Consider the following 72,089-nt stretch of genomic DNA (forward strand, 5'->3'; position numbering starts at 1 on the left):
TGTCATTCTCCTTTGCCCTGAAACTTACTTGAGTTTCCTCATATTGTAGTGACTTCAGCTCTCTTATGCTTTTGCATGATATATCTTTTTCCATTTTTTTTCTCATTATCTATTTGTAAAATATTTGAATGGTCTAAATAATGTATCTTTAAATATTCAAAAATATTTAAAGTGGTGTTCTTGTTAATTAGTCTTGCTTCTAAAAAAATGCATCCGGACAATCTTTGCTTTTGTTTAGGTATGCAAAGACCTTTTATATTTATTGTTACTATTGATATTTTTAGATTTAGATACGGCCTTGTTATTGCTTTCAATTTGCCCCTTCATTTTTTGTTTCCTTTTTCTCTTTTTTGTCATATTCTGGATTAATCAAATGCTAATTAACTAATTTTATGATTTTATTTAACTTTCTTTGTTAGCTTTTTAGCCCAAATTTTGTTGTTTTGCTTTATCAGTTATCTTATATATTAAAGTATGTATCTTTAAATTATCACAGTATACTTCAGGTGATAACATACAACTTTACATGTAAGAATCTTATAATAGTATATTTCATACTTACTTTGATTCACCAAATTTGTCGATTTTATTATTATTTTCCTTTACTATTTTGTATTTATAGCTTGTTTTTTATGTTTGTTTTTGAATTTATTAACTGTATTCCCTACCTTTATTCTTATTAGAGTATTTTTGTATTTTTTAGTTTTATTTTGAAGTTCTTTTCTTTTACTTATTAAACTACATGTACTATTTCTTTTTAATAATAAATATATTTTCAGCTGTCAATTTTCTGTGTATTACAGACTTGGTCCTATACCAAGTATAGTATGTAGTATTCTGACTGCTATTCATTTATAAATACAGAAAAACTACCGTTTAAATTACCTTGTTGATCCATGAGCTTTCTATGAAATATTGACAGTCTTAATAATTTTTACTATGTTTACATTTTGGTTAGAAAAGTCAGTTTTTATAAATATTTTATATTTACTCTGTATAAATGTCATATTTATATATATCATTTATTATTCATGAGTATATAGCTGTGCTCATGCTATATACAATCCTGATATAGTTACCAACAAAATGAAATCATAAAATAGTAGATCAGTAAGGAATTTAAAAGGTTATCCAAATCAGCTCTCTTGCTGGATCTGTATAACAACATGTACTGTTTGCTGAAAAGAAGCAGAGGTAAGCAGGGTTTCTGTAGTGACTTAGAAATGACATCATCACCTGTCCAGCGAGGAGATAGAGTCCAGGGGGCAAGGAGACTGTATATTGCAGGACAGAGTATCTTGGGCGGGAGACCTGTAAAGCAAGAGAGCTCCAGAGATCTGTAAAGGGTCTCCAACTGAGTCCTGCTTGGTGTAACATCTTTAAATATCTTCTAAGGAAAAGAACTACTGATAAGATTGAAAGAAATATTATCCAAGATTCACAGATGATTGAGACTAGTTGCGTTGTACAACAACCAAGGTAAAAGATCTCTTTACAAAGAGTCATACTTTGGGGGCACCTAGGTGGCTCAGTAGTTAAGTGTCTGCCTTTTGCTCAGGTCATGATCCCAGGGTCCTAGGACTGAGTCCCACATTGGGCTTCCTACTTGGTGGGAAGCCTGATTCTCCCTCTACCCCTCCCCCTGCTTGTGTTCTCTCCCTCTCTCGCTGTCTCTCTCTCTCTCTCTCTCTGTGTGTGTCAAATAAATAACAAAATCTTTAAAAAACAACAACAGGGACGCCTGGATGGCTCAGTGGGTTAAGACCCAGCCTTGGCTCGGGTCATGATCTCAGGGTCCTGGAATCGAGCCCCACATTGGGCTCTCTGCTCCTCTCTCTGCTTCTCTCTCTGCCTGCTTGTGATCTGTCAAATAAATAAATAAAATCTTTAAAAAGTAAAAATAAAAATAAACAACAACAACAACAACAACAAAAGAGTCATACTTTGACAAGGTATTGGAGGATGAATTGGAATAAGAATAAATCATTGTTTCTCTCTGAGTGGGCAATGGTATTAAGAGGAAGCCTATTGGTTTCTGAGGGTCAGGGGAGAAAAAAAGATCTTCCCTGGGAAAAATCCCAAGAGGCAAACCAGGAGAATGCCTTGTACTACTTCTCCCTTCTTTCTTTGGGAAATAGAGATCTATTCCCCTTCTTTCTTTGAGAAATACAGACCTATTTCTTGTAGCTACAGCAATTTAAAAGCAACCATGAGTGCAATAAACTGAGTCCCCCCTAAAATTAATATTTTAGAATCCTAACACCTAATGTGATGGTATTAGGAGGTCAGAACTTTGGGAAGTGATTAGGTGATGAAGGTAGGACCCTCTTGAATGGGATTAGTGCCCTGATAAAAGAAGCTCCAGAGAGTTCCCTCACCTTCTTTCTACCATGTGAGGATCCAGGACAAGTCTATAACTCAGAAGAGGGATCTCACCCGAACTTGACTGTCCTGTACTAAATAAATAAATAAAATCAACCAGCTTGAAGATAGAATTTTGAGAGTGGTGGAAAGATAGCATTTCCAAAATACCAAAGGATCATCTGATAGAGTACTTAGAAAGGGTTTGCCTCAGTAAGAGCTACACTGGTTCCATCTAACAAAACTTAAAAGGAACCCAGAGGATCAATCATTTCCAAGAAACTTAACTGTGCCCCAGAATAAAGTTTAAGAATATTTATGGGAAGACAAAAACATCCTGCATCCAACAAGGTAAGACACACATTGTCTGGCACCAAATAAAAAAAATTACTTCCAAAGGTGTAGGAGAATAGATCCAAGATAAACATGTTTATGTTTATGGGAGGTCTGGTGAAAGCAATACACTGTGGGTGCAGGCAATAAAAGGTGGGCTATCTACAGAGAATTTGACAATAATAATAAAGGGGACTAATCATTGTTGCTGTTTCTTAGCACATAGGGCCAGTGATTCCAAACAAAGACAGTGAATAAATATTCCTTCTTTTCAGGGTGGGCTCTTCCTACAGCATTCACTCTTTAAGATGCCACTGGACCACGCACTAAATATGAAGGTACTAAATCTTGATTATCTCTGTCTAGGAACTCTTAGTACAGTACATGTTCAATAACAGATACTTAGCTCTTTGTTGAATGAAAATAAGTTGGCTCTTCTCCTGTGCTTTGTATGTGGAAAAAGCCTCAATGATTTAAAATCCTGAATCTAGAATTCATGACATTAAACACAGGCTTAATAATGCTTAAGAAAAATTTGAAAACCTCAGTATTTGACTGACTATACTCTCTTTGCTAATAAGGCATCAGTATAAGGCAGTCATATATAAAGATTTTAAATGATGTCAAATAAAGGTGATTATTGGTAAGACAGGCAGAGAAAAAGAATACACTGAGCTGGTATAAATTTCTCTGAAATGATTTCATAGCACTTCAGGAAGTCTAACTTAATATAAATATAGTTTTCCAGTTCCATAATCTTGAACATAAAAGCTACAGTTATCAGGATATCTGTAAGAGGTATTTTCTTTATTTTCCAACAAGAAACAAAGAAACCATCCACAATATTTGCCATAGCATTTTAAATTTATTTGGTGGCTATATTACCATGTCATTTAATGTTAAAATGGTCAGGAAAACAGTATAATATTAAAAATGTAATTACTCCATTTCTTTAAGTTAGTGATCAAACTATAGAATGACTTTAATAATTAATTTACAACTTTTGTGCTTAAACAAGTTACATTTTATATGAATGCAAATATAATTATACCCTCAAAGTTTAGCCAAAAGGGTTCAGCCTTTACATTTAGGAGATCTGAATTCTTATGTGGTTATATGACTTTGGGCATATATATTAACCTCTCTGAGACTCAATTCTCCACGTTGTGTAAAAGGGATAATAAAAATTTCTCTGGCCACAAAATTCTGTGATTAATTGAGATGTTTTGTGTGAGAGAACTCTGTAAAAGTTCTATTTTAAAAAGTTAACATCCGTTCTGTGTATATTTTCTAGTAGGTGACAAAATTAAGATAGAATGAAATGTTTGTTCAGGAACACCTGCCTCAGAACTTAGTATAATGTTTTATATTAGACATGAAGTTCAGACACACTGGGGTAAGTTTAAAAATAGATACTTTTGTTTGAAATTGAGACACTCACTAAATAAGATGAAACTGACTAAAAATGATTGGTAAAGAATTGTGGCATGACAGTAAGTAATTACCCTTTTCGTCATTGCCTGATTAGAAAGCAAAATCTTCTAAATATGATCTCAAAAACTTCAGCAACACATAATACTACTGTAATCACAGTAAATGCATACATTGCAATGAGAAAAATGGTCTTCTCAAAGTGTTCTGGCACCATGCATTTTATAATAGTAAACTTTTTCCCAAGAGATCCAGCATCACACAAGTAGAGGGGCTTAACTTGGAAACCAAAGAGGTGAATCTGAAGCCAAAATGCTATCACCTCTAGACTGATTCTTAATAAAACAGAGAGGATATAAATCACAGTGTAGACAGGCTTTTGAAGAATGCATTCTTGATTGATGCTTTTACATGCAGCATAAAGATGGAAAATAGCTCCAGGAACCAGGACAATCACTAGTTGTAACGCCCAGAACACCTAAAGTATGTCAGAAATATCTTAGTCAAATCAGTCGACCTATTACCAAAAACACATGAAAGAGACTGACTCTTAACAGAGGCATACTTAACAATTCTAAGTTTCATAAGTCTTATGAGGAGTAAAAATAATATAAGGAAGATAGTGATGTTGACCATCTTTAATTACTAAGATGTAGTCCTATTTTGCTGTCATCACCTACCAATTATGAATAATAATGAAGTATTTTATTTTAGTAGCTACCTAATTTCCATTTTCTGATTACAGGACTAGAGTATAATTATAACATCAATAGATAACAGAATTCTGGAGATGAAGGAAACTCTTGACCAACTCAAATTTACCTGAAACATACAAGTTAGAGAACAAGTAATAATTCTAGAAATAATATCTGTTAGGGTATTCTTCATCTATTATGGTTTTTTTTTTACATTTAAAAAGGAAACAGTTTTTATCTGGTGTAGAGGAAGGTTTACATGCACACAGAAAAACTTACTTGTGGAGTGATTGGCCTAAACTGATTATAACAGAAGAGATTTATTTCTCTTTTGTCTGGATCACAACTGAAGTGCAAAGCCTCATTCCCATAGACTGCAAAGCCTAACACCCCAAGGAAGAACATTCTTACTGATCCAAAGAAAAGGGTGTGGAATTGACCGATCACAGTTGGAGGCTTCACCTGTTAACGGTTTTAGGAGAGAAAGATGGTTTGAAAACAAACATTAAAGAAGTACATTTTAAAGGATGTTTTCATTATCACGTTTTAAAATATTTAAGATTCATGAATTTTTGAAGCAAGATAGAATTTCAGACCTCATTAAGCCCCATGCAAATTCTGTATCATGAGATTGCTCACCCCTTCGCACTCTGAAAATATGAAATGCTAACAGTCAAATAAAGACATGTTGCTAATCAAATGTATGATCTTGGAAATATTTAAAAAGCTCTAAATTCAATGACTACCCTTCCTATCCCTGTAATCCTTTTGCAATAAAACCAAGAAAATCTTAGAATATCTAGGATCACTTTTAGAAAATTAGATAATAAATTTAACATTAAACTCATTAGTATGCACACTATCTCAACAACCAAATGATGTTTATTTAGTTATCATCACAGCTTATTTTCCACTTCTTAATTATCATATTGAGAACAGAGTGGCTACTTTAAAACACTAACAGCTGAAAGTAGTTCCTGAATTATTCTAGTTATAGTTTTAAATTCAGAATATTCTGAAGCATACAGTTGATATTTATATTATTCTCCATATATGTAGAGGTTCTTATTCATCAACACTTAATGCAAATCAGGTTAAAATACAAGACAAGACTCCAACAATTGTTTTTCGTTTGTTTGTTTGTACAATACTTACACATCCTTCATAGAAGTTTTTGATGTAATTCAAAGACATGTCTCAGAAGTTGTTAGCCTGGCATCCCTGTGGGTTAATTCTTGACCCACATTGCCACTTCGTGTCTGCCAGAGTCAAACTCATATTCTCTCATGACTCTTACAGCAGAAAACACTTACCACTGCAAATTTCTTTCCCCTCCTCCTTTTCTTTCCTTTTTTTTTTTTTTTTTCATAGATCTCTGGGGCCCCAGTCAACTTTCCTATCTCTGTCCCAAAACAAAACAAAACAAAAACAAAGAAAAGCGGAGGGCATGTGGTCAATGTAATAATCCCTTGACTCACACTGTCAGCAGAGCCAGCCAGCCAGACAGGAGTGCTAGCAAAGCAAGAGGCCAGTCTAACAAGAGCTCTGAACCCTCAATGTCTCTCAATTACCTGAGAATCGCCTATATGTTCCATTGGTGGATTTTTTTAAAAAGATTTTATTTATTTATTTGACAGAGAGAAAGATCACAAGTAGGCAGAGAGTCAAGGAGAGAGAGATGGGGAAGCAGGCTCCCCACTGAGCAGACAGCTCGATGTGGGGCTCGATCCCCAGACCCTGAGATCATGACCTGAGCCGAAGGCAGAGGCTTTAAGCCACTGAACCACCCAGGTGCCCCTAATCGGTGGATTCTTAAGCTTAGAGTTTTCTCCAAAATGTTTAGTGATCCTCCCCACTGCCTCCATTTAGGTATGTCTGAAAAGAAAATTACATTGGAAAATCTTCCTGATTCTTGTTTACTTTCATGGAATAGGATTAATTTCTGGGACATTTAAGAAACTGTAACACAGGTTATGATAGCTATTACAGCACTGAATATTACTCATATATTGTAATATTTGTCTTTTTGCTGAATGCTTACCATGGACATGGAAAAAACTGCAGTTATATCTCTTTTCTGAGTGAAAAGATAGAGTACTGCCAACCAGGATGAGACCAGGATCTGGCACAAATTATGTGAACAGCCCTGCCTTCTCTTCTGTCTGTCCTTCAGTAAATACACCAAGTGCTAGATATTGTTATGGGTGTTGGGGTGAGCAGGAGCCAAAACAGACAAGGAGCTGCCTTCCAACTGATCCATCTGTATAGTATCTTCTACCCACCTGTGCTTCCATACAGACAATGGTGGGTCAAATCTGCTTATTCACCTGCCTTCCTCATCTTCGTTTTGTTTGTGATTTGTGAAAGTCATAACTCTAGACAATTTCACTGCTTTCCTTAGCAAATGGAGAAGTGATTGTATAACCCATGCAATTATAGCCAATGGGCAAAGGGCCATGGCCTTGTTGAATCAGGGTATTGTACTGGATGGGGGAGATAAACATGGGCAATGTAATGACTGCTCAGAGACATTGGATGAGAGAAATTGCTGTATATTCTCACCTTCACAGAAACAGAATTCCAGGTTTGCTGTCTACTGATGCCTATGAAGGGGTAAAAGCCCTTCAAAAGCCAAAACTATCTTTTGCATGGGAGGAATCCTGCTTTGACTTCTACCATGTGCAATAATGGATGTGTTTGTTTAGACCATCACACACTAGGGTCAAACATTTAAAATAATCAAAGTCTTCCCATGTTTTTTCAGAGATGAACAAAATTAGGTTGAACCTTAATTGCATGTGTAGATGGTAGAAACACAGTTTCATTTTCATTGTTGAGATCTATGAGGGACCAAATAAATAATACCGCTCTTCTCTTTATAGCTTATGATCCAATCGAGCCATAAGACAAAAGTATAAAGCACATAGAGGCCAAAATATCACCCTTATTATACTCTTATTACCATAAAGATTGTGCTGGAAGAGGGATGTGGTTTATCTCTTCTGGGAAGTGTGATTCTTAGGCAGACATAGGTGCAGGCCTCATCAATGCTGTATCCTGGCTACCTTTCCCACATAAAGTGCCTTCCTGCCTCTCTAAGATTTATGCATGAGAAGAGCAGAGCAAAACTGCTGATTTCTGTGGACAACTGGCTTCCAAGGGAAAATGCTAAGAAGTAAATGATGAATGCTCAGTTTTACCTTCCAAATATGAGGTCAACTCACCAGCTAAGACAGTGGCTATAGTGACTCTGACCTCATGTTTGGCAATTGTAGGACTGTTAATTAGGATGACAACGTGAGCTTCTTTACATGCTAACAGCTGACAGTACTAGAAGCAGCAAAAGAGGGCAATCCCCAATGTGCAAGCATTATTTAGTCCTCGGCTTCATGTTTGCAAATGTTCCATTAGACACAGCAAGTTACACTGTCAGCTCAAATTCAAGAAATAGCTACTACCTCCCAATTGATCTGCAGTCAGATTGCAGAGGTATGGGTACAGAGATGGGAATAATTTGTGACTGATTCTGTGTTCTACAACAATATGCCCTCTGATCACACATATTCATGTCTCTCCCACATATCTTCACCTCATTTCAGCATTGTAAAAGTCTCATCCAATCATAACACTAAAGTTGAAGTCCAAGGTTTTGTGATTTGCATCATGTGAAAATCTGGATGTGGCTGATATGTGGCTCCTTAGGAGCCAGAATCTAAAGAAAGAAAAGGAAAAGTTATCTTCCACACAACGTTAATGCACAATAGTGATACAGGGATAGAAGGACTCTGACACCTCCACTTCCAAAGTGGGAGAATAGGAGGCACACGGCTATTACTGGTCCATAGCAATTTTGAAATTTTGCATAGGACATAATGCCAGTTCTCCCTATTCTGAAGGCACCGAATATCCCATGATTAAGCCATAGTACTACTTTTGAAATATGCTCCCCAGTCTATTGTACAGTACTTCTTGATCAAAGTGGTTTCCTGGTGCATTGTTGTCAATAGTCTGTGGCTCCATCCTCTGTGTTCTTAGCTGAAAACATCTAACCTTTTTCATTAAAAAATGGTTGCATTTGAAACTGAGTAACTTCCTCAGACTGCTCCCTGCTAGAAATGTGGAGGACCGGAAGGCTTTTTTACAGTTTGACTAATATTATCCATTTGATTGAAATGTGTAGTTGTTTTGCTTTTGTTTGTTTTGTTTTGTTTGCTGGTACAACTCTCTTAATCACTTTTTTAGTTTCCAATGTATTGGTTTTAATGCACTTAGTTTGAAAAAGAGTTATACCCTCAATTATTTTAAAGAAAGGATAAAGCTTCTCTGAGACCATGCTTTTAAAGATTTCTAGAAAACTTCTGTCTAATGAGATTTTAATTAGTCATGTCTTAAATATTTTGAGTTTTATCCAAGAATGTTATAGTCATACTACTGATTTGGTTTTTAGTCTTACATTAGGAATTTTTACTTGCCAGGGACACTAGAAATGAAAACAAAACAAAACAAAACAAAAATAATTCCCATGTAGCAAGTCCTGATCCCTCTATATTTTCCCCAAATTTTGCCTGCAATTTCATCTCTAGGTCCCTTCACTAGGTCATTGTTCTCTTCTTATACCTTATTAAATGTGGCTAGGAAAAAACAAAGAAACAAACAAACAAACAAAAATATGGCTAGGAGTACCAAACTGTTACTTTTAGAGCTCTTTCTGGATTTCTTCTTAGCCAAATCCAGATTTTCATTAGTATGTTTTTCTTTTTAATCTTTCATGTTATTTCAGGTGACTATTATGCTGGTTGTCTTCATATTATATTAAAAGAGTCACCATATTTCTGGCCTGCTACAGTTATTTTCTCAATGCTTTTCCAGCTTCCATTAAGTTTCACATTGCTTTTCTTGCCTTTGGTAATAGTTTCTTTGTTACTTTTCCACTTTCTGCCTACTGAAGATATTACTGCATTTTTAGGGTTTGTTCTTGTAGTGTCTGACCTTTTTTTTTTTTTTAAGATTTTATTTATTTATTTGACACAGAGAGAGAGAGCACAAGCAGGCAGAGAGGCAGGCGGGGGCGGGGGAGCAGGTTCCCTGCTGAGCAGAGAGCCCCATGCGGGGCTTGATCCCAGGACCCTGAGATCATGACCTGAGCTGAAGGCAGAGGCTTTAACCCACTGAGCCACCCAAGCGCCCCATGTGTGACCTTTTGTACCAATATCTCCAATATCTGTATCAGTTGAGACTTTTTTCATAGCAAGTCACTCTCAAATTTAATAGCCAAAATAGAAAGCATTTATTTCACTCATGGTTTAGGACACTATTTCACCTAGCCTGGACTGGTTTAGTAATCTCTGCTGGGTTCTTGCATGCATATATGGTTAGTCAACAGGTTAGCTGCCAGGTAGATTATCCAGGGTGACTTAACTCACATGTCTGGAGGTTGGCAGACTTGGGCCAGAGTGATTTGGTTGACTAAGGCACATGTCTCTTGTCTTTCTGAAGATTGGCCCAGACTTCTACTTGTGGTGGGGATTATAGAGTTTCTAAAACAGAGAGTTGAAAAGGCCAAAAGTGCAAGAACTTGTCAAGACTTTGCTTGCTTCAGAGTTGCTAATGTCCCACCAGCCAAAGCAAGGCTCATGGCAACCTTGGATGGATTCCAGCTTTTAGTAAGAAGATCTGAAGTTATATTCCAGTGGCAGGGATGTGGAGAGGTAAAGAATGTATAGTGATTTTACAATCAACCCCATGACTTGGGACATTAAGTGAGAAAATATAATATTCAAGAATCTTGTTTGTTTCAAAATGTAATTTGGGAATCAAAGACATGTACATTCTTCCTAGAGAATCAATTAATGAAAACTAAAGTTTGGGGCCATGCTTGTATGCTGTCCACTGAGCCTTTCTTTCCTGATGTGAGAAGCATATGAGAAGAGCTAGAGTAGATGGGAAAAAACTCTCTTACAATAATATATTAGCCTATGGGATGGTTTCTATCTGCTATTAAGTATTTTTAAAAAATTATCTCCCCAGAGTTCTTACAACTCTGTGAGATATGTTCTCTTACACGTCTATTTTACAGGTGAAGCCCAGAGAATGTAAGTAATCTACCCAAAGTTACAGTTAGTAGATGGCAAAACCAGGGGGTGAAAGATAGTGAATGAATTGCTTTTTGTTAACTGGTGAGCTGTAGGCACATGAGAATATTATTGGGGTGATTGGTAGGATCCTGAAACATGAGGAATTAAGGGAAAATAAGTCTGGACTTTCTTATTTTCTCCTGCAAAAAGCTCAGGGGTTATTAGTTCTGTGGAGGTTGGCCATTTTCCCATTCCCCTGGCCTGTTCTTAATGTGAAGAGGAAAAGCCACGCAGAGAACTAACACAGTGTAATATGTGCCAAGGGAGTACTTGAGAAACGTGAATGACTCCCCAGAAATGATGTCAGCTAAATTTCTTTCTCATTTGGTATCTGTGTGAAAGGAAGGACCACATGAGCTCTGGAATCAGAAAACCTATGTTTGAACCCTAGTTTCACCACTCGGTTAGATCTGAGACCTCGGGAAAAGTATTTATCATCTCTGAATCTCAGTTTCTCTAATTAGGGTTGATGGTAGTATTTACCTCACAGGGTTGTTGTATGAAGATTATTAAAAGTATTTGGGAAAACATTCCTCCTGTGTTTAATGAGACCCCGAATCATCTTTTTTTTTCTATTAATTTTTTTTAGTTATTCAGACTACAGAATGTTAAATTAATTATCCCTTTTAAGAAAGGAAGAGTTACTGCTTTCTTCAACATAAAGAACGTTTGTATTGGCCATGAAGAACATTTTTGGGAAGAATGGATAACATGCAAATCCCACCTTTTAAAAAAATTTTGTTGAGGTATAATTGACATATAACATTATGTCGGTTTCAGGTGTACAATGTAATGATTTGATATTTGTGTATATTTCAATATGATTACCACAATAAATCTACTTAACATTTGTTACCATGCATAGTTACAAAATTTTTTTTTCTTATGGTAAGAACTTTTAAGATTTATTCTTTCAGTAACTTTGAAATATGTATGTTTATTTTCAATGTCTTTCCTCTGTCTCTGTTTGATCTTTTTTGGGAGGGAGTGTCTCTTCCTTTAGAGTCTACCAAGATGCCAAGACAAGTGGGACTGAAGCCCAGGGAAGCTTTGAGTAAATTTAATTACTAAAACATACCTCTGCTCTCCCAGCTCCAAAAATTTTAAAATGAACAGGTCACCTCCATCAATTTCCTGAGTAAATGGCCCCAAATTTGAAACTATAGTACCAGCTTGCTTGCTTAAATTTGCTTAAAGCTTTTCATTTTAGCAGAGGAGTGGAACAGGTTCACATCTTTTTCTACTTCTACCGTTACTACTACTAGTGCTTTCACACACACATACACACCACATGTACACATGCATACACAAATTGCTGACATTTATTGATTACAACTATTTTCCGGCACTGCTCTAAACTATGGGAGTCATGTGTAATCTTTTGCCAGATATTCTTGTAGTTCTAAAATTTCTGAGATTAAAAACATTGAAAACCTGTGTGGCCTACCCAGAAAGGGGAAAAACCTCTAATTTTGCACACAACTCAAGATAGGACCAAATGAAATAACTGTAGAAAAGCACTGGTCAGGATGGCTAACACATAACAGCCCATAAATATTTTTCATTATTACTGTTTACAATCTGCTCTAAATTAATACTTTAAAGCAAGTCACAGGTATTGCTTTAGAGCTATGCTTTCCTACGTATTTGTGCTTATTCATTTTCATTTTTTTCATTCACCCAGTAAATATTGAATACCTAGTATATCAGCTGCTATGTACATTGTTGGGAATGTGTGAGAATAATAGAGCCCCCCGCCTTCATTGGGCTTATAGTATAGTAGAGTGTGTGTGCTTGTGCATATATATATGTGTGTGTGTTTATAAATGTATGTGATTGACATGTATATTGCTCAATATGCTTAAAATAAAGCGTGATTTATATTTAATCCTTCAGAGTATGGTCACAAACTACCTCGGCTTATTTCACATCTGGCAAACAAGGAGAAATAATCTCTTCATAAGTTTCCTCTGTAGCATCCTTTGAGTCTCAGAGTTTTGCATTGTGTTATAGTAATTTACTGTCCTTCTCATGAGATATCCAATGACTGTTGAATGGGATAAAATAGGGATCAATTTAGGTACTCCCAGTAGTAGATTTCACAGAAGGACAGCTGAGATAAGGCAATCCGGACAGCTGCCTCAATTCATAAATCACAATCCTTAACCAATTCACATCTCACTGAAATCTCTGACCTGCCAAAATTGGGTTTGTCTTTCTGCATGAATAATTTATATTCTCTGGAATGGAACTGGTGATGCCTTAGTGGAAAGGGTCAATAACCAATCATGTTATTTTAGGCAAATGATTTAACTTGCCGGGTTGCATTTCCGTGTCTCTGAAAGGAATAGGCTGGATTAGACAATCTGTAAATAATTTCACATATGGTTTTATGATTCTAAGTCTTATAACCATACTTGGAGCTATTGTACTTGCTGTGAGAACTATTGTTACCAGTAATTGCTTGACCTAATGGTTAAATTGAAAGCCTCGTTTTTCTTCTTCATCAACGAGTTTGTACATTTCATATTTCCAATATGCCTATATTGCACAGTTTCTAGTTATATAACACAGATTGCTTATTTCTTTTTCAGATGCTCTAGTCATACAGTCAAGCCCCTAGAAGAATACGGTCTATAAGTCCAGAAGACCTCAATTTGTGTCCTTTTCTACCATTATGGTTGTTGTTTACACATTTTGTGTTAACTCTACAAGTTTTAGTTTTTCCAATGGTACAGTGCAGAAAATAACTCTTACCCAAAAGATGCTATAATTAATGAGAGAATATATGAAGTAATTTCTAGCACAATGTCTGATACGTAGTTGATTTCTCAATAAATACCATTTTTGCTCTTGTTATGGAGACTAGACTCATTGTATCAAACCTGAGAGGAAGTATACCAAATAGGTAAAATCATGGGTTCTTGAATCAGTGAACATAGAATTTGAATCACAGCTTGCGATAAAAATGCCTCAGGAAAACTAGCTAACGACTCAAAACCTCATTCTCCTCAACCACTGGGATTTGTAGAGTTCTCTGGATCTATGGATTTGTTTTCAACAAATTTGGGGGAAAAAATCTGCCATTATCTCTTCTTTTTTTTGTCCTTTTCCCCTCTTTTTCTGGGACTCCAATTACATAGATGCTAGAGTGCTTAATATGGTATCTGATCCTCTCTCTGAATGCTGCTTCTCATTGTGGATAGTTATTATGTTAATGTCACTGATATTTTCTTCTACAGAGTCTCATCTGAAGTTAATCCTGCCCAGGACATTTTTCATCTAGGATACTGTATATTTATATCTAGGACAAGGGTCAGTGAACTGTAGCACCTGGATCAGCCACTGTTTTTGTAAAATAAAGTTTTATTGCAACATAGCCATGCCCATTCATTTATGTATTGTCTGTGGTTGCTTTTGTGCTACAAGATCATAGTAGTTGCAACAGAAATCATATGGCCCATAAACCTAAAATATTTATCATCCGGCCATTTAAGAAAAAAACATGCCAACCTTTCTAGGGCCAATCCTGCTCTAGAAGTTGAATGTGGGTCTTTTAAAATTCTTATTGATTAATGGATTGATTTTATTTATTTGAGAGAGAGTGAGAGAGAGCACAAACAGAGGGAGGGGAAGAGGGAGAAGCAGACCCCACTGAGCAGGGAATCTGGCCTGGGGCTCCATCTCAGGACCCCAACATCATGACCTGAGTAGAAGGCAGCTGCTTAACTGATTCAGCCACCCAGGAACCCCTTACCCCCCTCCCCTTTTTAAGATTTGGGTCTTTTTTTAATCTTCCATTTCTCAAATCATCATGTTAATATTTTTCTGTACCATTTTAAAGGTAGATGGGATATATTTTAATAGCTATTTTGTGTCCTTGTTTGTCTATCCTAATGATCATTTTTTTTCCTTCATTATGGTTTATAAGTTCCTGTTTTTTATATGCCTCTTAATTTTCAACTGAATTGCTGACATTTTGTTGGTTGCTGTATTTTGTTGATTTCCTTTCAATGGTGTTAGAATTTGTCCTGGCATGCAGGTACGTTACTCAAATCAGCTGGATACCTTTCAGGCTTGATTTTAGCATGTTGAGATGGGTTTGGGTTAGCTTGCAGTCGTGCATATCTAGACTGACAACTAAAGAAGTATGTATGTATCCTGTGTATTCTACAGGATACACATTGCATTAAAAGTCTTTCCATGCTGGGTGTGGAAACACAAACTATTCTCAACTCAGTTTGCACTTCAACTGTTTATGGGTAGTTTTCTCTGACCTTGGGAGGTTTCTTCTATGCATGAGCAGATTTGTACTCAGTCAAAGCCTCAAATGGACCCCCCTCTAGAGTTCTCTGTTTGGCTCTACAGTACCCTGCCCTCTAAATTCTAGCCATCTTTGTCTCTTCAAACACTGATTTTTGATTCCCCCATTCAGTGAGGCCACTGAGCGATGTTAGGGTTTCCATTTTCTGAACTTGGGGGAGAAGGGTCACTGAGCCACCTCTAGGGAATAAGCTGGGCTTGCGTGTTTTATCTCTCTCCTCTCGGTGACTTCAATCCTGTGCTGATTGTTTTCCAATGGCTGCCCTAAATTTTACAATGATTGGTACTTTTTTGGGTCCAGTTTTCTTGTTGTTTAAAGCAGAAAACAGAAAAAAAAATCCAATTTGTATCACTCTATTTTTACCATAAAACAAAAGCCCTTAAACCTAGTTTCATCGTTCTCAATAATGTTCTAAAGAGTAAAGATCATGGGATCTCTGAGTAAATATAATTTCAATGTTGCAGTATTTGTAATATAGTAGATCTTACTTTACACTTAAAATTAAGAAGTCAACAGAATTCTATCCAAGTGTCAAGTAGTATACGGTCAGCAATGTCAGGCTGTGTTGATAGTTTAGTACAGTTGCTTAGAATGAAGGAATCTGAAATGCTTCATTTCAATTCTGTGACTGACCAGTTGTGTCATATTAGATACTTTTCTGTTTTTTTTTCCCTGTGTTTTAAATTCCCATCTATAACAAAAAATAATAATAATAAAAAATAATAATACACACCTATTAGGTGTGCTATTAGGATTGAATGCGATAGATTATTTATTTAACATGATATCTAGCACTGCAAGTTCCAAATTAACATAAAAATTATTGTGTTGTTGTTGATATGATTGTTTTTGAGAAGTTGTTCTTTTGTTGTACTGAAGATGAGTCTGTAAGACTTTAAGTGCCCACCATGCTAGAGTCCTTGGAAATTCTTTGCGCTTTACCATTTGGATGAAAGTAGACCAATGAACTAACTGCTCTTAGGGCACCAGCCAAAGCCATCCATGAACTGGCTTGATTTAGAAGGCTAAAGCCTGATAAGGTCTTCTTATTTAGATGGGGTTAGCCTGATTGAGTAACGTCTCCCTCTGTGGTGTGATAAAGTCTATGGCACTTTTCCTACATACCAACCCCTGGCTGCTAGGAATATTGACTGCTGGCAATGCACAACTATATTCTTCCCTGAGCATAGCCGTCTGCTGCAGGGAAATGTCTCACCTGAGCCTGTGTTCCTTCCCAGAGGGTGATATGCAGCCAGAAACTGGCCGATGCAGAGCTAAATGGTCTGCTCCCATTCTGTTTCAGAACATCTTTGAAGGGCATCTAGCTTTTGGGATGATGGAAACTTCAGGTGCAACCACTTTGCAGGAATTTCTTCATCTGCTCGGTCCTGCCTTCCTTATTTCCTTCTGGGGTCAATTCCTAAAAGCATTTTTCAATAAACCTCCTGCATACACACCGTCATCTCAGAATTTATTTCTATGGAACCCAGCCTAACATGCTTGGGGAACATGAGTGTGAAATACACACAAATGAGAGAAGTTGTATTCTCAATGCAGAAAACCCATTGCTATGGCCCTTTCTGAGACCTGACATAGGCATCTGAATTGGGAATATTGAGAGCAAGGGTTATGGCTCAGATAGTTCCTATGCCTCCCTGCCCTGTGATTCTTAACTACAATATTCTGTCTCTCAAATGAATGTGGAAATGTTTCACCTTTTAAAATTGAACATGTTTTCCTGAATACATCTTAAGCCTGATGTACCTGACCTTAAAGAGGAATAAAGTATATGGAGAAAATGTAGAAGGGCATGCAGTAGTTAGAACAACTCGTCTCCTGACATTAAAATAATAATAATAATAATAATAATAATAACAACAACAACAACGCTGTAGGCAGCCTATGTGTTTCTCCCTCAGCTGTGCTGGAAGATGGAATATTTCTTGGCCATCAGATTCACATTAACCTCCCAAAAGCTTCTAGGCCCCCTGACACTTTTTAAATAGTAATTATATCCCAAAAGATCTTTAGTCATAGGCATTTCTCCTAAGAATGATTCCTAGATAAACCTGAAGGGATATTATGATAATTTGTCAATGAATAGATTCTTCATTATGAAATAACCTGCATCTTACAAACATGATTTTGGAGGGCTCTTATCTGAAGTCACCACAAATTGCCATCGGCAAATGACTTTAGCATCAGGATTGGCTATGTGCCCATGATTAATATTCTTGGTAGTAATTTAGTGATGACTACAAATATAGATATATTAGCATAACTGTTCAACATGTTCAGGTTTTCATGTGATTTCAAGTTATTTCAATGCTAAAAGAGTTAGTGAACATTATGACATTGTAACTCAATGTTTTAGATTTATTACTTGGAGGATTATTTTCATCTTTCTGAAAAATACTGAATTATTAAACTTGTGCAAGCCAAGATTTATTTTTTTATTTTTTGTGAACCAAATATCTGTGGGGAGGTCCATACCTGACAGCAAATGGTTTTTATAAAATTATTTGCTATGGAGTCAAACTCAGAAAGCTCATGCTTAGTACTACCCTTTGTTGGTGCTTATCCCTGATTTCACTCAATTTTCATCAACATAAGTTCCATAAGTCATCAATTTGTTGTAACTTTTCAGTGTTGGACATACTGAGAAATTGTAAATACTTCTAGCATAAGCTTCAAAGTGGGAAAAATTAATGACTGTATGTTTGATATGGTAGGGTACTCTAACTGCTGCTTAATTTTAGTTTATGTTGTATCATATTTTGTATTTTTGAAACATATTGCATTCCTTTAATTTGTGAAATGCTTATGGAATCAAACTTCCATGCATATATTCAGTCTTATGTGCACAAACTCCAGATTACTGAACTAAAACCTTGTGCTAAATTGTTGGGCTATCATTAGAATTTCCATTCCTTATTCCCTTTGTGACATGTTACCAGGGAAAATTCATTGCTTTGAATAATAATGAGCTTGAGACAAATTTAGCTTTTGAAAGCTGATTAATGCCTTTTTCTGTTTTGAACACCTAATATATAAACCACTTTTGCTTCTTTTTATAAAGAAAATTTAATGGCCATTTTTCTATGAATTCCTACTTATTAAGTATTGGAATGTGCTAATTTATCTTTAAATTGTTAATATAGATGCTGGGATGGAAATGTACTGGAGCTAGTAAAATATGAAACCATATGTGAGATTACATTATTAATATGCTACTAACTATAATTATTTGAGTTTTATGAGTCATATGAACTAAAACCATCGCATATTCTCTGATAGTTTCAGAAGGAGTGATTTTTCCAACTTTATATGTTAGGGGTATAAACTTCTCAAGAAGTATTAAAAGAGCCTATGAATATCTAATGATCTTGTCATAACTAGCATTCTTGAACACTCCAGGGAATGGAAACCAATACCATGTTTTAAAATTGTTACTGGCATAAATAGTCTAAGATGAGTTTGTGTGGCTGCAAGTTTCTAATAGCACTTTTTATCTGTAAAGTTAAAAAGGGATTTCTTATTTTGGGTGAGGTAACAGGTTTCTAGTAATATTAATCATGATGATGTTAGAAGTTAATTTATTAAAAGCAATTATATTAAGGACAAGGATAATAATTATGGGGTTATTTGGCTAACAGTGATTAAAATTTATAGTAACAATAAGCTGAAAGATGATTTTGTGCCAACAGAGCTGTTAAAAATATGTAACACTGAATTATGAATAGAAACATAAATGGATAAGAAAATAAAAGAATAGCTCATAATACTGAGTGGAAAATTGCTCATCAGTTATCAAATGACACATAAAGATCTGGTGAAAAAGCAAGACCTTGCTGGGGTAAATTCCCTGGAGTCAGTAGACAGAGCAATTTGCAATTGAACAGTATCACAGATACACTATAGACACCTTTCATGGATTTCTGATTTTTTGGAACTCAAAAGCATCAACAACCTATTAGGGTTTCAAGACTTAGATGTATAGTTGTTCAAGACTTAGATATATAGATGTATGGTTCCAGTAATTTATCCTTGAGTCCTTTATAAAAGGCTCTACAGATAGAAATCCTTGAAGTTCTCCGTTTTCAAACAAGATTTTTAATAACTCTTCACGCCCCCTTGGAGCCAAATATGCTATGTACAGATTCTTATAATAATTGCAGGCTGAAGATGTATTTTTGTGTAGATGTGTGTATGTGTTTGGGTAAATGTAGTTTTTTTGTGAGATTAAGGAACTGCAGAGAGCAACGGGTATTGAAGTTCTTTCTTTGATTTAACATTTCTGTGAAAGTCCAATTCAAGATCTTTGGATAATTTTTCACAACCATTTCCCCTATGTCAAATTCCAAAAGAGCTCAGAGTTTTAACTTGATGCCTACATGAAAAAAATGCTAGAACTAAGAAATTTTAAAAAAGGAGTTCATAGGAAGAAAGAACAATAATGCTTTTCTAATGATTGATTATTTCTCTTCTCCTGTTCCTTTGCTTCTACTAGTGTAATTCAGGTCTGGTATTCATAGTTTGATACTGTCTTCTTATTGTCATATTACCGGCTCAAGTGCTTCTACACCCAATGCTGGAGTAATTGTTCTATATATGGTTTTGTTGTTTCCCTCCAAAATTGTCTTTGCTTTCCAAATTTTAATGACCATAGTCTACACACCTTAATTTAGCATTTTGAGTATTCCACAAGTTGGCCTTTTCAGTCTGTTCTCCCATTCTTTTAGAAAAATCTATGCTTCAGCCACTTCAGACCATCTCCTATACCTCAGATGTGCCTTATTTCCTTTCCATATGTAGATCCTTTCCAAAAGTGCTCTATTTTATCTTTCCACCATACTGTTTATTTTCCCCACTAAGGTCCTATCCATCTGAGGGACTAAATTTAAATTTCTTATGTCTTTGATTCCATCCCTGACCAACCGAACCAACAGAGAAATTTCTCTCTGAACTTTCAAAACATTTCACAATGCACAGGGCTAATACTAGGCCCCTTGACATCTTTGAACAAATTAGAAAAACCCATTCCATTAGGAAAGACAGTCCCATAAGCGCACAGCATGTTGAGCAGACTATGACTCTAAGTGAAGCAGGAAAAAGCAGATGGAACTCCTTCCCAGAACATGGGGCTTAATGAAGAGATTCACCAGGCTTCAGCTCTCTTTTCTGTCACTGTGTAGCTGGCTGACCTTGGGAATATTATTTTACTTCTCTAGATTTGGTTTTCGTCCCTGAAAAAGGGATAATAGTATGAAACTCATACTATTGCTAAGAATAATAATAGAGATAATGAACATAGATTTTCTAGCTGGATATTTGGCATATAAACCCTAGTTGGTAAATTGTAATGACCTTTATAATTATTATGTTTTACACGACTGTCCTTAATTTCAGGGCTAGTCTGTTTTTCTCCTTGAATTAAAGTTTCAGGTATGGAAATTAAATATCTTTGTAGACACAAATGCATTTTTAGTTTTTTGACTGAAATGTTTACTGATGATCATTATCAGGTCAGTACCGTCTAAATAAATATTAACAAGACTATATTTCTTGAACCAAGATGTTATTTTCTCTTGCTGTTGACATTACTCACTATATATGGAAATATAAGACCAGAGACAGAAAATAAATATGAGGAAGTAACAGTCTTATTAATACACTGATCTTGATTTAAAGTTATGATACATTTTGAGAAAGACATTTGTTAGTTTGATCAAACATTCCCACTCAACTAATGAGAACACTTTCCATTTTCTGAAAGACAATTTGTGAAAAAATATCAGATTACTGACCACAAAAATGTCAAAACCACCTAGTTATCTGGAAAAAACAGTGATAGAGATGATTCTCCATACAACACCAAAGAGAAAGACCTTAGCCTTGACCCATGGAGATTGCCTTTAAGGCGACAAAGTAATTTATTTTTCCAACCTAGACTCATTCAAATTCTTGTCTTCTCTGGTAATATTGCTGCAGGTTATATGCAGTGGGCCAAATTCATATCAGTCTTTTAACCTCTCCAGAGCTCTTTGTAACTGCGTGGTGTATTGGTTTTGATGGAACTTTTCCTACTTCGTAATTGGGCTCTTCATGCTGAGAAACCTCTGGGGGATCTGGAGGGACAGCAGGGAAGATGTGCATGTAGGAGGGAATTGGGCCAAAGGAAGGTATCGTTAAACATTCATATATTTCCATTTGGAAAGTGTATGTGGCTTTAATATTTGGGCTATGTTTATATATATAAAATATGAAAACCTCCATGTGAAAGGGAAACATTCAAATAAAAATGGACAATTCAGGCAAAAATGAAAACCTTCGAATGTTTAGAGATTTTTGGATGTTTCCAAATGCAGTTGGCTGCTTGTTATGTAATTGGAGGCTGTGGATAAGAAAATTAGCAACATTAGCATTGTTTGATTCCTCAGTCCTGGTGTTCTACCTGTACTATGTATATAGTTGAAAAAAAAATGAGTGTAATGAATTCATTTAAACAGACATATGGAATTATTTCATTTTTATTTTAATAATTATGATTTTATATTGTTTTGGTTTTTATTATGATTTTATTACTTCAGACATGATCCACGGGTAGATGGTAATAGATGCTAAAAGAACTAAAGTTTGTGAGAGAAACTTCTCTTGCATGAAGTCATTCTATTTCATGAAACTCACCAACAGTCAAAAGTCAGTGAACTTGATACATAATGACAGTAAGTCCTTCATGTGCTTCATGACTCAGCAGTTGCAGCAAAATCAGAAGTTTGAATCACCAACTCCATTTTCGATAATGAAGTCTTCTTATGCGTATTTAGTGTATGAGATTCAATGCATTTTCAGAACTGAAAATTAAATACGACTTAAGACTATAAGATTCCCTCTTTTACTTTTGTTTTTTAAAAGTGTCAAGATAGAAGAAAGGAATTCCAAACCATCAAATGTAGGAAATCTCTTTCCAGCAAAGCAAAATATTTCAGTTTTTCCAAATGCTTAAATCAAGTGAACCTAAAGTAGTAGCCTAGCTTGTATCATAAATTCAGCTATGGCATTTTTAAAATTTTGGAAAAAAAAATTAAAAATAAAACTGGAGGGGCACTTGGGTGGCTCAGTGGGTTAAGGCCTCTGCCTTTGGCTCAGGTCATGATCCCAGGGTCCTGGGATCAAGCCCTGCATCAGGCTCTCTGCTCAGCAGGGAGCCTGCTTCCCCCTCTCTCTCTGCCTGCCTCCTGCCTCTCTGCCTACTTGTGATCTCTGTCTGTCAAATAAATAAAATCTTAAAAAAAAATAAAACTGGAAATGCCATTCCATTATGAGTTAAATCATATAGAATGTTTTACATTGTTAATGTTTTGTGGTTTGCAAATATTTTTTGCATGCATTATTTTGATATAATTTACATTATAAATTCATGACGTGGGTAAGGCAGCTTTGGCCAAGGTGAAGCCTCTATTAATCAAATTAAGTATTATACTCATATAAATAAAATTTAAAGCTGATTCTTTTTCTGACCTGACATTCACTGCTTTGGTTATAGAACCTACACTCAAGTAGCTCAGATGAAAAGAAAATGCTGGAGATGTAATAATTCTATTGTCATTCTTTTGTTATTTTGATTTTGTTCTTTTTGTGTTTACAACACCTGTTTTGTAACTGAGATTTACAAAATGTGAGCAGCACTCAGCAGGTGGCGCTAATGAGACACAAAATATTGAATCCTCGCCTCCTACAGACGGAGATTAAGTAGTTCAGTAATTACGAATCTTGGGGTTTAAGAACAGCCTGATTGCATTGTTTCTCATCTGAGCAGTGCTGACGCCACATCAAATCATTTTAGAGATTTATTCAATCCCTTCTTTATACTGAGTTTGAAGGTAATATTTATTCTTTCTTGTCTACTTCATAATATTTTAAAGAAAAATAGAGAAACTTCTTTCACCTGAAAACTAAGCCCCTATGACCATTTGCCCCTATGAACTTTCTTCCATTCATATGCTGGAGGAATGGGAAAAAAATGGATCATATTGTGGTTATTCTTTTAAGCACAGAATATGGACTTCAAAAGAGATTTTTTAGGAGCTACTAACTCCCAAGAAATTATAATCCTATTTATCTTTGAGGGACACTTGGCAGATTATTTACCAGATCAACGATTAGGCCCAGTGTTCCAAGGTGGAAAGTTCCTTTTGTTTTGTGGCTCTACTAAACATTCAGTATGAAAACTGGACATAATGTGGCATTAAATGAAAAATGAATTTTTCAGAATAAGGAAATTTAACTAGAGAGGATGAAATTATTTGCTTATTTTGTCAATTTAGCAATTAAGCTACACAAATAACATCTGCTCATGTATTAGGAAGTGCCTTGCTGGCTTCTGACCAAGTTATTTGAGAGGTATCTCACCAGGAAAGACAAAGTTGAATTTTAAATGGAGAATTCAGCAGAGTTTACTAAGAACATACTAATGTGTGTTCTCTGAAGTCACATTTCTACACAGGTTATATGGTCATTGACATTTCTGGTATCTTAAGTTTTTCAAAGCTCAATTTTCTTCCAATAAAAACCAATGTCATCCCAAGTCTATTTTCTAATTTGAATAAGGTGATCAATTTCACATTTTTGTGAATCATATTTGAAACTAGCCACGCATAAAACTACTTCAAAAAACTGTCTAAATGTCTTAGGTTTAAGAGACTTCTATGTAAAGGAAATTGAGTTATTCTTTTTGTAAGTAACATTAATGATTGGAAACTCATAGAAATCACATTATTATATACTGTGGTGATGGTTACACAACTGTGAATATATTAATAATTTAATTGTACAATTAATTTAGGGGGTCCATAGATTTTCTATACATGCTTAAGCATTAAACGTGATAAGCTACTGAAAAACCTCCTCTACATTCTCCTCTTCTTTCTTCAAATCAGAGATTATGACTGTTGTATTCATTGCCCTTTCTCAACAAAAATGACCTCTTCCCAGGTACCAGATTTTGTTGTGCGTAATGATGTAAACTAAAGGCCAGGCAGCAGTGACTTCAAGTATTTTGTGGGCATAGCCAGGATCTTTGATCATGTTACAGGATCAAGTTTTCCAATGGGAGGAGTCTGCTAAGACAGCCAATTAACTTCTTAGTAGGATTATTCAAGAATAATTTAATATATTTCCTGTCTCCACAAGTTCCCTAACTGAGCATGATTTATTTTGATCTGTCCATGGGAGCAGAGTTGTTAAGAAGTTGGATGTGAATTATGATGTGGGAAAAAAGGCAGAAGAAAAATTTCCTTACTACCTGTAGCCCCTTGACAAGTCCTTGAAACAGGCAGAGTGACCTTCCTCTAGAGACTCAACTGCCTCAATGATAATACTTAATACTTTGCTACGGGCAAAAGGCAATCCTAGCCTGACTCCCCGCCCCCTCCCCGCTGCCCCCCCACCCAAGGATCCTGTAAGTCTTATTTAGTGTATAAAAATTCCTTTGGAAACTTCGTTTATCTATAAACTCCCCAAGGTATGTGTTGGCAATCATCCCCCAAGCATATGGCCGACGATATTCATCTGAAGGGTCTCATGACTAAGGTTTTATTAGATGGTAATAAATAACATTTTACCAATGATAACTAGCCCCCTCAAGGTCCTAGAAACCTTGCTTCCAAAAAAAGAGACTTACGCTATCCTTAACTCTCTCCCAACTTGAGAGTATATAATGGGTTACTCATGACCCCAGTGCTGCTCTTTCTGCCCATGGGTCTTGTCCCCATGCTTTAATAAAACCACCTTTTTTGCACCAAAGACATCTCCAAGAATTCTTTCTTGGCTGTCAGTTTTGAACCCTAATGTCTTTCCTACATCAAATTACTTGCCCTATTTAGAAATGTTCATAACTTATGGGGTCCATAGATTTTCTATACATGCTTAAGCATTAAACGTGATAAGCTACTGAGGAACCTTCTCTACTTTTTCCTCTTCTTTCTTCACCTTCTTCTTAACACCTTTATTGGTATCTAATTCTCAGCATATCGTTCATCCATTTACAGTGTACAATTAAATTATTAATATATTCATAGTGTGTGACCATCGCCACAATCAATTTGAAAATATCTCATCACCCTCAAAACAAACCCTATCCATTAACCTTTTCCCACATCTTCTCCCAGCCCCTTCCCTCTAACTCCTGAGTCCTAGGTAACCACTAAACTGTTTTCTATCCCTACAGATTTGCCTATTCTGGACACTGCATATAAATTTTATACATTTCATTTCATTTATAAATGGAATCATCCAGTACGTGCTCTTCTGTGATTGGCTTTACTTAGCATAATATTTTCAAGGCTCATCCACACTGTGGCATGTATCAGTACTTGATTTCTTTTTAATGCCAAACAATATATCCATTGTATGGATATATTATATTGTATTTATCCATGTATCAGTTGAGGGTTGTTTAGGTTGTTCCCACATTTTGGCTATTATGAATAATGCTGTGATCACAAAGGGTTTGTGTAATATATGATTTTTTTGGTTAAATACTTAGGAGTGGATTGCTTAGTAATATGGTACTTTTGGTACCCTTTTGAGGAATAGCCTGACTGTTTTCCACAGTGACTGTATCATTTTTCATTTCTACAAGCGATGCATAAGCATTTGAATTTCTCCACATTTTTGCCAAACTTGTTTTTGTTGTCTTTTTGATTATGGCTATTCCAGCAGGTACAAAGTGGTATCTCCTTGTGTTTTGATATGCATTTCCCCACTGGCTGATAATATTGAGCTTCTCTTCATGTGCAGATTTTTATATCTTCTTTGGAGACCTCTTTGGATTTATATATCTTCTTTGGGTTTATTTAGATCTTTTGTTCATGTCTATATATTGAGTTATCTTTTGTTGTAAGAGCTTTTTATATAGTCTAGATATATGATTTATAAATTCTATTCTGTTTATCATCTTTCCACCTTTTTGATGGTGTTCTGGAAAGCACAAAAATGAAGCCCTTCTTTCATACTTGATTTTAGCAGTTTGAGTTCTCTCTTGTTCTTGGTCAGTCTAGCTAAAGTTTTATCAAGTTTTTTGATCTCGTGAAAGAATGAAGTTTTAATGTTACTGATTTTCGCTTTCATTTTTCTGTTCTCTATTTGATTAATGTCTGCTCTAATTTTTATTATGTCCTTCCATTGGCTTGATTAGTTTAAGTTGTTCTTTTCATTGCTTTAAGATGAAAGATTAGGGTATTAAATTGAGATTTGTCTTCTTTTTTAATATAGAGCCATACTTTTCTTTCTAAACACTGATTTGGTTGCATTTTGGTAATTTTGGTTTGTTGCATCTTTATTTTCATCTTAAAATATTTTCTAATTTCCATTGTGATTTCTTATTTGACACATTGGATACTAAGGAATATGTTGTTTAATTTCCACATATTTGTGAATATCCTAAATTTTTTTGTTATTGATTTAGAATTTTATTCCATGGTGGTCAGAAAACATTTATGTTTTTAATGATTTTAATAATTGTACATTCATTGATGGTTGTTTTATGGCTAGCCTGTGATCTATCCTGGAGAATGTTTCATATGTACTTGAGAAGAATATGTGTTTTCCAGTTGCTGAGTAGATTGTTCTAATGATGTCTGTTAGGCCTAGTTGGTTTACAGTTCCTTGTTGCCACTCTGTCTAGTTGTTCTAGCCATTACTGAAAGTGATATGTTAATATCTCCAACTATTACTATTGAATCTTCAATTTTTCCCTTAAGTTCTGTCAGTATTTGCTTCATATATTTTGAGACTTCATTGTTATGTACAAATGTGTTTAGAATTGTTAAATATTCTTGAGAAATTGACCCTTTTATTGTTATAAAATGTCCCTCTTTATTCCTAGTAACCCCTTTGGTTTAAAGGTTATTTTGTCTGATACTAGTGTAGAACTCGAGCTATCTTACGGCTGCTGCTTGCATATTTCTTTTTCCATTCTTTCCCTTTTAACCTATGTGTACCTTTGAATCTAAAGTGTGCCTGTCTCATGCAGAGTTAGATTTTTTAAAAAATTTTATTTATTTATTTGGGAGAGGGAGAGAGAGCACAAGCAGGGAAAGGGGTGGAGGAAGAGGGAAAAGCCGACTCCCTTGCTGTACAGGAAGCCTGATATGGGTGGGGCTCCATCCCAGGACCAGGGAGATCATGACCTGAGCCAAAGGCAGATGCTTAACCACTTGAGCCACCCACATGCCGTGATCTTGTTTTTTTAATACACTCAGCCAATCCCTGCTTTTTATTTGGACTGTTTAATCCACTCCCCTTTTATGTTATTACTTATGTAGTTGAATTTTGTGTGACAGTTTTCTTTTTGTTTTTTGCATCTCATACTTTTTTGTTCTTCTGTTCCTCTTTTATAGCTCTCTTTTGAATGAAGTAAAATTTTCTAGTTTAACATTCTAATTTTTTAAATAATGATGCAGGAGAGCTAGGTTCTTGTCTCACAGAGTGGAAGAATGAATCTCGAGGACAAAGGAGGTAAAGCGATAGAAGTTTATTAAGTGAAAATACAGGAAAGGCTCTCAAGAGTGAGAGGGGTTCGGACAGGGTTGACACTGAGGGCCTTTAGGGTTGGTCTTTTATAGAAAGCTGACCTGGGGACTTGAATCCTTTTAATATGGCTGTTGATATCACCATTGAGCAGGGACTAGTGATGACACCTTCAATGGCTTTCTCACTTTTTAGGGGCTGGCTATTCTTTGTTGGTCTCAGGTGATTATCATAAAAAAGACACACACCCTACACGCCTAGGGCAGGGTGGGCTGGTTTGTTCCCTCAACTCTGGTTTCCCCACACCTCCACATTTTTGGGATTTCTGTGAGCCTGATCACAGAGCACCCTATCTGTCTTTACCTACCTAACCCAGTGTGTCCCTTACTCAATAATTTTTTTTTACTATTGTTTTGTGTTATTTTCTTAGTGGTTGCTCTAGGCCTTACCATATATATCTTATCAGAATCTACTTCACATTTATACTAAATTAATACCAGTTTATGTGTAGTAAAAGCCCAATAATACATTGTTCTAATTATTACTTTATATAATTATTCCTTTTAAAGATGCTGGGAGAAGAAAAAAGGGCAAGTATGTATTTATTGTTTGTTAGAGTAACTTTCCTATTTACCATTCCTGGTTCTTTTCATTTGTTCTTGTGGATTCTCTTTATTTGTTCTTATGGATTCCTCTAGGGTCTTTTTCTTACTCCTGTATAGTTCTGTTTCCACCCACCTACTTTGTGCATTAATTGTCAAATATTATTATATTCATATATCTTATAGGCTCAATGATACAATTTTATGCATATAGTTTTATACAATTGCTTATTAAAATAAGTTAAAAGAAGAAAAAGGGAGAAATATGCACATACTCTCTTTTCTAATTAAATTTGCCCACATTCTTTGATTTTTCATGAGGATTTGAACTACTGTCAGGGTCACTTTCTTTGTTTCATTGTCTTTCCCAGTGTCTTTCAGCTTGAACTTCCTCATACTCTGTTCCTGATATAGTAATTTCCCTTAGCTAGAGCTTTCGAGCTCCACTTTCATAGTTTATCTCTTCCTTGTGCAAAATCTTTTTCTTATTGAATGATGTTTTGATTATGATGTACCTTGGTACAATTTTTTTTTAAGCCATAGGTGGAATTTATTTAAAAAACCAAAAACAATCCCAAACAAGACTTCTTTTGACATCAAAATATAGAACAGATAATTCTATCCAGGACTTCTTATGGATATAAATGTCTAAGTTAAATGTAACACCTTGTAAAAAAAAATATGACTTTATTCTATTTATCTTTTTTTAAAACTATATTTAGAGGGTTTTTTTTTTAAGATAAATTTTATTTTAGAGAGAGAGAGAGGGAGGGAGGATGGGCAGAGGGAGAGAAAGATCTCAAGAAGACTCCTGCTGAGTGTGGATCCCCACACAGGGCTCTATCTCATGACCCTAGAGATCATGACCTATGAGATCACAACCTGAGCTGAAATCCACAGCGGGAAACTCAACCAAATGAGCCACCCAGGATCCTCCTTTATAGAGATTTTTTTTTTTTTTTTAGGATTTTTTATTTATTTATTTGACAGAGAGGTCACAAGCAGGCAGAGAGGCAGGCAGAGAGAGAGAGGAAGAGAAGCAGGCTCCCTGCTGAGCAGAAAGCCCAATGCGGGGCTCGATCCCAGGACCCTGAGATCATGACCTGAACTTAAGGCAGAGGCTTAACCCACTGAGCCAGGTGCCCCTCCTTTAAAGAGATTTTTAAGTGATTTTAGGTTCACACACAAAAAATGAAAGTTACAGAGATTTTCTCTATATCCCCTCCCCTCATCTGTGCACAGCCTCACTATCAACATCGTGCAAGGGTTGATACATTTGTTGTAACTAATAAACATATGTTTACAGATTATTATCACCCAGAGTCCATAATTTACATTAGAGTTCACCCTTGGTGTTGCATCTTCTATGTCTTTTGACAACTGTATAGTGGCACGCATCTGCCATTTTGATACCATGCAAAGTAGTTTCACTGTCCTAAAAAGTCCCTGTGTAGTGCTTCTTTTCTTCTGCATCTTCCCTAAGGTAACCTTTGGCGACTACTGATCCTTCTACTGTCTCCATACTTTTGTGTTGCCCAGAATATCATATAGTTGGAATCAGGAAATGTGTAGCCTTTTCAGATTTGTTTCTTTCACTTGGTAACATCCATTTATGTTTCCTCCAGGTCTTTTCCTGGCTTGATAGCTACCTTTTTTGGTGCTAAATAATATCACATTGTCTGTATATACCATAGTTTATATGTCCACTTACTGAAGGACAACTGGGTTATTTCCAAGTTTTTGCAATTATGAATTAAGTTGCTATAAACTTCCTACACAGGATTTTGTGTGGATGTTATGTTTTCAATTCATTTGAGTGACTACTAAGAAGCACAACTGATATATTTTATAAGAACATACTTAGTTTTGTAAGAAAGTCCAAACTGTATTCCAAAATGGCTTACCATTTTGCATTTCCAGAAGCAATAAGTGAGAGTTCTTGTTGTTTTGTATCCTCATTAGTATTTGGCATTATCAGAATTTTGGATTTTGGCCATTCCAATAGGTGTGTGGTGGTATCCCATTGTTGTTGCTGCTGTTTTAAATTTAAGTGCTTTTTATTTTTTGACCACCTACATGACATGTTTTTTGTTTTTGTTTTTGTTTTCCTTAAAAACAACACCCCCACTCCAAATAAATCTAGATCAAAATAAATGAAGAGCTCAGGATGACTTTGTCTAAGTCCTGATGTTGTGTGGATGAAAAGCAGCTGCCAGTTATGAAAACAGGCGATAACAACCAAAATCATAGCCAAATGTGTTGACATATTTTTACATTTAAACAAGCCTTAAAGTAAATCATATATGGGGTCACATCATCTTCACTGTAGTTCTGGATAACAACCATGTTATCTGGATTCATGTATTCACCAATAAAGAACCGGTACTTGGTGAAATTAACAAGGATGTGCTTGATTTGTCCTATAGCCCCTGTCATAAAAGGTTTTACTCTTTCTGGCCTCTGTTCTTTAAGTTTGCCTTTGACTGATTTCATATAATCTTTGATGTATTTCTCGTGGATATCTTTTGTGAATCTGGTTTCTTGCAGGTGATGGTTCATGACAATATCAACATCACTGATTACTGTGTTTTGAGTCCCTTTGTCCTTGAGGCCTTCTGCGAAGGCATTTTCACCAATGAGCACCTTATCAATGTTACCCTTATTGGTCATATTCCCCTCCACCTCAGGCACAACCCAGCTCATCATGGCTGATGAGATCCCAGTAGATGATCATGACAACGGCTGGAGAGAGTCTATGGTAGTGCTAGCCTTGTAGGAGCCCAGAGCTGGGAGTAAGTGGGATGCAGCCAGAAAGGCATGCTGGGGGAAGGGATAGTGGGTAGAAAAGTTCTCTGTTCAGATTTTTTTTGCTTATTTTTTAGTAGGGTTTTTTGTTTTCTTATTGTTGAGTATTGTGTTTGTATTTTTGGATAACAGTCATTTACCAGCTATTGTCTTAGAAATATTTTTTCCCAGTTTGTGGCTTGTCTTCTCATTTTCTTCACTGTATTTTTGCAGAGCAGAAGTATATGATTTTGACTCATTAATTTAGTCAAGCTTATCAATTATTTCTTTATATATTGGGCTTTCGATATTGTATCTAAAAAAATATTGCCATCCAAGGTCATCTAGGTTTTCTCCTATGTTATCTTCTAGGAGTTTTATTGTTTTATGTTCTACACTTAGGTTGATGGTTAATTTTGGGTAAGATATAAGGTCTAAGTCACAATTCTCTTTTTTTTTTCTTTTCTCTTTCTTTCTTTCTTTCTTTCTTTTTTTGCATGTGAATTTTTTTTTTTCTGGCACAATTTGCTAAAAGACAATCTTTGCTCCATAGTATTACCTTTGCTTCTTTGTCAGAAATTAGTTGACTATGTTTATGTGAATCTACTTCTCTACTCTTTATTCTGTCCCATTGGTTTATTTGTTTATTCTTTTGCTAATACCATACTGTCTTGATTACTGTAGCTCTATAGTAAATCTTGAAGTCAGGTAGTGTAAGTTCTCTATGTTCTTTTTCAGTATTATGTTGGATATTTTGGGTCTTTGGCTTTACCACATAAACTTTAGATTCACTTTATCAATATCACAAATTAACTTAAGATTTTAATTGATAAATCATTATAGATCAAGTGGGGGAAAAAGTGGTGTCTTAAAAATACTGAGTCTTCCTATCCATGAGTATGGATTATCTCTCCATTTATTTCATTCCTTTATTTATGTGATTTCTTTTATCAGCGTTTTATAGCTTTCCTCATATAGCTCTTGTATATATTTTTCCAGATTTGTACAACTATTTTATTTTGGGAGTGCTCATGTAAATGGTATCGTGTTTTTAATTTCAAATTCCACTTATTCATTGCTGCTATATAAAAAAGCAATTGACTTTTATATATTAATCTTGTATCCTACAATCTTGCTATAATCACTTTTTAGTTGCAAGTTTTTTTGTTGAATTTTTTGGATTGTCTCCATAATTGGGCCACTTTTGAACAATGACGATTTTACTCCTCCTTCTTAATCAGTATGCCTTTTATTTCCTTTTCTTGTCCTATTGCATTGCTAAGACTTCCAGTACAATGTGAAATAAAAGTGGTGGAAGAGAATATTCTTTCTTTGTTCCCAATCTTAGAGGGAAAGTTTTCAGTTTTTTTCTTGGTAGAATTTCCTTCATGTTTCTTCTGCTTAGGATTTGCTTTCATCAAATTTGAAAAAATCCTTGGCCACTATTTTAATTTTTCTTTCTCTCCTGTCCTTCAGGGACCTAATTACAGAAAGATGAGGCCACTGAATTCTTTCCACAGTGCATTGATACACTGTTCTTTTTTTTTTTTCTTTCAGTTTTTTTCTCTCAGTATTTTATTTTGGATAATTTCTCTTTTTATATTTTAAGTTCACTGATCTCTTTTGCAGTGTTTGATCTACTCTTAACCCTATAAAATTTATTTCCCATCACATTGTTTTTTCCTCTGTAGAAATTGAATATGTCTTTTTATATTCACCATTTCTCTATGTTAATGCTAATGTTTTCTTCTTCCTTCTCAAACACAAGGTTTAAGGTTTTAATTACATTTTTGACATCTTTATCTATTTATTGTATCATCTGATACAATTGTTTGTGTCATCTGACAAATTGTTTCTTTTCTTTTCTTTTTCTTCTTTTGTTTTCTTTTTTTGGTTGAGATTTCCAGCTTATTTGCATGAATTTTAAACAATAAAGAATGTTTACATATACTTCTGAATAGATTTTGTTCAGTTTATGGCAATGAAATGTATAATATATATTTTATAAACATATATAATATATATTATATTATATTATTATATATTATATATTAATATTATATATTATATATTATATTATATTATATTATATATATTATATATTGATCATCTCATATGTAAAATTAAGACCCACATATGTACCTCATAGACCACTTAAAACGTTAAATTAGATGTGACTCTAAGGCACCTAATGTGTGTATAGAACATTGATGTATAGAACTTTTTTAATAAAAAAAAATTATTTTTTTAATAAAAAAAGTCCCTTTGGTAGATGTTTATTCTGATGTGTACTGATTCTATACAAATGAGACAATACCCATGCACCTATATGCAATTTGGTGATATATCAAAATACATACATAATTATAAAAATTTTATAATATTTTAATAAAATATCAGTAAGGCTATTATTATTAAAGCATTCATTATCTCTCCAATCTCATGAACCTAAGACCTTGAGTAAATACATATGGATTCACTTAAAATGCAAAAATTGAATTCTAGATGCCTCATTTCTGTAATGTCAGGCAATTGGATTTTTATTAATCCAGCTTTTAGACTAAACATTTTTCTCATCTAAATGCTTAACATAATCAGACACAGCCAGAAAAGAGTGTGTATATTCATACAGCGATTTAGACTACAATTTGTTTTCACATAAAAAAGGTTAGAATGGAATAGTTGCAGTTTAAAAGTGAGAGATTTCTTAATGTAGAAGATTGCTTTGGTAGTTAATTTATTTTGCATAATAAGACTGGATGATAAAAGATAAAGTTTAAATAACTGAAGATAAAATTCCTAGAGACATTCTCAACTTATATGTAATATTAATTGCCTTGATATATATGACATATAAAAGTGATTTATATACATATACATTTATATAAATTATATACATTCAAACTTATTTTATTTAGCCAACCTTAACCTAATAACAAATTAAGTAATGAAATCCAAGAAGAATATGATAAGGACTTGTAATCAAGTTAGAAAACATAAAATTGACTACAGTGCAAATGCTTATCTTGCCTAATGAAACTATGATAATTAAATGCTGTTACTGATCAGAAATATTTGAACAATTGCTTACATTTTAGAAATGGGTTGGCACAGTTCATCAGCTTATGGCTAGATCATTGTAGATAGTTCTTGACTAATTTTCTTTTTATCACACAATTTTATTCTTTAGTAACCAAGAACCAGCCTAATGTTATTTCTAACGGTGTTATTTAGCTAGCCTCAGAACTGTGCCACTTCTGAGAAAGTTACATTAAACTCAAATGGTGTTAATTTGGAAAGTCATTTTGGTTTTGGGAATACCCTATTTAAAATAGCGTTATTGGGGCACCTGGGTGGCTCAGTGGGTTAAAGCCTCTGCCTTTGGCTCAGGTCATGATCCCAGGGTCCTGGGATCGAGCCCTGCATCGGGCTCTCTGCTCAGCAGGGGGCCTGTTCCCCCCCCCCCCCCCCCGCCTACTTGTGATCTGTCTGTCAAATAAATAAAATCTTAAAAAAAAAAATAGCGTTATTGGGGGCCTGGGTGGCTCAGTGGGTTAAGCCTCTGCCTTTGGCTCAGGTCATGATCTCAGGGGTCCTGGCCCCCACATCTGGCTTTCTGCTCAGTAGGGAGCCTTTTTCTCTCTCTCTCTCTCTGCCTGATGCTCTGCCTACTTGTGAGCTCTCTCTGTCAAATAAGTCAATACAATCTTTAAAAAATAAAATAAAATAGCGTTATCAAGGTAATGGGGATTAAAGAGTACACTTATCATCATGAGCACTGAGTTATGTATGGAAGTCTGAATCACTCTCTTGTATAACTGAAACTGAAAAATAATGTATTATATGTGTATTCAGTATATATTTAGGGGTAGCATTGCTCAGTCATAGGCATTCATATCTTCAGCCTTAGTAGATATTGTCCAGCAAGTTTCCAAAAGAAAAAAAAAAGTTAGGATTCACTTTGGGAAATTGTTCATTTCTGCTAAAGTTGAACATATTCAATCATTGTGATCTAAAAAAAAAATCTATACCTGACATTCAAATGTCCATCAGAAGACAGGCAAAGAATATTAATGGAAACATTGTTCAAATTAGCTAAAACCATAAAGAATCCAAATGTCAACATTAGAAGGGGTAAATACAGTGGCATGTTTATATCGGAATACTCTGTGGCAATGAAAAATGCTACACACAAAATCACAAGTGGGTCTCACTGATAAAATGTTGAGAGAAAGAAACTGGAAACAAGATTAAATACTTTATGGTTCCATTTATAACATGCTCAAAAGCAACAAACTAATCTTAGATGATAAAAGTTAGAATAAATAGCAGTCACTGCGAGGGATAATGGTTAGATTGTAGGTTCTGAGCCGTAATTAGATTAAGCTGTACATTTAGGAACCGTGTACTTGTGCATACCGTATTTCAATAAAAATATGTTGAAAACTAATACGCCAGCTGTTGGAAAGAGTTTCCTTATTTGGGGTAATAAAAGGGGCAAGAAAGAAGAGTGGGGAAGAAATTCCATTCTTTTGCTCCATCCTTTGTCACTCATTGTCTTTCCTAAATTGAGTGTTCCAATGCCAGGACCTTGCCAGCTCAGCTCCTGAATTCGGAGGTTGGCAACCGTCTGGGGCTCCTCCCGCTCGGAGGCGGCTAAGGATGGAACTATGTAGGGGCGCAGAGTGAGAGAGGACTCAGATCCCTTCCAGTTCCACACATTTCAGTAGGAACTGCAGAAACAAGAGCAAAGCTGTGGAAAGAGCAAAGTGCCCGCCGCCCGTCTGCTATTCCCACGGTCTCAGCTGCGGTTCGCTGGGCAGCGGCAGGAGGACTTCCTCCCCTCCCCGCGAACCATGGGGCAGGTACTTTTAGTCATTCCGGAGGGATAAATCTTTGTTCACAGCAGGACTGTTCTCCGCTAGCTATAAAGGAAAATAAACCACTGAGGATTAGAACAAAGCCGCAACTGCTTTGCTTTTTCTTTTTTTAAATTTGGAGCCAGCAGACGCCGGTGTGCCCCTTCCAGAAGTGAAGCACCTGAGCGTGGACAGACTTCTCACCAAGGCCCGGTCCTCTTTGGGACGTGGCAGTGTGACTCGCTCTCCCCAGGCAGTAAACTTGCCCCTGTGAGAGGGAAATTGATTAAGCCCAAGTGTGTGGTGCACTTGTCAGGGCACCAGGGCGCATGGAAACTCCAGTGGACTCTCCCAGAGAGGAGAACATGCCCCCCAAGTCTCTTTGTAACCTCTCCGAGACCGCGGAGGAGAATCCGGGCGACTGGGTCCCCGGAGTGTCGGAGAGAGACTTCCTGCCACCCTCCGACGGGACCAGCGCCAAGTTCGCGATCCGCTGCGTGATCCCGTCCCTCTACCTGCTCATCATCACGGTGGGCTTGCTGGGCAACATCATGCTGGTGAAGATCTTTATCACCAACAGCGCCATGAGGAGCGTCCCCAACATCTTCATCTCTAACCTGGCCGCCGGGGACTTGCTGCTGCTGCTCACCTGCGTCCCAGTGGATGCCTCGCGCTACTTCTTTGACGAGTGGATGTTCGGGAAGGTGGGCTGCAAACTGATCCCGGTGATCCAGCTCACCTCCGTGGGGGTTTCCGTGTTCACTCTCACTGCCCTCAGCGCCGACAGGTGAGGGCGCAGGTAGTGGTGGTGTGGCCTGGAAAAGAGGTGGAGAAGGGGAGGAGTGCCCCTTGGCGGGGGAAAGGGGGTTTGGAATGGCTGGGGATGGGCAAGGAGAGAAGGAGAGTGTATCTGGGAATTAGAGTAAAAGGAGTTCAAACGGACTGAGCTGTGAAGCTTGAAAAAATATATATAAGAAAATTATTACTTTTAAAATAATTAACGTTGTGTTAGTTTGAAAGTAATTTTAAAAGTGCATATCCTGGTCTTCCTCCTCCCCTGCACACACTTTGGAAATCTTTATTATCTATTTCGTAGAACAGCTATAGAATAATTGGGCAACAGTGAAACTACCATGTAGAAGCTTTTCTTGTGTGCCCAAATTAATAACCTGATAGGTAAGAATGTCTGACTTAATATTAGGGAAATGTTTGATTTTGAGGTTTTTCAAATATGGGGAAATATCGTTTACACTTATTAACTAAATTCTGTTATTTATTTGAAGTCAAACAACTACAATAGTAAGTGCTCTTCAGACAGATGACTACACATTTTTGTTTTAATACCTCAAGTCAAGTGATTTCCCCCCTCACTCCTAACAGGTAGGTACCAAATTTTAGTGTCTTAAAATGGTGCTGTAAAAATAGATTTTTGATATCAAATCTGCTTTTCACATATTTTAATTGTGGGGAAGTGACCATTATTCTACCTTGCAGATCAGCTAAGTTCAACTGTGTCATTCTCTAGGTGAAGATACTGAGGCCCAGGGAATGTAAATTTCACTGGCAGAACAGAGAGAAGAATCCAGGTCTGCTGACTCCTGGTTCAGTGCTCCTACCTCAGTCTCTCTATGATCATGCTTTCAGGCATTTAAACAGGAGGGATGTCTGGATGAGGATGGTGATGAAACGTCCAATTAGGCAACTGTGCATGGAACCCTGGTCTAATTCCCTTGAGGATAGGATATGGACTTATGTTATTTAGACAAACAATTGGACTTGGATGATTAAGGTGTTTACTCTCCTCTTCTTTAATTTACATCCTGTTATTAATGGAAAATGAGTCCATCTAAATTTCCTGGTATTTGCAATAATACCTCTCCAACACTCTGGCATTGAAGAGCTCTTCTTCACTGAAGGAAAGACAATAATCACTGGAGAGTTGAGAGCTCCTGTCTTTTTAAACCAAATATTATTGACTTTTTGGGTTGTGTCATATTCTTTCTAAAACCACATTCCTATAAAAATAGGTGACCGGGTAAATTATGCACCTCATCTTGCTAATAGGACACCATTTCTATTACCTTTTATGAAGTTTTCTTTGATTCCTATAATTAAAATGTGACTTTTTCATTTAGCTGCCCTTCCTTATCGGACCTATTTTAATTAGAAAGTTAAAAAAGTTCTACTTAATGATTAGAATAAAACTTAATGAATAGCTATCATTACAATAGTTAAAATTACTATCATTGTGCTTTTATTTCCATAAGTAGCAAGATCCAAGGCTTGAGTTTATTTCATGCCATTTTTCTCAGCCTATTATCATGGAGACCCACAGGTAAATTGGCTCTGACCGAGCTGAGAGAACACGCTATTCCTCACGTACTTACTGACTTTTTCAGTTTGTTATGTGTGGCAGGTACTCTGTAAATGAAGCACAATGACTTATACTAAGGATAATAAAAAGTGGGTTACCTTTTCTACTTGGTCCAGGTTCTACTTTGCCTTTTAGTGCTTGTTTGGGAAATATAAACTAAGTAATTGAAATCACTAGTGATGAAATGACCCATACATTCCAATATTCAATTAAAGTGGTTTGGAAATGTTTTGCTGGATATTGTCTACATGTGTACTTTTCTTCCAGAACATAATAATCACGTGTTGATAAGTACTTGATCTCCTCATATTTTATTTAAGCAAATGTTTTGATTTCTTGTACAATTTGATTACAAATGGAATACTAATCTCCCTTAGCACTCTACTTTTTGTGTGTGAGCTTATTACCCTCACAACACTACGAAGTAGGTATTAATATTTTTACCATTTTAAACTAAAGAAAACTAAGTCTTGAAATTAAGCAACATTTTCATGATCTGATAATAAGATGATTCTAGCATTTGAGCTCAGTTCAAAGCCCATACTTTTCACATTAAGCCATATTATTGCTTTTCTAATCATAAAAAATTATTAATGACCTTTCCTACTAACGGTAGGAAAAATTCAGTTTGAAACAAAGCACCCAAGAGTAAAAAAGGAAAAATGATTGCAAAAGCCGAGTCATTAGATTCAACAAAAGCAACAGAACATCATAAATGTGATTGTAAAATAAATGTCTCAAAGTCAAAATTAAAGAGTAGTTGTAGCAACAGGAACACTAAAACAAAGAAAAAATAAAACACACACACACAAAACTCAAAACCCTGTATTAGGGTTTTTAAACAACAAGTTTTAAATTCAATTGTTTGTTAAACCAAATATCCTATTTTCATGAGATGGCTTGAATGTCTTTGCTTAAGAAAAGAGAGAGAGTTTAGAAGTAGAGATCACAGTGATGTAGAAAAAGGAAGAGGAAGATAATTCTATTTCAGAAAGCATACTGGAATGTGATGTGGATTTCAGTGTTCTAGAGCAAAGACTGACATAAGAAATATAATACTTATGAATCTACCTTGGGGCCTAAATCACCTTGATCACTAGGGCCAAAGGGTTGTGTGGGTGACACTTTTGGTACTCAAGATTATTATCCTTGGCTTTCCAAACTTTTATGAGAAGTTTCATCTGATTCATCCTTTGGAAAGTTCATTTCTGTCCACTGTAGATGTGCCTCAGAGCCATATCACAGCCAGAGTGGGTCAAGGAGATAACAGTGTAATCCAGGAGGGTGAGAGTGGTGACTTTTGTTTGGTTTCTACTTTTATCTTGATGAATTTTTTTGTATTTTGGAAATGTACTTGTTTGCTTGCTCGTATTAAATAGCTAATTACAGACACTTGTAAATACATAAAGTATACATAAATACATAAAGAGTCTCTCTGTGGTATTATATTTTTAACAATTTTCCACACACGCGCGTGCGCGCGCGCACACACACACACACACACTCTCTCTCTCTCTCTCACATGCTCACATGTGTGCTGTGACACTGAGTAGTTTGAGTTCCATAAATGTACTTTGTTTATGGCTGGCATTGTAGATCTCTCTTTCACTATCTAATACAGTAGCTTCATTTCCAAGCTTAGAATGTAATTTCTTTGATTCTTGAAGACCTTTCGGCCTCTAAAAGGCCCTAATTAAAACGCAAATAGCTTTTAAGAATGAGTTCTTTTTCTTTTACAGGAGAAATTTCTCAGAGTCCTAGTGCTGAACTACAAACTTTATAATTTTATGTATTTAAAAACTAGACAATTCTTATTCCTTTTTTACGTGTTAACTAAAATGCATTTATAAATTAAATATTAAAAATCTATAAAATAATAAAGGTGAGATTAATAATTAATTTAATATATTGGATTATGTTGTTTTTCTAATATTAAATAGCCAATATTGGATTGAAAGCAAAAGTAATTTTGTACCAAATCTGACTAAAGTGTTAAAATATTCATGATTTCAAACTTCTGTTTGCTTGTTGAAATAATCAGATTTAATTTCATAACTGAGCTGGTTCTGTTAGGTATGAACCTTGAATCATTAACATTATTTGGATATTTTACCAATGCAAACAGATATTCTCTTCAGTATAATTATTTGTTAAAATAGTGGAACAGATCAAATGTAGGCTCTGGATCTATACTCCCTAGGCTGTAAGAAACATTAATGGGGCGGGGGAGGTGGCTGGGGAGGGGGTTGGGGGCGGGGGTTGGGGGAGGGGAGGAATGCCATAATCTTTTTGCTAGGACCAAAGCTCAGATACTCATTAACCAGTTGGCCAGGCCTGCAGATGCTTTCTCCTTTGGTCTGGAGCCCTGGGTAGCATGTGATCCTTTGGTCTGGAGTCCTGGGTAGCATGTGAGAAGCCTTTGCTGTTCTGCACTGACAGTATATATCTCTTAGTGTATTTCTAAACTCTTCTGGAGAGTTCAGATTCCCCACTTGCCCTGATAACCCATTTTATCAGAGTGAGGACTTTCTTGTTGTCAAGTTGTTCCAAAAGAATTTAAGGGAGCTTAAAAATAAAGATACAAACAACATACAACAGAAATAAAAATGGGAGGAAACCCAGGTAGAGGAAAAATAAAAAGTTGAAGACTATATGGTGACTTACACTACCACAAAATGTGAGTCACATGTTTGTCTGCAAGCTTTCTGGATGCCAATGCAAAAAGGACATTTTTTTCCCATTACAAGTGTTCAATGTTATTTTTATATAGTCATGCAACAGGATAAATTATAACCTGCACTTAATTTATTGGTTTTTAATTTGGATATGTATTTTTTTGTTAAACAAAAGTTGCTATATTTGACTCCAATAAGTCAAATATTTGACTCCAATAAGTCAAATGCTTCTATCTTATGTCCTTTTTTCCTTCTCTTTAGAAAGACTCTAAATACCACATTGGAGGTACTGGATAATTTTTATAATATTCACACTATTGCCATAATTTATGCATGACTTTATAGTTTTTGAAGATTATTTTGAAGCTATTCATCCACCTTGATCTGAAATGTTTGGGACACGCCATAAATAAGAAGGAACGCACCAGGCATGTGGATGCTAGTCCTACATCTGTTAGGTTCAAATGTTCTAGTTGGAGAAGATGATAAAATAGTGCAAAGCACATGCTCATAAGGCAGTTATTTTCTTCATTTGCAAATTAAGAATAATGTCTTCCACTGTAGGGCCGAGGGACTATAGCTAGGATCCTATTATTTCCCTACCTGGGTTTTGAGCAGAGAAAGACCAAAAGAGGAGAAGGGACACTTGTATTGGTGAGGCAGCTGGATGGTGAGTTCTGTCTCTGGGGGTCTACCCATCCTGCTACTCCATGTTGCAACATCTCAAACAAGTCTTTCAGTTAATAATTTATACTGATTCTGTTTGGCCCACTTCTCAGTGGAAAGAAAGATGCTCTAAGATGTACCTGTCAGTCTTTTGCCTGTGATGTTATGTTTCGATAGGGGTCCATCTGCTCTGGCTGAGCCAAGAGGTCGGGCAATGAAGTTCAACAACACTTTCCTTATTGTTAGTTGTTCCAGCCTTACAGTTCCTATTTCTGTATTTCAGGAATGAAAATATATTGTTATTTTCATTTGGTTCTTCCAGTTGCTGATTCCTCAGGAGGGTTGACCAGTCTCCAAGGTCTTTAAAATTTTTAATTGCATTTTTATTTTCTCATTTTCAAGTTCTTTTTTAACAAAAAATTAAAACGAGTATCGTTGACATACAGTGTTATAGTAGTTTTAGGTGTATAACATAGTGAGTCAACTTCTCTATTATTCTATGCTCATCACAAGTGTAGCTACCATCTGTCACAATGCAATGCTATGACAATAACATTGATTATATTTCCTATGCTGTTCCTTTTATTCTTATGACATTCACCATGTAACTGGAAGCCTGTATCTGCCACCCTCCTTCACCCATTTTCTCATCCCCTCACCCCTTTGGCAGCCACTAGCTCATTTTCTGTATTTGTGGATCTGCTTCTACTTTTTTATTGTTTGATTCATTTGTTTTGCTTTTCAGGATCCACACATGAAAGAAATCCTATGGTATTTATCTTTCTCAATCTGACTTAATTCCCATAGCATAATACCTTCTATGTCCATCCATGTTGTCACAAATGGCATGATCTCATCCTTTATTGCGGTTGTATAGTATTCCATATATTCCATATAGTATTCCAGTTTTTTAGTTAATCTTGAATTGTTTATTTATTGCATTTCTAGAAAAGTTGATGTTGGTATGAGGTGTAGGCAGATGATTCTTTTCTGGAAAGAGTTGATTCAATATTCAGTACAAGATATATGCTATATTTGTGTACTTACTTTCCATTATTATGTTTACTTTTAAATCAATATATAGATTTTAGATAACACTTATGTAGCCAGTAGATTATTTTTAGCTCTATGGAGAACTCGACCCACATCCCAAATATACTGACAACTGGTATTTGGAAAGTTCATTTGTTTATTTTTTATTCAAAAAGATACATATCTTCATTACATTTCCTTTTTTAATTGTTGTTTTTGTTCCTGTATTATTATTTGTCTTTGTATGATCAATGTTATTTTCAGTATCAATCCAGGCTCCAAAGTGATGAACCAGCTTAATATTGCTAGGTTCAAACTTAATGAGCTGTCTCTTAACTTATTGTTTTAATTACTGGATACAAAATACTCATTGTTACTAGGTTCATAGCCTATCTTTGTGAATGCCACTGATTTATTGAGGTTCTGGGCAGTGTTTTCTATTTCCAGTTACTCAGGGATCTTCCATGGGAACAAGAGTAGATGCTAACCATTTATTTATCCCTAGCCTTTCCCTTGATTTATCTATTTGCCATTAGGTTTTGATTTTTGTCTTCTGCAGATTTTCATTAAGAATATTTTTTCAACTTTCAGTGTAGACCTTCTTTACTTTTATTGTTTGTGGAAATTTGGGAGGAATATTTTGAAAATGAAAATTTTAATAATTGTGATTTACTTTAAATTAATTTTTGGAAGAGAATCACGTTTTAAGGGACAACCAAGCATTAAACATCTCATGAGAAACCAGTTTTAGATTATTAAGCCATGAACTAGAGATGACTGTAGGTATTTACATTAATTTGATGAAAATGCAGTTTTTAGAGATGACTCAAGAAATATGAAATGGGGGCACCTGTGTGACTCAGATGATTAAGTGTCTGCCTTCAGCTCAGGTCATGATCCCAAGGTCCTGGGATCAAGCCCCATGTCATTTGGATCCCTGCTCAGTAGAGAGTCTCCTTCTCCCTCTTCCTCTGCCAGCTGCCCTGTCTGCTTGTGCTCTCTTTCTCTGTCAAATAAATAAATAAATAAATAAAATCTTTAAAAAGGTATGAAATGTTACTTGCTAGTAATATTGAGGCTTACTTTCTCCCATAAAAATGATCATTAAATTGAGAAAACGTGATTACAGACATAAGTCGTCTTTCCACTTAAAAATACCACTGACTTTCAAAGAACAAGGCGATCAAATGTCTAAAAATGAGTAGAATAGATAAAGCATTTAATTTTTCAGTTGTATTTGCAATGTGCAGTAAACTGAAAAAATATAGACTCTGAAGTCACAAGAGAGTCTTGTGTGAATCCTGAGTCATTTGCCTACTGGCTATCATTTCAACCTCATTTGACCCCTTAATCTCAATGATCTTTTCTGTAAAATGGGTACTTTAATTAATTTCACTGCACAGGATTATTTTGTGAAATGACATAATTAATGTGAAAGCATTTTTAAATAGTATATAGCTGTATAACCACTTATACTATGTCAACTATGTGTCAGGATGACAAATAACCCATTCATTCAAACCAATATGTATTCACATATTAATTATTCATTAATTCACAGATAATTCACAGTTAATTATTAGGTAATAGGCACTGAAGTGGAGAACAAAATAAGCCCATTGAAAAATTAATGGAAATGAGCTCTCTACCTTCTATAGGCTTTCTCTAATTCCTTTAATCATAGACTGGCTAGTTCCAATCTGTTGCCTTCTCTAACATGATTTGTCATTGTCATTCTACTTGTGACACTTTCATATGTCATTTAAATCATACACTTTTAAAAAAAAGATTTTATTTATTTATTCGACCCAGAGAGAGAGGTCACAATAGGCAGACAGGCAGGCAGAGGGAGAGCGGGAAGCAGGCTCACCGCTGAGCAGAGAGCTTGAGGCAGGGCTTGATCCCAGGACCCTGAGATCATGACCAGAGCCGAAGGCAGAGGCTTAAACCACTGAGCCACCCAGATGCCCCTTAAATCATACACTTTAATGGGTTAAAAACAAAGTAATTGGTGGGGGGGAGTGTAAAGAATAAATGGAATTGCTGAGCCTCTGTAATTGAATCTGGTATTTCTCATCCTTTCCAAAGTTACATCCCACTTCCATTACACTATTTTAAAAAAGATTATTGTTTTAGACATTCTGTTTTATGATCTTGAATAGATAATTTTAAACAATAAATTTATTAATTTTACTCTCAATAAGCTTTACTGCTACAAGCTATAAATATGTTTAAAACATGTGGATTGGGTGTCATATGCAACTAATGAATCATTGAACATTATATCAAAAACTAATGATATACTATATGTTGGCTAATTGAATTTAAATTAAAAAAATAATGAAACATGATGTGAGGCACTTGGATGGTTCGGTTGGTTAAGTGGCTGACTCTTGATTTTGGCTGAGGTCATGATCTCAGGGTCCTTGGAAGGAGCCCTGCGGTCAGGCTCCATGCTCAGCAGGGAGTCTGCTTGAGTATTCCCTCTTCCTCTCCCTCTGCCCTTCCCCTGCTTACATGTGCACGCACTCTCTCTCTCTCTCTCAAACAAACAAATAGATCTTAAAAAAAAAAAAAAAAAGAAAGAAAGAAAGCATGATGTGACATATTGTAAAGGGCATGCCTCTAATTCTTAACACTGAACTTTCACTGGATTCCCAGTACTCTCCACTGATGAATACGTGTCCTTTGCATCAGGCAAGTTCATGGGGGTCTTGTGGAAAGATGCTCATGGCCACAGTCAATCTTTTTAAAAGGTGGTTTCTTAAACCTGGTTTATATTTAGAATCATTTGAAAATCTTAGTAAAATGCAGAACCTCACATTTTTACATCCTAGAGACTCTGTGCCAGTAAGTCTGGGGAGAAACCCAATACTGTTTTCAGCTCTAGGTGATTCTGAATATATTGATCTAGCTTGGGCATCACTGGACTAGACTATATATCCATCTCTAACATCCATTCTCCCCTTAACGTGATAACCAAAGACTACCCCATTCTACTAAAACTACTTTAAAAAAGTGATCTCCTTGCTGCTCAGACCACATTTCCTTATTAGTTCAACAAATGTTCACTGAGAAATTACTATGGGTCAGGCATTGTGTTAGGCACTTTAGATACAACAGTAAACAAAAGGAGGTTTCTGTTTTTATTTTTAGAGGTATTTGACACAGAGGGTCTATACTTTTTGAAATTTTCTTTCTCTTGCTTCCACAGTACCTTTCTCTCCTTTGTCAGATTGTTCACATTTAAACTCTTTGTTGGCCTCTAATGAAAGAATGATAAGGAAAAAAAGAAACTATGGATAATGCAACTAGTAGGTTTACAGAAATGTGTAGATGGAGACTTTGAGATATTGAGATGACTTTATACAAGCTAAAATGATCTAATTTTTGTTACATATTTTGTAATATGATTATATTCTATTACCCTTTACATTAAATTTAGACTATACACAGATATAAGTGCAAGATTCAAAACAAAAATTAATGAAGAGGCCTATCTGTTTATTAATATTTAATACATAAGGGGCACCTGGGTAGCTCAGATGGTTAAGTATCTGCCTTTGGCTCAGGTCATGGGGTAGAGCTCCACATCGGGCTCCCAGCTCAGCACGGAGTCTGCTTCTTCTTCTCCCTCTGCCTCTCCTTCTGTGCTCTCTGTCTCTGTCTCTGTCTCTCTCAAATGATTAAATAAAATGTTAAAAAAATATTTAATATATGAAGGGTAGTTATGTTTTCTTTAATCCCTTTTGATTGATTATTTTCTAGTTTTCCATTAAGGATCCTTTTTGAGACTATCTGAAAGAAGAAAGAAAAAAAATACTGCTTTTCACACATGTGTTATGCTACTAAATTTAACGAGATAGTTTGCATACTGAGGGGCTGTTTCATTCCTACATTTTTATAAATATTTAAAGGAAGGGTGATTAAACATGTCCTTGCTAATTTGCACTGTATTGCTTGACTTTTTATCCTTTCAAAAATGTAGGTACATGAAACATTAATGTAAAACTTACTCTCTGACAATTATGTGATATTTAAGTACTAATAATGACACTTCAGTAATCTGTTTTTGTAAATTGTGATTTCTGGATTTATAGAACTGTCAGTACTCCCCCTTTCCATTACATGTATATCATCTAGGGAAAGATCCAAAGTCTATTTCCCTTCCTTGCAGGACATGACCAGTAATCGACCCTGTTGGAAAGAACTTCTCTACCCATGTCTCATATTCCCACTAGGTTTCTTACTTCTAAAGTAAGAATTCTAGATCTGCTGCTGGTTCTACTATGGAAATCTTGTCAGAATGAAAGAGTTATAACTTTCATTCATTCCTCTTCACAGTTTCCCTAGCGTGCTTTATGTTTATGTGGTTAGATGTGGGGTGGGAATAAAGGTAGGGGAGTGATGTTTGTTTTCCGCCCACTCCTCTTTTTTTTTTTTTTTTAATTTTACTTGTTTATTTGAGAGATAGAGAGTGAGAGAGAGAGAGAGACAGGGGTAGAGGCAGAGGTAAAGGGAGAAGCACACTTCCCGCTGAGCAGGGAGCCTGATGCTGGGCTCTATCGCAGGACCCTGACATCATGACCTGACTTCAAGGCAGATGCTTAACTGACTGAGCCATCCAAGCACCCCTGACTTTCCTCCTTTTTAAATCCACAAAGGAAAGTTCAGAATATTCTTTGAGTTTTCTGACAATCTAACAAGGAAAACTAGTTAATTGATCAATTTTTAGTAATCATCACCGCCCCCAAACTTCTCTGGTCTTTTCTCATCTCCTCCATGTATAAAAGAATTTACCATCAGCTTTTTGTACTTTGATCTTAAATATTAATTGGCAGGTAGTAGATATCTAACTTTTGAGGAGAAATTCTAGCATAAGTCTTTGAATGTATTAGGTTTTTTTTTTTGGTTTATTATCTATTTTAATTACATTTCTGTGAATTTCAAGAACAGCTTGCAATTAATATAAAAAAAGGGGCGCCTGGGTGGCTTAGTGGTTTGGGCCTCTGCCTTCGGCTTGGGTCATGATCTCAGGGTCCTGGGATTGAGCCCCGAGTCGGGCTCACTGCTCAGCAGGGAGCCTGCTTCCCCCCACCCTCCTCTGCCTGCCTCTCTGCCTGCTTGTGATCTCTGTCTGTCAAATAAATAAATAAAGTCTTAAAAAAAAAAAGCAAAGAGGGACATCTGAACATACAAAAAGAAAAAATGGATTCACAGTGAAAATGATATTTATTGGTACTAAAATATAGTTACCGGATTCTGTGAAGGGAACAGTACTCCCCTTTCCATTACATGTATATCATTTAGGGAAAGATCCAAAGTCTATTTCCCTTCCTTGCACGATACATGACCAGTAATCAAACCTGTTGGAAAGGCCTTCTCTACCCAGGTCTTTTACTCCCACTAGGTTTCTTACTTCTAAATAGTTATTCACTTGGATTTTATTATGACAAAAAAAATATTTTTGGCTTGAAACCTTGGAGAAGTTGTGCTATTATTATTGTTAGCTATTATTGAAACTATATGAGAAAGAGAAGTAAACAAAATTTTCTGAATTAGTTCCATAGACGTGTAATAAGAACTTATATTTATAAGAATAGTATGCTATGCAAAAGAGTGACTTGAAAACTAGGAAGAACTTCTAGAAATTAAAAATATGATAGCAGAAATTTTAAAAGTCAAAAGAATGAATGAAAGCTAAAGTAATAAAGTATCTTAGAAAGTAAAACCCAAAAGAAGGTGGAGATGAGCTGATTAAAGTAAAAGACTAAGAGAGAGGAATTGAGATTCAAGAACTGGGACTCCAATTATCCAACAAGGTAGTGGAAGAACTTTTTTAAAAAAAGTAAATTCAGGAACATGGAAAATAATACAAACAGAATTGATCAAGTAGCAACTATAGGTAAGTCAGAGACATGTTTAAGAAAGAAAACATAATATATTACTTAATCTTGCAGTGTGAGATACTTGTTTAGTCATAATAACAGTATAGTGACTACTTTATAAATATTTAACATAGCATACTAAATCAGGAAGTTGGCAATGTGAGGAATAAAGGTGAAATAAGACAGAAAAGTCTTCAAATTCCATAACAGGATGTTGAGAGCAAATGTCTATAATATTTATTTCAAGAGACAGTGGCAGAAGGACATTTCTTAGACATATGGAGGTAATGATGCGAAATTGGTTCAGCCCAGGAGCAGGACCTGAAATGAAATCAGGAGAGCCTATTTTTCTTTATAGGCTTGTAGTGCTTTCTGATTAAAAACAAAAACAAAAACAAAACAAAACAAAAACCTCTTTGAATATATTAATCTAATAAAAAAGAAAAAAAGAAAAACAGAAAAAACCCAGCTCATTCTAGTTACTGATTGTAATTCTTCCTTTAGTTTCTTAAGAACTTCCAGTTAAGCCAAACGGGGAGGGAACACATGTCTACTGTGTTCTGCCATGTGCAAAGTCTGGGTAAAATAAATACATTACGTATGCTACTTTATTTAATTTGCTGTCAAGCCCTTTGCTGTTGCTCTACTTTAAAATTTATATGTTTCTTGTTATACATGGGAAGACTCAAGATAAAAATGTGGATCTTCTCTTATTGAGGGCCTGGGAATGACATTTGATACAAATTAGGAAGGAGAAAGAGAGGCTCCCTTCAGGCTGGGAGCTGTTCTTCTTCTGCAGGCAATGGGAAACAGCTTGAGAGGACCTCAGAAGATCTTACCTGCTTATTATGGTTCTTGAAATATTCTGAATTTTTTAGAACACCAGACTAAATCAAATGTAAATAAGGAGAACGTACAGAGTCATGGCATGGTTAATATCTGCTAATTGGCAGTCATGGTAATAGATGCTCTCTCCTTTTTTTATAATCAAAAACTTTGAGAGAAATGTTTTTATCTCCACCTTATAGATGAAGAAAATCTTAAGTGATTTTCCAAAGGATATCAGAGATAAGACAATGGCTCAGATTTGTTTGACTAAAATCACTTTTTACCGTATCGTGTTAACCTTCTAGGTTAACTGGAGCTGAAATACTTTCAGAAAAAAATATAAATAATTTGATGTTCACACATAATTTTAGTTTGTTTGCATTATTATTACCCTAAAGTGTGTGACTGAGTTAGCCATTTGAATTGTTTAAGCCCTGTGTCGTGGAGTGTGGTTCCTTTTACCATTATGATGCTTTTAAATAGGAAGAGAGGATTTCATGAGGTCTCCACATAAAATAAATTTGAGCTGCAAAGACAGACTGTTATTTCATCTTCAGTTCTTACAGTTCTTATGATTGAATTATGGCAGAAATCCCAGTTTAGATTAGTCTGTAAGATTTACTGATGTCCTCAGGAAAAATTGGGAGACAGGCTCAAAAGCTGAAGAAGAGTATTGAGATAGAACTTAGTAACATTATTTTATAGTTATTTTGTAATTTAGGGTTGTTGTATATTATAGCCATTTCGGTAATGATAACTTTTTTAAAAATGTAATGATTTAAATACAAATATTCAATAAATGATGGTACTTTGTAGTATTATTGATTTAGAATAAGACTTGTGAAAGAGGTAAGCAAATTAATGCAATTTGGGGAATGACTGTTTAAAATCTTTCCCTTTCCTTTTCCCGTCTTCTGTGCTAATAAGCAGTGGAATGACTTGTACACAGACAGACAGCGGAGATACGAAGTCTTTCATACACTACAAAACCGCTAGCGAGTAATGGAATATTAGCAAGTAGCATCTCCTTCCTCCTCTCCCCACCTACCTTCTTTCCTTCCTCTCTCTTTCTCCTTCCCTTTGCATTTTTCTTCTAAGAGAGTGATATGAGGCTTGTTGTCTTTCCAGGTACAGAGCCATTGTCAACCCCATGGACATCCAGACATCCGGGGCGGTGCTGTGGACCTGTGTGAAGGCGGTGGGGATCTGGGTGATCTCCCTGCTGCTGGCGGTTCCAGAAGCCGTGTTTTCGGAAGTGACGCGCATTGATAGCTTGGAAAATGGCAACTTCACCGCGTGTATACCTTACCCTCAGACGGATGAATTACACCCAAGGATTCATTCAGTGCTCATCTTCTTGGTCTATTTCCTCATTCCACTGGCTATTATTAGCGTTTATTATTATCATATTGCAAAGACCTTAATTAAAAGTGCACATAATCTTCCTGGAGAATACAATGAACATACTAAAAAACAGGTAAGCTTGGTAGGGGTGTGTGTGTGTGTGTATGTGTGTGTGTGTGTGTGTGTTTTCCAGGTGTGTGGGTCAGATGCCTTAACTGCTATTTTCTTTTTTTTTTTTTTTTTAAAGATTTTATTTATTTATTTGTCAGAGAGAGAGAGAGAGCGTGAGCGAGCATAGGCAGACAGAGTGGCAGAGGGAGAAGCAGGCTCCCTGCGGGGCAAGGAGCCCGATGTGGGACTCGATCCCAGGACGCTGGGATCATGACCTGAGCCGAAGGCAGCTGCTTAACCAACTGAGCCACCCAGGTGTCCCTTAACTGCTATTTTCTGTTCTGTTTCATGGGTTCTCAGTACTGTGAAAGATTAGAACAGGGTCACAGTGCACTGGGATTTGCATTAGCCTGGACTAGAAGGGATGTTGTGCCCGGAGGAGGAGGGGAGGCACCTTCCATATGTGGCCATGTTACAGCTCTGTAGAGGTCCAGTGAGGTCCAGCTTATCTGCCATCTGGGCCTGGAGCTGTTAAAACTTAATGTCTTTGAAGGCTTTTCCTTACCTGTAAATGTTTATGCAAAAAAACAACATAAACCAGAAAATTATCACATTTCAAGTATAAATTTATTTAATTATTGTCTCTCCTCCCATTAGCCCATTAAGGATGACAGAAAATCTGGGAGAAGGATTCATCAGGAAAGGACTGTAGGACATGGTCTGGGAACTGGGGATGCTGTTTGGGTAGGATGCCAGAATGGGGCTCTGGGAATGGAAGGCAGAGAACAAGGGTGAGAGTGATCAAGAGGTGGCTGGCGCTGAAGTCATACTTTCTGTAACTCAACTTTATAGCTTGCCCTATAAAAATCATATGCTAATTTAAAAATTACAGATGCACCTTGCACAGTCTTTCTTCCTTAAGGAATATACAGAGATACTAACTTAAGGTAAAACAAATTATGTTAATCCACAAATAGCTGGAAATACTGTCTAGTGGGACAGAGTTTCAAATTGTGCTTTTGTGGACTCTCAGAGAGGAACTTCTTCCAAAGGATTTTGTAGGTACAGGGAGGTTTGGTTAGGTCTTCACCAATTTAAAGGCATGTTGAATGGCAGATCATTAAAATTTGCTAGGTTGTAAATGGAGCCACGGACTGGGGCGTTGCCCACTTCAACGACAGCAGAATCTCGAGAGAGTTCTTGCATGGAAGGTGACCTCTATTTATTGATGACCGTCGACATCAGAGATCCAACGTCTTTAAAAGCCAAAAAATCAACCATCACTAAAGTAATTATAGATAAGTTAATAGGTTTATTATCTAAATATCTAACATCATTGAAACAAAAAAAAATTCAGGTCATGGGCTCAATGCACTTTTTCCTTTGCCCTCTGATCCAATTTTTATCTCTGTATTTTGAGTTTTTGCTTTGGTTTCTAAAATTGAGTTCCTCTTACCCTCCCACCTCCACTTTTGTTTTTTAAAATGGCCTTAGTTCTGCCTTGTTTTTGTGAATTTCTCTATTGGGACTTATAAACTCTGGCTGGGTAGCTAGGCTTGTTATCAGCTATGAAGTAATCTCAATGCCAATAGCCTACCTGTGCATTTGAGTCTCTATAGGCTGCCCTAAGATTGTTCCACCCATGTTCCACCCATGTTCCACCAGCTAGGATGGACACTGCTTCATAACCTAACTTTCACAGCTGAGTTTCTTAATATTCCCAGGTTGCTTAACTCATACCACCAGGATACATCTGGGGTACCACATTTCTTTCCTCCTCTTTACTGCATCTTTATTTGCTTCCCCGGTTCACCACTCACTATAGTTTTCTTTGGCATATTCTAATTCACTATCAATAGTTTTAGCTCAGGAAATATCATTTTGCCTACTATCAATATCTTTGATAGATTAAGTTTTCACATTCATGTTGTCTCATTTAAATATTTAAGGAAGCAAGACAAATATGAGCTAAACCTTGAACTCTAGATGTTAGAAAATGATTTTTAGATTAAAAAGATTTATTTCCAATACTTGAATTTTGTCTGTCACATTCCTGAAGGCTTTCTTATAAAACAGTAAATATAGTATGTAAAGTTTAAGAAAAGAAAGAAAATATCTTTTTATTTTTAAAGGTAATCTAACATAGTAATACTTATAGGATTGATAGTTATATCAGAAGGTTTTGATTTATGTGAGTGAGAAGTTTAAATCTCAAGGTTGGTTTTTTGTGTGTGTGTGTGTGGAATAGGGATTTAAAAAGTCATGCTGTATTTCAATTACCCTGATTAAAACAAATCTAATCTTAAGTATATTGTGTGGTTCATTAATTTAGTGGATTTAACACAAACTAATGATTTATATTTAAAGTGAACACAGAAGACTAAGCAACAGGAAAGTAGTTAAGAATAAGAGAGAATTTTTATAGGTCACAGTTTTAACATGAAGACATAGCTATTTATTAATAATTTATCATCTAGTCTTGTAGAGGCTGTCAAGTATTTTTAGATGAAAGGGTATAGTGACCAAAATAGGCTTTGTCCAACTGTTGAAATCATTACTTTGCTGAGGAAAATAATTTTTGTGTTTTTAGATGCATTTGCATGCCATAGTAAATTTTACTTTGTGCACCATGATGTTTTGCGTGTGGATGGTTCCATTTTCATTTTAACCAGTGGAACTGTTTCCTTGTATTTGCAGATGGAGACACGGAAGCGCCTGGCTAAAATTGTGCTAGTCTTCGTGGGCTGCTTTGTCTTCTGTTGGTTTCCAAATCACATTCTCTACATGTATAGGTCTTTCAATTATAATGAGATTGACCCGTCTCTAGGCCACATGATTGTAACCTTAGTTGCCCGTGTTCTGAGCTTTTGCAATTCTTGTGTCAATCCATTTGCTCTTTATCTACTCAGTGAAAGCTTCAGGAGGCATTTCAACAGCCAGCTCTGCTGTGGGAGGAAGTCCTACAAAGAGGGATCAACCAGCTACCTTCCCAGCTCTTCAGCAGTGCGTATGACATCTCTGAAAAGCAATGCTAAAAACATGATGACCAATTCAGTTTTACTAAATGGGCACAGCATGAAGCAGGAAATGGCATTGTGATTTGAGCCATTCAACTCACTATGTGAATTGAACTTACCTTTCTATCTCCACTGAGCGGAGCAGAAAGAAACAACTTCCTCATTCTTACTATTGCTCGGCTAATTCAGGAGGCGGTTTCATGATTGACTCAGAAAAGGCAAGACAAACACAGCTAGCATTCTTCTCTGAACAGGACTTTAAATTACATGGAAAAATATATACCTCTCACATTAAAAGTCATCAAGATGCAGTTCTACATGTGTATAAATTAGTATTGCTTCAGGATTTAAGCTGTTGTTAGAGACAGCTCTAATGTATTTATCTTAAATTTGTTTTACCTTGAAGCATGAAATGAATTCCTATATTGACTTGATGATTCAGTGAGGGTAATAGTCAAACTTCTATTATTTGAAATACAATATTATAATACAAACAAATTTCTTGGTGAATTTTATTCATAAGCAGTGCATGTATTTATCTCCTTTGTTTAAATAAAATAGAAAATTCGAAAGGTAGAGCTTAATCACAAGTCCATTATACTTATTTATTATGATTCTTTGTGTGATTAATCATAATTTATAGAGATAGCTTATGTCTGTAACTTTTAGGTGTGTGATTAAAGGTATGGAGACATTTGATTATGAATAGTAAAATAGATACCATATGAATATGATTGATTTTACATTGTGAGTGTGAAATAGTTATCATATGTTCCAAAACTGTGTCTTAGAAAATGGCATGGCCATTTTTTGTATACATTGCTAAGTCCCTGAATATGTAGATGTTTCTGTATGGGTACAATAAGATTAGTGTAATTCTGGGGAGTTCAATTTGACCAGTGTATGAAATCCCATTTAAGCATGTTTACTTTGCATAGTACCAGTTTTTTCTGAATAAATATTTTAGATATTTCACCAAAATGCAAACATGGCCTTGGTTAAATTCTAAAAGCCACCCCTTCTTAGATTTGTATCTGTAAGTCTAACATTTGAATTAATGTATTTCATACCATTTCTCTTCCCTAATTTGGTAAATAGAAAACTCTGTTAATATATTAAGCTCTTTCCTAAACACCTCTAAGCCATACTATTTAAGCCATCCTATTTATGAAATATTCAATCGTATGCAGCAACGGGAAAAGTAAACACAAGCAGATTGCCTATGGTGGTTGATAATAATAATGGTAATGAACATTAATCAAGGGTTTTCCCTGTTCTAGGCATAATCCTAGCTTTATCATTTTTATTTATCTAATTTAATATTCAGTATAAACCCTAACATACAAAAGAGAAAGATCAAATTTTTGCAAATTTTTTTGCAAAATTTTTGCAAATTTTGAACAATTATACCCAATCACATATTGTCAGGGCACTGAACTTAGACTTTATTCACTTCATGATAAATTCATCTCTGAAATATGTCCTCTCATTATCTTTATTTTATAGATTAGAAAATTGAGATCAGAAATATTAAGGAAGTTAAAGAGGACTTTCACAGCCTTGTGGGCAAGGTGAGATCTAAGTCCAGTTGCTTCACCACAGTGCATGCACCATTATTCCAACACAATTCAGAGTTGTAATTCTCTTCTACCTCGATTAGTTGTCTTTAACCTTTGCAAAACTTGTTGATCTACTCACCACAAAGGTGCAGAATATTACACACAAGTTATTCATGCACTCTGAGTGTCTTTAAATGTTTTAAGGCTCATCCATTAAAATCTAAAGAACCAAGGGTAATCCTTGGTCCATGTACAATCTTTCTCTTTTCTAGCATTAAGGTGATGGTAGAAGTATGTATTAGAAGTATATGTAAGAATATTGCAAGGTATATGCAAATATATATATATGTATACACACATATATGTTTCTCATATATACACACAAATATATAAGATATATGGTATACATGTATGAAGCTATATATATGTATATATGAAGCTAAAAGGATATACATAACATCTTTATAAAGTCCCGAGAATTTAAAGTTACAAAAATAACATTTTTATATAATCTGTTATCTGATTTGTTTTTCGGGAATGGAAAACATTTTTTCGGGAGATATTTCAGAAAAATTTTTAAATTTATACTTTTTCATTAAAAATATTTTTCTCTAATGACACTAATGGAATAATGATAGCACCAGACTTCAGTTTTCCTCCTTTAAACAAAGAATTTTAACAGTAGCCACATGTCTGATCATACAGTATTATCAATATTATCAAACTTTTGTCTGCCTTTTATTTTATTTATTAAGTTTTTATTTTATTGGCTACATTTAAAAATTTCCTTTCTGGTTGCTGTTAATACTGAGAGTCAAATTTCTTTTCTTTTTTTTTTTTTTTTAAAGATTTTATTTATTTATTTGACAGATAGAGATCAGAAGTAGGCAGAGAGGCAGACAGAGAGAAAGAGAGAGAGAGAAGAAAGCAGGTTCCCTGCTGAGCAGAGAGCTGGGTGTGGGGCTCGATCCCAGGACCCTGGTATCATGACCTGAGCCAAAGACAAAGGCTTTAACCCACTGAGCCACCCAGGTGCCCCGAGAGTCATAATTTCTTAATATTGAGCCCTGAAGTTTGGAGACTCTGTCAATACTTAGAACTCTGTTCATAAATTAAGCAGGTTGAAGATTATCTGTGCAAGCTTTGTTTTGAATCTGGCTGTTGTGCTCCACTGCTGGGTTATAATCCTAATTATAATAATAATGATTCTCATTTTCAAGAAGTCCTGTGAACTGCACCATTTTCTCAAACATTTTCTTTGGAAGAGATACCTGAGAATTGGTATATTAGCACATGTTCTATAGACACCATGATGAGGGCAAATATTTAATATTTACTTTTATCATATACCATGCAAGTCAAACAAAACTTCATGCCTAATACAGACAAACATACTCTCACACACATATGAGATTGAATTTGAATTAAAATACAGGTCAAGCTTTGGCCTTGGTTGGATTTTATATGTTTAGTTCGTACATGCTTTACATATTTATTTTTGAACTATTTGTATGTATTGCTGGGCATTTGAAGACTTTTTTTATTACCAGAGAGTGAAAATAAAAGAAGTAAACCCTAAATTTGTCTATGAAATCAAACTACAGAAAGAAATCAAACTAATTATGCATATTAGTCAGAGGTAGAACAAAATGAAAAACCAAATTTTTAAAAATAAACAGAGTGAAACAGACCTTTGAAAAGGTGATAAGATTCTTGATTTGTATAATTCCATTTGGTAGTATCTTATCTCAAGGTACTATTAGGAAAAATTTTATGTCTAGTGTGGTAATATCTGCCATAATGGAGGCAAATTTCACCCAATTAAGATTTTTCATATAGATAAATGTCTTTTTATGTTAATCTCTTCTTTAAACAGGTGTATTTCAGAAGAACTACAGCATGATAGGATCTTTGCAATGCTTGGGACCAGAGAACGCTCTCCTTTAATTTCCTTCTCTGTAAAATGGGTTCACAGTATTGCAGGGGTTAAATTGGGTAACACATGTACTCAGATGCTTCCTGGCATAATAATAAGCATTCAATAAGAGTAGCTTCTTTTATTGTATTTAAAAGTTATCTTTCTTCATGTAGTAAAGTAACAAAATTTACTAAAAATTTACAATGTGCTAGATCCCATATTTTATAGGAATTATGGCATTATGCTGGTTCCCGTTCTATGGATGAAGAAACTGGGGGTAAATAAGCAGGTAGGCAAAATGGAAGAGCTTGTAGAGCTCTTATCTATCTGACCTTAAATTCATACATTCTGTCTCTGGTCAATACTGCCAAGAATCTGGAATTCAGTTAATTTATTGGAAGACAGAATGGAAGTTAGAAATAAGCATGAGAATGTTTTCTTCCCTGGAATGTGGAAGTTACCTGAAGATGGTGTACAAAAACAAATGAGTCTTTATCAAACAAATGTTTATCATTTTCATTCTAGAATAAGAGTAATAGCTTAAATTCTGTGTCACCCATATGAATTTTTTTTTTTTTTTTTTTTTTTTTTTTTTTTTTAAGAGAGAGAGCGCTTGGGAAGGAGGCTGGACAGAGGGAGAGAGAGAGAAAATTTTTTTTTTTTAATTTTATTTATTTGACAGACAGAGATCACAAGCAGGCAGAGAGGCAGGGAGAGAGAGAGGGGGAAGCAGGCTCCCTTCTGAGCGGAGAGCCCGATGTGGGGCTCGATGTGGGTCTCGATCCCAGGACCCTGAGATCATGACCTGAGCCGAAGGCAGAGGCTTTAACCCAATGAGCCACCCAGGCGCCCCAAGAGAGAGAAAATCTTAAGCAGGTTCTACACCTAGCACACCTAGCTCTGAGCCTGTTTCACAACCCAGAGATCATGACCTGAGTCGAAATCAAGAGTCAGGTGCTTAATTGATTAAGACACCCAGGCATCCCCATCTGAATATTTTTATAAAAATGATCTCATATATAAAGATATAGGTCCATAGTTTCTGCCCCCAATTTCTTTCTCTATTTTGTGCATGATATATAAAAAAGAAGAAAAATAACAAAAATTAATGGAACTTTTTTTGATATCAAAACACATTTTATTTGACTATTTGCTTGTTGGAACATGTCTTAAATGTTTATGTGACTGTATAGAGCTGTAAAACAGTTAATGGATTTTGAACAAATATAATTTTTCCATTTATTAATATTTTATTACTGGCTTCATTGCACACACAGGAAATATATCCACTAAATTTCTGAGAAATGAAATGTTTCAACAATTAAGCTTCTCTTAAAATAGAATAAGCATGTGTATTTCAACTTTAAATAAATTAATATTTGAGCATGTTTTTCTTAGACTTTTTTCAAAGCAAGGGGCAAGGTGTAAGTAAATATGGTCAGCTTTAGTGCAGAAAACTATTTCTTTTGTAAAGTTATAAAAGAATAACAAGAGTGCTAAAGGAAGTCTGGTTATAAGTGGATCTTTAATGGTTATTGAAAGAAACATTACTTACATGTTGTGGTTACAGCATTTTATACCATTTCGTTTTCTAAATTATTTTACCAAGCTATTCCAAGAGTTCTATTTTTTTCCATACCTTGTGTCTTACTAAAATTTCAAATAGGATATTTTCTTATATACAGAGCCAAGTTTTAATCTGTGATGGGTAATTTGTATTCAAAGTATTGTACAGCAAAATTTAACCAAGATTTTATTTCTAGGAACTAATTCTCCTCTTGGGCAACAAGCAGATAAGAGTTACATTTTATTCCTCAGAGTAGAATAATAATATAAATTAAACCCAATTAGGGACATAAAAAGTATTTTTCAAAATATTTAATGGTACTTAAAACTATTTGAAATGAGAAACCTGTAATCATTTGAGGTATTTTGGCAATTGTACATAATCAAAAATGAAAATCAAGTACTAGAATGTTCAAATTGTTGTTTTCATATGCTGCAAAAATTTAATTGGGAGCATGAGGATGCTTACAGCTTTTAATTTTCTGCCGAATATTAGAAATGTATCTATTCACTTTGTATAGTATTTTGCTGCATTCTTCAAACCAAAAAGTGTAAACCCTCACCAGTATGACCCATCTTTCATCATTTTGCACATTTATGTATGTGCCTGTATAAAAGAGCATATGTAAACATTGTCTTATGAGAATACACAAGTAAGAAGAAGAAACTCTACAAATCATTTTAAGATAACCCTGTTGTCTCCATTAGACTTATTCATTCACCTAAGTTTGTGATTTTCAGTGGGTAGAGTTAAACTGTGTGTTTAACTACACAGTTAAACAACTGCGTAGTATCTTGCAGATACATAATAAAGTTCAATAGGAAATTAAATTTAGTGTACACTTCTAACGTTAAAAACATAAATTTCTTCAAATAGCAAATTACTAAGAGCCATGTTATTTCTCCTTAAGTGTTTAATCAAATAAATCTCTTGGACTCAACAAGGCCATGTAACAGTGCATGCTGGATTTCAGGTGTGCTGGATCTGCATTAGTTTTGCATTTCAGCCTAAGCTATAATAAGCTGTCTAGAGTACTTATACATTAGAACCTATTTCCCTGCTCCAGGTAGTTCACCAAGAAGCATATCAATGAAAGCTATCACTGTTTAAATAAAATGATTCGGCACATCTCACCACAGGGCAGGAGGATACATTTTCTTCAGGAGAATTTATTAGTAAATGAAATCAAGACATAGGAAATAAAGATAAATGTTGGATACTGTTAAAGCTTTTTAGTTCTTCATTTTATATTGAGCTCAGTTTTAGAATACCATATTACCTTCTTTTTAGTTAATAAAATAATACTTAATAAAATTAGGTTGGAAGTTACAAATATGAGGACAAAAAAATCGCAAAGTTCTAGGGTCAAGTTCTATAGTTTTCATAGAACACTATTTTGGTGTTAAGTCTGACATGAAGCTCGATTCCCATGACTTTGAGATCACGATCTGAGCTGAAACCAAGTCAGACGCTCAATAGACTGACACCCCATAAACTGCCTTCTTATATATAACTTCTTGTGAAAAGGCAGAAACTAGCCTTTTTTGTTTATATTCATTTTTATTTTAGCTAAAATTATTCATAGCATAAGACAAAAATCAGAAATATAATTAATAGTGCTTAATCTACTGGGTATTTTTCTTTATCAGGGAAACATAGAATGTTTTCTATGATAGCTATTATGCATTTCAGAGAGCATTCTTTCATATTAATATGGATTATAAGCCATCTTTAATGCATTCTTCACGAAGAAAATTTTAAAAACTGTCCTTTATAGTTGTGGTCAATCAATATTTCATAAAGTGTCCACACTTGTAAAACAAATCAAGAGGGCATTGTTTATTGTTTTAACTTACAGTAAAGACTTCGAAGAGGATCCTAAGACTTGAGTAGAATCAGCCAATTAAACCAGAGACAGGGTGGGGACACGTTTGATTTGGAAGCGGCTGTCTGAAGTTGGTGTATTAAGAGCAGCCTGATGGAAGGGGACTCATCACCAGTCGTTACTAAAACAGAAGTAAGAATAAACTCTTTTTTGATCAAGTGGGTATATTTAAGATCAAATATGGAGTCATTAAAAATCACAAAGCTATGCTCAGTAATGTTATAGTATCCTAGGATGAACAGTTTTAACTTTTTGGAGTAAGGAAAGGAAGATTTCCACTAAGGGTGAGAAAATAAAAGAGAAGAAAAGGGGAGGGATTATTGAGTCACTGTGAGGCTGATTTTCCCAAGAGCAAGGGACATGGGTGCTAGACAGGCCTTGAAGAGGCAGCGGCTGTGGGCCAGATCTACAAATTTCATATTTGGTGGGCATCTTCTCTGGACATTTCAAAGTCACCCCAGAGTTGTTATGTCTGAAGCTACATCAGTACTCCTAAACTTCATTCTTCCATTTCAAACTTGATCCTTCTTTCTTCCATATTTTGGTAAATGCCATGCCTTCCACCCTTCACAGAACAAAAATAAACCCAGGACTGTCACTCGTAATTCTTCTTTCCCCACCTCTCCACATCCAATCCATCAGCAACTCCTGCTGATTCTACTTACAAAGTGTATCTGGAGTCTTTCACTTTCTCTCCTCTTCAACTGTTAGCACATATTCTGTTAGGGTCCGTGATCAAAGGAATGAGACCAATATAAAGTGAAAGTCAAGCAAAGCTTTATTTCACTCCAAGCATCAAAAATCAAACCAACTGGTTGGGGCCATCTCTTACGAAGAGGCGACCCCGACAAAGCCGTTCGGATGACCACAACAACCCAGGCAAGGCCACTTCCCGATGGTGACTAGTACAGTACAGTACCGTACCCTACCCCTACCCCCCTACCCCTGCCTCCCAGACTAACCTTTATAGAGGTGGTTGAGCCCGGCCCACCCACAGGTGGCCAATGAGATTGCAACACACAGGGAAAACAGCACAGTCATGCTCAGTCAGCAATACGGGTGGCCAATTGAATTCCAATTCACCATAGCAAATATATGTGCACCCCACTGATTGGATGTCTCCATCTGGCCTGGCCCACCCCTATATCCGGGCTTTGTAAGTAAGTTCCTCCGGAAGGGGCATGGTCAATCCAAGCTTACAATGAAATGGCTCCCTCTGGCTAACCAGGCCCTTACATATTCTAAACAATCATTTTTTTTTTGCCTGGATTAATTCAGTAAATTCTTAACCGACCTCCCTATTTACCCTAGTCCCCAATTAAATCTGTTCTCCACTTTGCGAATAAAAATCATGATACACATATCACACCTTGGTTTTCTAATACATTTAGAATAAGATCAAAATTACTTGCTTGGGCTACATAATCTGGCTTCTGACTACCTTTTTAAATTCATTTCCTACTTAGCTTAGTGAACTATTGGCTCGCTGGCCCTCATTTGTGTTCCTGCAGTACACAGACATCTTCCCACTTCAACGCCTTTGCACTTGTCCCTAATGTCTAGAACTCTCTTTTCCGAGATATTCACATGGATGACTCTTGTCAGAGAGGCTATCTGTGGCCAAAATTTATAGCAGCCACTCTCAAATCATTCTATTACATTTTCTTGTCCTTATTTATCTTCCTACAGCACTTACCTTCTTTTCTTTACTCGCTTGTATGGTCTTTCTCCTTCATCTCTAATACAAGTCCTATAAAAGCAGCCACTTATCTGTGTTCCTGTATACAATGTCCCCAAGGCTTAAAACAGTTCTTGGACTGTAGTTTAAAATGTGTTTGATGCTCACCAACTAACTGTAGACTGAATAAATGAAGGGTTGAATGGTGCTGGTTTACAAGATAAAGAGGTCCTTGGAAATAAAGAATGGAAGCATTTTATTCTGTGTCTCAAGGAATCATCCTGTACCCCTTCTTCTTATGGAACTAATGGGAACACTTCCTTTGAACAAGATTTAGAAGATAATTGATCCAATTCTATGAAGTATTGGGTTCATCATTATCTTTTACTCTGCCTATATCCTCTTCACTATTCTACAATAAACATGGATTTCCCCATGTCAGATACTGATAGAACTTTATAGCTTTGTATATCTGGTGTCACAGTGCTTAGAATTTCTTACAAAGTATCATTTGGATTATATTTTTCAGGGAAAATGCCAAGGGGATAAAGTAAAACTGGAATATTTTTCTTGAAAGTAACATGGGATGCTTATGCCTTTAGAATTTGCCTTAATCTTAAATGCTCTGTGGTTTGAGGTGAGAAGCAAGCTCACAGTTGGTCATCAGGAAACACCTTTTTGTGTACTGCAAGAGTCCTTCTTACAGGTAAAAGCAGCCACTTTGTGATGTGGGGCCATAACTCTACTATAGATGGATAGTAACCCACTGACTCCCATTATATCTTCATGAAAATTTCTTCCCTTTTTAGGAACTTACAACTAAAAACTGGCTGCATTCTATTTTGCAAGATTGTTCCACTAATTGAGAAATATTTTAAAAAGAGTCACTGTGTAATATAATCTTAGATTGTATTCTTAATTCTATACATAGTCCGGATAAATTAGTTTTTGAAGATAATTTATAAAAGTTATGAATGCCTATCAAATATTTTCCAATTTAAACGCTTATGGTTGGTTATATTCAACTGATTAGAATACAGAGGCCAGAGACTTTGGGTCAGGTGTGGACATTTGCTATTTTGAGTATCTGCTTTTCTGATATAGTTCTTGAATTGAAAATTCTGAACTTCTGAATGCTGTAAATTCCATAGTTCGTATTATTTACCAATCTCCCACCTTTCCTCATTCACTTCTTTTATTCATCGGGATGCATGTTGCCTAAAAATGCAGGGTATAACTAAGTAATAGCACAGAGAAAGGCTAGAAATGTAATTCTTTTTTTTTTTTTTTCCTCCATCTGGGTGCCAGATGTTTTGTTGATTGAGAGAGACTATTTCAGAAAATATAGGTGACGATTAACCTGGTTGGTCTTTTTCCTTTTTTATCATCTTGTTATGCTTAGTAACAAAAACAAAAATAAAGTTGCCCAGAATCAGACTTTGGTAAAACACACTACTGAGGGGGGAAATAATTAACCGTGGGATAAATGTGAAGTCTAACACCTTAGGATAACTCAGGACTATCCTTTGTCTAATGCAGATTCTAATCCTATTCCTATCTCTAAATTTTGCATGGTAAAATGACATTTAAACTGTAGTGTTGATGAGCAAGTTTGCATATGGTGGTTTCTCATAGATTCATTGTATTAGCTTCATAAACAACCACAGATCACTACAATCATAATCTGTGTTAGAGCTCTATCTGGGTGTAAGATGACATCTAAACTACTGTTAAGTTAATTGTGGTATCTTATCTTTAACGTCTCCATGAGAAACAACAAACCAAGAAAGCTTTCTTGGTAATGTATGGCAGTGTACAGCTTCAACATCAGAATATTTTTCTTGATAGTTTTCCCTTTTTTTTGTTGTTGTTATTATTTAACTTACAGATGAAAAAACTTTTTTGGTAACCTCAAGGTTAAGCTTCCCAAGATGTTTTTGCACTTCATTATGACAACTACTTAACAGACCCAAACAGTAAGAAAGACATGTACAATCAATACATTTTAAGCCTATGAAACTCTTGTAAACCAATTGTTACTCTGCACAGTAGTCTATTATGACTACTTACGTTTGAGGATGTTGATTTTAATCTCACAGTCCCTAAATGATTAGAGCCCTGACCAGATAGAAAATCATTGGTTTCCTGGATTTTGAAATCTCTCTGTGACTGAGATCAAGGTCTTATAGTAAGCCTCTTTGCCTTAACTTGTCCAGAGAAAGCCTTCAACTATATTGATTTGATTACTTTTCTTTTTTCTTTTTTGGTGGGGGATTATAGCAACAGTCCTTAGATTTGTGTTTTCTACATGAAATAGCATAAAATTTCATTTCAGTAAGTATTTATGTAGCAACAAGTATGTACTCTCTGCTCTATTAGGTCCTGGGTATGCAGTGTAAATAAAACAGACATGAACAGAGACATCTTAATTGTCAGCAACAGATAGTGGTTAACTCCAGTGGAAGGGAAATCTTGGAGAGGAATATTAATTCCCCCAAATTAATGGAAAGTGGAAAACTAGGTAAGAATAAATAATTTATACTGACTAGTCAGTGCCAGTCCTCATGGGCCTTATAGAGAAGTGTGGGAGAACTACAATAACCAAGAAAATAAAAAATATCAATATATCATTATGAAGTGATGCTGGTGCTCTTAAAGAAATAGAGGACCAAGATAGAGAATAAAAATATCTTGGTGAGATTAGGAAAAACAAACAAACAAACAAAAAAACCTCTGATGTTTAAGCTGAGAAGAAGGATAAAAAGAACCCTCCCAAGATGATTTTTTAAAAGAATATTTAATTTTTAATATTATTTTATTGCATCATTCTACCTGAAGGAGATCTGACTGAGACTACAGAAGGTAGGAGTGGGTCTGGTGGGCAGTGGTGATTAGGAAAAGGTTCCGGGTAGAGGAAATAATGGTTATAAAGTTGTCATGGCAGAAAGAAAACCAGGATTGGGGAGCCTGTGTGGCTCAGTCAGTTGAGTGTCTGACTTTTGGTTTTGGCTCACATCATGATTTTGGGGTTCTGAGACTGAGCCACGTGTGGGGTTCTGTGCTCAGCGGGGAGTCTGCTTAAGAGTCACTCCATCTCCCTCTGCTCTTCTCCCCACTTGCACGCTCTCTCTCTCTCTAAAATAAATAAAATTTTAAGAAAGAAAGAAAGAAAGAAAAGGAAAGAAAGAAAGAAAGAAAGAAAGAAAGAAAGAAAGAAAGAAAGAGAAAATTATCTATCTAGGATTTATTTGATTGCCCTAAAGGAGACCAGTGTGGCTGAAGCTGAGTTGTGGAGGGAGAGTGTAAATTAAGATGAGGTTTGGGGTTAGTGATCCTGACTCTAGACTTTGGAATCTATTTGAGGGAGAATTGGAAGTCTTAAAGAGCCAGTATATATTTATTATTTCTATTTCTATTATTTCTATTTATTAAAGATTTCTATTTATTAAAGATGATTTTGTTTGCTGTGCGAAAGACAGATCACAGAGAAGCTGGAAGATGAACAATGTTATACATGACAGTGACTGATGTTGTCACTGATGTCTTGCATCAACATGGTGGCAATGTATATTAGAGAGAAGTGGTCAAATTCAAGATATAGATGAGAATATATATGAAAGGAACTATTAACAGATTATATACTAATTTTATTAGAGTGACCTTCAGTTCTTGAATGGAGAACTTTCACTTATGCGCAGGATATAGCTGCATTATTCCAGGGTCTTCTGACTGAAAATGACCAAAATCTAATTAAAATTAAATTAAGGAAAAAAGAATTTATTGGCTGGTATGATTGGGAAATCTAAGGGTGGAGCAGGGCTTTAGGCAAAACTGTGCCCAAGCCCATACATTATTTTTGAAAGTTGTATCAACCTCTTTGTTTATTTCTGTTTTTAAAAAAGTACGCTATTCACCCTTCTTCAAGCTTCAGGGTACATGTTCTCAGGTAGCACCAAGTTAAAAACATCAAAGGAATCAGAAATCTCCTCATTCACTCTCTGCATATTGTGTCTCTGAGAAGGATTCTGATCAATCCTTCTTGGGTGTCCTATGCATCAGCGACCAAGCATTATGTCTAGGGTCTGATGCATATGCTCACTTCTTAGGGAGCAGCAGCTATTACCCTATGGAGGTGTGAGGGAAAGCTTACTCTGTGTACCAAAACAAACAACAAACAAAGCCATGGTGATTCATTGCAACTATATAGACAAGAAGCAGTACTTGACATTCAGGAGCTGTCCTGGACCAAGCAAGACCCTTAGTGTTCTTCTGTCAAATATAAACCACTTTTCCAGAACCTAAACATGACCATGATGGATCAAGAAAAAAATAATACCACCATGTCGTCATATCTGAACACAGATAAAATATGTGCATTGTCCAAGCCACACAAATTGCCCCAAAGGTATTTTGGCTAACTATGAGTATATACAGCTTCTTTACCAATTGCAGTGTTAACCTGAGTTTTTTTTTATTACAACATCAAATCACAGAATTACCCTTGCTTCCTGAGAGCATCCAATCCAGAGCCAAGTACTGCTTTCTTAGATCCTTTCCCCACATCACCTAACACAAATCCAAATCCTGTAGCAAGTCATTCCTAATACTTTCCTATTGAGATACCCCATGGGTCCTTATGATATGCTTTTATCCTCACAGCAACAAGCAAAACTCAACTCATTCAACTATAGCTTTATTCTTGGTGGTCTTTAGCTGGAGGGCATTGGCATCAGTCTTTTTATCATTAATAAATACAAAACAAAAAACAATAGCAATAACAACCAAATTTTTATTTAAGTTTAAGAGAAATAACCAAGTAGCAACCAGTAAATTTCATCCAGCCCTGCTTGGGGTCTTTCTCTCCTCATCTTTTCATTTTGGGGAATATTGCCAAAGCCAGCAATAATGAGGACTCTAGAAACAAGTAGTCACTGTGTCATTACTATTGTGGTGATGCACTTGATCTTGTAGAGATACCAGGTCACTCCTCATGTTCTACATACATTAACTGGCTCCACTGTGACATAAAGCCTGTCCCAATTCTTTGATGAATGAGGAAGACATGGTGCTTCACTTTAGCTACCAATCTGATAACATAATACCATCAGGCTTCCTGTGGCTTTCTCTAATTTTAATCATTCATGTTTTTTTCCCCAGATTTTTCTCTAGGACTGTATCAGCCAAAAATGGGCCATAGCCATGAAAAAGAAATCACCTTTGTTTATGTCTATTTCATGGCCATTAATGCAGCCTGAATTTTCAGGCAAGGTAAGTATTTTTTGCCACTTAGAAAGGGGATGGACGTTGTTGAAATTGTTTCTTCTGTGTTCTTTTAGCAACCAGCTCTGACTGAATTGTACATAGGTTACATGATTTGTCTGAATGTCTATCTCTTTCTTAGAGGGAATATTCATTTATTCAACTGTAAGTTCTTAATAACTAGTCAGGAGCCAGCAGTATTCCTTTTTTTTTTAGGATTTTATTTATTTATTTGACAGAGAGAGATCACAAGTAGGCAGAGAGGCAGGCAGAGAGAGGAGGAAGTAGGCTACCTGCTGAGCAGAGAGCCTGATGCGGGGCTAGATCCTAGGACTCTGAGATCGTGACCTGAGCCAAAGGCAGAGGCTTAACCTGCTGAGCCACCCAGGCGCTTAAGCCAGCAATATTCCTGATATAAACTGGGTACTTAATAAATGTTGAATTAATGAAAGGATTTCATTATGAATAAACGTCACTGTTTTTCCATTGCTCCTAAAACAAAACCCAAACTCTATCCATGAACTGCACAGCCTGATAGAACAAAATCTCTAAGTTAACCTCATATCCTATTAAACATTTCCCTTGGACTTTGAAAGTGTACCAAACCATTAATATCCAGGACTTTGCTCTCGTAGCTTCTCCAGCTGAAATGATCATCATGAGCACTTCATAAGCCAGTTTTTGCTTACTCTGGAAGCATCAGCTTAATTGTCTTTCTTTTAGGGCAGTCTTTTCTATTACCTTAGATAAAATGACGTCTCACACTTGTACCACCATATTTATTTCCTTATAGGATTTGTACCAATTTATAGGCTTCTTATTTATTTATTACCTTGTGTACAGTCTATTTGCCTACCCGACTGTGAGTTTCATGAAGGCAGGTATCTTTGCTGGCATAACTCCGTCCCTAAGGCCTGTCATGGGGCTTGGTGTCTAGTATGTCCTTCACAAGTGTTTATTGACTTTATGAATAAAAGAGTGAATGAGAGTTGATTTTGTAGTTGACTGAAGGGATTCATCTTCTTCCAGGTGGAGCTAACAATAAGCACTAATAATTATACTATTTTGAAAGCGTCCAAGCAAGGTCTTGAAGACAGTTACACGATAGTAAGTAAGATCTGAGATGAAGTAATGTCAGATGGAAGAAATAACATATAGTAGGTAAGTTTTGGAAATGGTAAGTGGTCTTTTTTGGCTACAGCATAAACTCCCCAGATGGAATTGTAGAGCGGAGAGTTAGGAAGGTAAGCTGCTGTCAGACTGGGGACATTTGTAAAACATGCCAGGACTGGATTCCGTGTTTCAAGTTAAAGGCAATTGTTAACTTTGAGCAAAGGGATGACTTAAGGTTGTTCTTTCAGGTGATTAATATGAAAGTAGCATGGAGGACCGTTTGTAGAGGGGAGAAGTTGCTAGGGAAAGGTGAAGATTATCGCCTGGAATAGTGTAGAAAAACATCTGTGAAGACCTGAATTTAGGGTACTAGAAGTGGAAATACAAAGAAGATGGTGAGTGCGAAAGGTAACTTCAAGATAAATAGAGGACACAGAATATTCAATAGGATTAATAGAGTTGTACTAGGCACTTATTCTTTACTTTTATAATTGCCTGTATATGTGACTTCTGACTGGTACAATTAGTTCTTTTATTGAAGCCAACTGTGAAATGGAAAATAACTTGATCTGGAAAGAGTGCAAGGGCACTCTGAAAGTGAAATTTCAGAGAAAGAAAGTCATTGTTTATACAGTGCAGAGAAATTCAGTAGCATTAACAATTACAGGGAAATGTCCATAGTCACACAAGGTAAACTGACCAGATGCAATTAACCATGGTTCAGAGGTGGGGATTTATCCTGGGACAGAATATCACATTGATCGTGGAGCCAAAACCAGTGGCTCATTATAGTGCTTTGACTCTTCTCATGGAGGCGTGATCTGGAGGGAATGCTTTAAAGTCTCATTTTGGTCTTTTAGAGCCAGTTTTGCTTGAGGGAAGTGGTAGTAATATTGTTGAAATGGAATCAATAATATTTTACTACTACTACTGCATATTATAATGTTCCATAGTTATCTCAATTAATCTATTATTGATGAGCAGCTTCTAACTCCTATTTGGGACAGACTACATAGAGTCTTTAATTCATAAATTAACGGTTTCTTGGAATCATTTTTACTTTGTGAGTCTGAAACTCCTGACTGCGTTGGACTTAATCTGGAAGGATATTCTCTTTTAGGAATGGTAATATCTTATCAATATTAGAGTAAGCGAATCATTTATTCAAGTAATTATTTATTATGCCTAATATTGTAAAGAACAGATATTGCAACCATAAACTATTCTGATAGCATAATATCTGCCGTATTCATTTAAAGTCTAATTTACTATTACGTCTATAATAATAAAAAGGCAGTATTGAAATATAGGCACGTTCTAATTAGATTACTCTTTACCCTCTTTAATCTTTGATTTGGCTGGCATCTTTTAACATTTTGGACCTATTATTATTTGCTACCCACAACCAGTATTTAGTTTAAATGGTTTTATCAACTATGCATACATTTTAATCAGCCCTTGTTCCATGTTAGAGTATAGTTCAATTCTATTAAATAATTCACTCTGCCATTAATGGTGCTGCCTGTTAAATATGGTGTTTTGGAGAAAATCCATATTACTGAACATTCACTGGTGACATGAATTATCTCCCGAAGATGGTGTTGTGATTCAATGCCATAAGTTATTTGGACAGCTCTTACGGTAACTCTGTTTCACTCAGTAACACCTCATAACTCACTGCTGTCAGCTGAAGAGGGCGGGAGGAAGTCCCCTGGTCCTATATGCCCTCTTCCATTAGTCCTCCTTCCATTCCCTCCTGGAGAGAAAAGATCTGCCAGAGTAATCACTGGTAGAATTTCCTTCTGAACCTCGTGGCTTGTGCTTTGAATTGTTTTTAATCTACAACAATTAAATAACCTCTTGAAAGAAATGGAAGATTTTGATTCTTTCAGTTCCCAGTGTATTTATCTTCCAACTTTCTGGGACAAATATTTGCATTAAGACATCCTCACTTCTTCATGTTCCCTGTGGGACAAAAAGGCTTATTTGCAACTTAATGAGGTCACCCAAGAACTATCTGAACTGTGCCACATCATTATGCTGTGTTAGAAATAACAGAAGGAAATATGAGGGGGGAAATCTTAAGGTTAGGAGGCAGAATTGATACAATTATCTGTCATTTCAGATGAATGCCAGAAGATGGCAGTCCTATTTGTTCAGAACTTTATGAATTTTGCAAGACCCATGAGTCCTCTTTGGTTTCAGCATGATCATAGCTCATGAAGAAAGCCAGAAATTAGTTTTTGTTACTATAGAAACCAAATGGAATGACTTAACTTTTTTCTTTTTTAAAGAAACAGTCTAAAAGTCAGGTAAAAATGAGTACTATGGAAAAATACCTAGGGAAAATAAAACACTTACTTTTTTCCCTTTATGGTGGCATTGTGAAAATTCTGGACCCTTAAAAGTTCTTTTGGATAATTTCTTTTTTCTTTCTTTCTTCTTTCTTTCTTTCTTTCTTTCTTTCTTTCTTTCTTCTTTCCTCTTTCTTCCTTCTTTTTTTAACAGAAATATATCCAAGTTGACTTTGAAATTGTGTATTGCTTTAAAACAAAGTAACTTATATTGTGTAAGTGCAATAAATACACAAGCAGGAACCTGAAATTATTTGTTTCAGTACAAGAAACAGAGCAGACTTTTCATGCTTTTTAGTTGAGTATAAGGGAATTCAATACAGAAATAGTCCAAAACAGTGCTATACTATGAAAACAAAATTCTTCTGTTCCTGCCTCCTCCTCAAGATGTTATTAATTCATACTTTGAAATTGCTTTTGTCGAATTTATTTGTTATAAGATCTACAAGGTACAATGATTAGTTGTGACTACTCCAATAGCATATTTAACATTAGGACACTCAGTGTCTCTCCTTGTATTTAGGACTTGATGAAGCCTATGTTTTATTACATTTTTTTAAAAGATTTTATTTATTTATTTGACAGAGAGTGAGATCACAAGTAGGCAGAGAGGCAGGCAGAAAGAGAGGGGGAAGCAGGCTCCCTGCTGAGTAGAGAACCAATTCGGGGCTGGATCCCAGGACCCTGCGATCATGACCTGAGCCAAAGGCAGAGACTTAACCCACTGACCCATCCAGGCACCCCTATATTTTAATTTTACATGGAAT

The 72,089-nt window shown here is 35.7% G+C and overlaps 3 protein-coding genes across 3 annotated transcripts; 1 reads left to right on the forward strand and 2 right to left on the reverse strand.

The window, feature by feature from the left end:
• Nucleotides 1-4,207: 4,207 nt before the first annotated feature.
• On the reverse strand, nt 4,208-6,014 carry GJE1 (gap junction protein epsilon 1; the record flags this gene model as incomplete). The annotated part of the gene is made up of 3 exons (XM_080806880.1): nt 4,208-4,603; nt 5,100-5,282; nt 5,976-6,014. 3 exons carry the CDS (start codon nt 6,012-6,014, stop codon nt 4,208-4,210), a joined length of 618 nt encoding a protein of 205 aa, XP_080663006.1.
• A 24,641-nt stretch (nt 6,015-30,655) lies between these two features.
• LOC308344324 (translationally-controlled tumor protein-like) lies at nt 30,656-31,117 on the reverse strand (the record flags this gene model as incomplete). The annotated part of the gene is made up of 1 exon (XM_080805900.1): nt 30,656-31,117. The coding sequence occupies one exon, from the start codon at nt 31,115-31,117 to the stop codon at nt 30,656-30,658; it is 462 nt and encodes a 153-aa protein (XP_080662026.1).
• A 5,302-nt stretch (nt 31,118-36,419) lies between these two features.
• Nucleotides 36,420-54,071, forward strand: NMBR (neuromedin B receptor; the record flags this gene model as incomplete). The annotated part of the gene is made up of 3 exons (XM_080807118.1): nt 36,420-36,841; nt 50,646-50,994; nt 53,670-54,071. 3 exons carry the CDS (start codon nt 36,420-36,422, stop codon nt 54,069-54,071), a joined length of 1,173 nt encoding a protein of 390 aa, XP_080663244.1.
• Nucleotides 54,072-72,089: the final 18,018 nt, after the last annotated feature.

This window comes from Martes martes, assembly GCF_963455335.1.
Source record: "Martes martes genome assembly, chromosome: 6".
NCBI lineage: Eukaryota > Metazoa > Chordata > Mammalia > Carnivora > Mustelidae > Martes > Martes martes.